Source organism: Equus przewalskii, chromosome 5, assembly GCF_037783145.1.
Source record: "Equus przewalskii isolate Varuska chromosome 5, EquPr2, whole genome shotgun sequence".
Taxonomy (NCBI): Eukaryota; Metazoa; Chordata; class Mammalia; order Perissodactyla; family Equidae; genus Equus; species Equus przewalskii.
Genome location: NC_091835.1, coordinates 72517232 through 72589320, shown reverse-complemented (window position 1 = coordinate 72589320; position 72089 = coordinate 72517232). Strand labels below are relative to the sequence as shown.

The 72089-nt window shown below is 42.4% G+C and overlaps 1 protein-coding gene across 1 annotated transcript; it reads left to right on the top strand.

Annotated features, from left to right (window-relative positions):
• Positions 1-31525: 31525 nt before the first annotated feature.
• Positions 31526-66410, top strand: TESPA1 (thymocyte expressed, positive selection associated 1). Its single transcript, XM_008528709.2, has 11 exons — positions 31526-31800; positions 41428-41635; positions 42591-42633; positions 49336-49385; positions 49974-50027; positions 50783-50819; positions 51093-51191; positions 52821-53029; positions 54597-55405; positions 56550-56643; positions 65615-66410. Exons 2-11 carry the CDS (start codon positions 41473-41475, stop codon positions 65857-65859), a joined length of 1803 nt encoding a protein of 600 aa, XP_008526931.2. The 5' UTR covers positions 31526-31800; positions 41428-41472; the 3' UTR covers positions 65860-66410.
• The last annotated feature ends 5679 nt before the right edge of the window (positions 66411-72089 follow it).

Below are 72089 nucleotides of genomic sequence, written 5' to 3'. Positions count from 1 at the left end.
TTAGGAGCTGCCTTTTGCAGAGGGATGGATGGATCTATTTCATCAGGGTCACCCTCATCACAACTCATCGACAGTTATACAGTTGGCTATTCAACTCAGAGAGCAGGAAGGGGCAGGAGGGGTGTGTGCAGTCAGCAGAGGAAAGGGGGCGGTGACTGAATGAAGAGCATTTGCATTCCTTCTCCCCCCCCACCCCAACCCCCCCCCTCCCCCGCCACATGGTTCCCCGGCCAGAGGGCCCAATCCCCAGCCCTTCCTTCTTTCTCTGCTGTTTTTTGTAAAGCTCTGAGCTAACCTGTTAGAACCATCTGCTGAGTGGGGAAAACGCAACCAGCGCTGAGTTACTGGCCCACAGGCCTGGAGTCATTGAAGCAGAGAGAAGGGAGGCAACAGGCAGATTTATGGGCAGCAATCTGTTCCCCCCCCCCCCAAAGCCCCTCTGCCAGGAGACAGCTTGATAATCCATCAACCCCACTAATGAATTAATTAGTATTCCCAGTAATCCCAACCCCCAAAGGAGACCTGCCTGTGGGCCCCTAAGGGAGCTAGAAACTGCCTTCTTCGACCAGACACTAAAGACCCAGGACCAAGGCCTGACATTAGGCCCCAGGGTGCTAAGCTGCAAGCCACAGACCCTGTTGTTAATGATCCCCAGATGTCACTCTTTCTCATATTCCCTTGGGAGACAGCTAGCATTTGCTGAATTAAAACCAATACCACCAACAAATAGAGTCCAGAGCCATAAATCAGAAACTATGGAGAGTAGGACGGCAAACTTCCAGAAAGCAAGGATTCAGCCTTCCCATATTCAGGATAAAACTTGAACAGATCCTAAAGTTGCTCTCCAGGGATTAGTGTGGGGTTGCGGTGGGGTAGGGATAGGGGCAGAAGGTATAGGAAGCACAGTCTCCGACTCAAGAGGCTCAGTGCTCCAGGGAAATGATACAGGGTCAAAAATAATTGTGAACCAGATTGACAGAAAGTGATTTGTGATGCGAATCTCTCCTGAATAAAGACTGTAGTAAAATAGAGATGTCAGCTGAGAGTCTGATCAGTCTGGAGACTGGCATCTGGGAGATTCAGCAACCCTCCCTTACAGCTGCAAACTCCTTCATTCTTTTACAAAACCCTGAGATGCCGTGGAGTAGAAAAAGCTTGGGAGTAAAGAAACTTGTCCTAAACATTAGTCTGCCTCTAATCGTGTGGCCGTGATGAGTGATCGAAGTCTTCTGAGCCTCACGTCATCAGTCAATGATTGGGTTGGATGACGATCCCTTAGGTTCCTTCTAGCTCTAATATTCAGTGATGATGACATAGATAAATGTTACAATTCCCATTTGAGAGTGAATAACCCTAGCCTGTTCAAGAGTATGCAGTCTGAGTCTCCAGGTTTGCATAAGTAAGAAAATAGGTTAGTGACAAAAGTGGGTCTAGAAACCAGGTAATACTTAGGTGTTCTCTCTCCACCCAGATTCCTGGTCTCTTCTGGGAAGGATGCTTGACTCAACCTTCTGCCACTCCATTTGTTCAAGTCCTGTGCATTTGGGATTCAGAGGGCGTACAGAGTAACTCATTCCAGCTACAAAAATTACCTGCATTTGTTAAAAATCTGTTGGGTAACTTCTGCCCATTTGAAAGCTCTGTGCCGTCTGCCTCTAGCATCCTTCTCTACACTTTCTATACCCAATTCCTAAGAGCAAAGTCCTCTACAATTCAATCGAACCCTAACGTTGCCATTTACTAACCATGCAACTTCAGACGAGTTATTTATCTCTCTGGGCCTCGGTTTCTTCATCTGTAAATTGAAGATAATAATGCTTATCCCATAAACTTGCTCTGAGGAGTATATATCTCATTCAAGATGAGATAATGTATACAAAGTACCTAGTATGCAGTCTGGCACTTAGCAAGTGCTCAATAAATGGTGGTTATTACTGGTATTTTGTCTTAAACATTTCAATTGTATTTTCATCCCTTAGAAATCGAGAAAAAACTAATATCAGGATCTCCATAGAGAGGTCCTCTCCCTATGCTCCTACCTCAAGTATTCCTTTTTTATAGTAATGACCACACTATATTCATTTATCCAACGTAAGTGTTTTATGCACATTTAAGCCCTAGGCACTGTGCAAATTGCTGGGAATACAGAGCCAATTTCTCTGCTTTCTCATTCCTGCCCAATTTTCAATATAATGGCAGAGGGAGAAAACCAAAATATATAAGTATATAGTTCAAAAACTCCACTTCTCTATGTCTTTATAACATACTACATGTATTTATGTATGGCTCAAGGAGCCACGTATGGAGCAGAGATGTTCATTGCAGTATTGTTTTTAATAGTGCAAAAGTATATTATCAATATGTTAAATAGCCAGTGGTTTAGCCAAACAGGAGAACACTGATTTGCATGAGATGCTATATATATATATATGAGATATATATATATATGGGATGCTATATATATATATATTATATATATATATATATACTAACAAGAAATATACTTTTATGTATTTACATGCTGTGAGGGGAAATGTAAAACAATTTGTAGAAATATGAGTTCAATATGATACACTTAATGTTTAAGACGTATACACATACATTAAGTAATAGCTATATTGTACACGCACACCCACAGAAACAAACTGTGAGTCTTTTTCTCCAGATATCTCATTACTGAGATTAAGTAGATTGAGATTGGATAGTTATCAAAGGAGATTGTTTTCTTTTTGTACAAGCATAATGTATTCATATATAACATAACTAATGAAAATAAAATTGACATTAAAATATAATTAAAATAGACTATTTTTAAAATTCCATTCTCCACGCTAGTGAAATTTGTTTTCAAGAAGGATCTGATTCCCCCCAGCCCCAAACACTGGGGTATATGGCGATATGACTCTTCCATGAAAAGGCCACTACAATAGTTCCCACCAACTCTGCCTTCATACACTCAGCCCCAGGAGCATTTGCCAAGTCTTAGGAGCATTCAAACTTTAGGTTGAATTTAAGAGGCTTCAACCTTTTAATTCTTAAGCCCTGAGAAATATCTGTTGGAGGGCAGTGGGGATTTCCTAAGAATCCAGCCTTAATTTATGCCACTGGAAAAAAATTAGAATAAAGAAATGAATAAAATCAAGTCTTCTGGGAGGACCAAGCAGAGTACTGCCCTTGGCACTCTCAGATCACAGTCAAAGCTCAATTACTCCAAGGGGACACTGCACCATTACAGAAGTAGCCCCCTTGCATCCACAGTAGTTTCAGTGGTCTGCTCCATTAGGCCGTGCTCCAACCATGTCATCTCTCCTAAGCATTCACCAATTGAATGAGGTAGAAGCCAATGGGAAGAAATTAATTACCAACTGTAATAATTATAGCTAATCCTTGTAGAGCGCTTACCACATGTTAGATGCTGTTTTAAGTGCTTTGCTTGTATTAATTTATTTTATCATCACAACACATTATGAGGTAGGTACTATTATTATTATTATTAATTATTATCTCTATTTTACATATAAATTGATTGAATAGAGAGAGATTAAATCACTTGCCCAAGGCCACACAGGAATTGATGGTGTACTAAGTGATGGTGCTAGAATTTGGACAGTAGTCTACCTCCACTACACGGTACTACCTTCCTAAAGCAGGCAACCGATAGTTAACTACGCATCCAGAATCTATTCCCTGGAGGTTCCACGAGGGACACTGAAAGTGGTCTTTCCGGTGTCTCAGCCTGAAGCAGCTGACAGGATGGCATCTTCATCTGGTTCTTCACTGTCCAGGATGTTCAGAAGAATCATGTTTTGCCCACCATACATTTGCCTGAGATTCAATTTCAGGAGAGACTTTTCACCACTACAACTGATAATGTAATATGAGGTGATGGTAGTATCTTGGTCCTTAGACGCTCCTCCAATAGGAGAGACACTCCCCACTTGTCTGGCCTTCCCTGAGCCCCACTCCTCTGCAAAGATATGGCCTGATACAGTATTTTATGAATCCAGCGCAGAGAAAATAACCTCTTTTATGAAAATAAAACATAAAACCTTTAAGATTTGAGCCAAACAGAGTGTTGAAAGATGACCATCATGGGAGCTAGCTGTAGAAGCAGGCCGTATACTGTTCACCAGCCTGACACTCATCTTCCAGGTGGGATTTTTCCTTTCTTCCTCTAATTTTAAGGGAACAAAAATACCAACAGAATACAAGAAATATCCCCATAGCCAGTTCCTGAGTTCTGGAGTCCTTCTTCCACAATGATTTTTCAACCTCAAAGGTCTGGTTGACCTTCTCAGACATTTTTCCCTTCTTCTTGCTCTCCCATTCTTCAAGCTAGAACTGCTGTCATTTCAGGACACTTTAATTCCTGGTATGAGTTAAAAAGGCAGGGAATCAGGTAATATACAGAATACAGAATTATGATGGCCCTTTGGGGTTCAAAGGTGAGTATTTCAAGATACCAGAATTACAGTGTGGAGAAAGGGTAGGGATAAAGGAGGAAACTGACATTTGCAGTGTGTGTATACCATATGGTTGTTGCATCAGTAGTCTGCACGTATCATCTCCTTTAGAAACACATGTAGCCAGCAGTTTCTGTATTTTTACATTGAATTGAGAGCTTTACCTATATTATTTCATTTAATTGCTACATCAACTCTTTGAGACGGGTGCTATTAATGTCACTTTTTTTAACAAATGAGGAGAATGTAGTGCATTAATTCACGCATTCAATAAATATTTAGCTGCTTCCTATGTGCAACAGGCACTGGGGATGTATCAGCAAAAAAAACAGAAAGGACAAATAGCTTGCCCAGGATCACAGAGGCAGGAAATGAATGTTGTGCTTTGAAATCCTGCTTATTGTTATGTCCCTTTCATTTATTTTGATTATTCTATTTTTAATCCTTAACCACTGGGAGGATAGATTTGAATGAAAACTTACCCTAAGTTCACACCCCACCTCCTCCAAGGAGTCACATTGGTTAGATAAAGGGAAGTTAAGGGTCCTAGGTGGTTGCCAGAAAGACAGATTCTCTGTGACAAGTTGAACAGTCTCCATATCCCACCCCTGCGATCCCCACAAACACAAGAGTGCACACACACACTCACACAGAGACAATACACAACTTTGGGGTTACATGCCAATTTATTCACGTCCCCACTGACCATAGGTTCTGGTTTGCTAGGACTGTCACAGTTTGCACTGTTTATAAATCAGTTCATGCCTGTTAGTTATTTTTAGAGCCCCTTTAACTTTAAAAATATCCCAGCTTTAATGTTCCTAGTGCTTGCACTCTACACTGAGGTTCCAAACTTGCCCATCCCTGGCCTTTAGGACCCCAGCTCTCTCTTGTTCGTGTTAGTTCACTCCACTATTAAAGAGAAAAAGGCTCCCGCATCTTCTCCCCCAGGCTCAAAAGGATCATGATGAAGGGAGTTGGAGGGGTGTGGAGACATCGTGGGGTGGGGGCTTGATAAAGAAAAGATGATTAAAATGAGAACTGGGAAAGGTAAAGTGACAGAGAGAGGTTGAATAACAAAGACAAAGACAAAACCTCCCTCCACCCCATCCAGTGACCCTGCGAAAAAATATCCCCAGGCTCAGCCTCCTGACATTCAGCCCCCACTCCTTCCACCTTCACCCAGCTGAATCCAGGAGTTAGAAGCCCAAATCCAGCTTTAAGGGTGGGAGCTGTTTATTCCCCCAGGCTAGAAGGGATTTAAGGTCTTTAAAGGCTAAATTAAGGCTCTGAATATTTTCTGTGGGTACCAGCTGAGGCCAGGCTAAGACCACTGCACTATCCTCTAGGCACCTCCTACAGTAATTTGTGGGGAGAGCTGCCATATATTATGAGGGGTGCTGGTGAACTCTTTCCCTAGACATTGCTTTTTTTCCCTCAGACAGTTATTTATCTGTGGTATTGAGAATTTAGTCTTGCCTACATTTGAGGATAATTGAAATGCCCCTCCAAATTCCCTGACGCCTTGGGATGTTATGACTCTCTGACCTTCCCTGTCCATATCCTTCCCCTCCCTCCCTCCCTGTTCCAGAAAGATGCCAGCCTCCCGAGATGTGGCTTCTTTTTCCTTTTTCGCTCCCTAACTCCCTCTGCTCTCTCTTCTTCAGGCTCTAAGAGGTCTCCATCCCACTCTCTCAGCCCCCTCCCTACTGTGTGCCCTCTTCCCCCTCCCATCTTTTCCTTCTTTAGTGCACATGCTCCTCAATTTGATTTACTTCTGTACATTGTGTAGCTTTGCAACGGTTGGCCCTGAGAGAGCCCTCAAAGGGAGCACTCCATCTGTCAGCCTTTCACCATCCCCTTGCTGGCCTCCAGCCATCGCCCCTCCCCTTCCCCTTCCTCTTCCCGTCCCGCGGGCAGTTCATAAGGGAGCTGGGAGAGATTTAGGCGAATGTCCCCTACCCCACTTCTTCCCACCTCAGCCCTCACTTGAGGGGTTCTTTCCCCTGCTTTACCCACTCTCCCTCAAAGAAAGCCTTGGAAGTCACAGATGTCAGTGAGAAAGTTCAGTCCAGGGAAGTCGCCTGCGCCCTCTCCGCTGCTGCGATGCCTCATGCTGTATAATTAAGACTCGCTGCTCGACAGTCTATTGGGTTGTCGGTTAAGTCAGGATTAAGCACATTGCCTGTAGGGAGCAATGGTGCAGAAAATCCCAAACTGCAGATAATCCAAAATTATATCCCATTCAACAAATATCTATTTGTTCAAATCCTGTGAGGTGCTGGAGACACAAACGTGACTTAAACAGGAAACACTTCGGGGATTCCAGGGATCCATAGTCTAACGGAGGATGTTCACATATAGGGATAACTTTATTTGAGGGAAATGATGACGAATGCGCTAGGAGAAGCCTTCTCATGCTCGGGGAATGGTTCCAGGAGGAGGTGGAATTTGAGCTGTGCCTTGAGACAGACGTGGCTTTCCAGCGTGTTCCCATTAACTCAGCACCAAATGGGAGCTGGGCATTTAGGTGCATTTTTCTCCAAAGCTCCACAGTAATCCATTTTATACACTGTGTATAAGTAAACTCACAAGGGTTTATTTATTTTAGGGGAAAACCCTAAGATGTTTTGTTTCTTTGTTTTGTTTTGTTTGTGAGTACTGAGAAAAAATCAGCAGATTTACTCATTTTATCATTTTTTGACTGGGGTTGATGATTCGATAACTTGATTTCTGGCAGATGTGTCGCATGATAGTACCAGCTTTTAAGATTCTGATTGTTTGGAGCCATAAAGAATAGCAAGCTCATATTTGCAGAGAGCTCTAAATATCTGCCTTTTTTTTTTTTTTTTTTTTTTTTTGGTAATATCTGCCTTATTTTTTCCTTCCTTGGATGGAAAGTCTGAATTATTTTGTGCATGGAAAAAAAAAGACAAAATATCCATAGGGAGAGTGACTCGTGTGAGGTTACCCACTGAGATGGCTTGACTTCCGTGACTGGGGGCTTATCTGCAAACAACCTCAACAAAACCAAACACCGCTTACAGCCACTTTTTTTGTTAAGATGTGACTACAATCCTCTGATCCCGTAATTTCATCTCAAATGATCTCTCTAAAGGAAACAATCCCAAATCAGAAATATCTTTGCATATAAGTAAATTCATCCCTGTATTATTTATATAAGTTAAAACAGGAAATAACTGAAATGGGCACAGCAGAATAATTAATTCAATTTAGGTGTGTTCGTGAGATAAAACTTTGCAGTTTTTACCCAGTGTTTAAAGCAGATTTCCAAGACATAGGAAAATGGCATAAGTATAAAAAAGAACATAATATATGAAATTTTACATGCAATCTGATGTCAGTTACCTACAGTGTACACTAAGAACTGGAGCCTTTCTGCACCCACACAGCTTACTGGCCACGTTAACCTGGCTACCCTATTCAGGAAGCTCTTCCCCAGGAGGGAAAATGCCTCAAATAACTTTACTGTTTATTTCAGGAATTTTGCTTAAAATAAAAGCATTTAAATGAACATGAATGATAGCATCAAATGACTGTTTACCATCCAAGACGCTGAAATTCTCACCTCATAATCCTTGCCTTACTTTCTTTCTCAACCCTAAATGATTGTACCACTGTCTTTAGCCAATCTTCTCATTCTTCACATTGAAAGATCCTTCTGAAACTATACCTCCACCTTATGAACATCCCGACCCTCCTGGTCCCTCCACAAACCACCTTAAGCCTTGCGAGATGGTGTCCTCCATGGCCGTGGCAAGCAAGTAGCTAAGCTTTGTCTTCTACACAGGTTATTTGGGTAGAATTTTTGAGGAATCCACATTTTTAGATATTCAAAGAAAAAAGGAAGGGAAGAAATACAACAGACGTTTAACAATGGTTATCACTTAGGCCGTAGACTACTTTGATTTTTATTTTCTTTATTTTTATAGTAAAAAGTATGTTTTACGAGTTTAAAATAAGTTACTAGTCAAATGCATAACTCTAATGAAGCTCCTGCAGCTTTCTCGAGACACATTCCACACCATTAGGGCACAGACAACATAAAATGCAACACGGTGGCTCACAGCACAGACTTTGAAATTCCAATACTTTCTATGTTCCTTCTATAATTTACTTTTCTGCCTCTATACTAACTCTACCAACGGTAACCTCCTGCATCTAAGTGTATATGATTATTCTTCAAAGTCATCTTTGCAAAACGTGACAAGGCCTAAATATATACCTTCAGTCCAGACCACCCCCTGGACTCCAGACCTGTACATCCAACTACCAACTTGTTATCACCATGTTTTGCCTAAGACATATCTCAAATTTATCATGTCTTAAGCTGAGCTCCTTATCTTCCCTCAAATCTTCTCTTTCTCTAGGCTTCCACATCTCTGTTACTACAGACAAAACCCCTCTTTCCACCTGCTCTGGCCAAAGAACTTGAGGTCATATCTGCGTACTCTCCGCAAAGTTTCATTGGCTCTGCCTTCAACATCTCTTCAGAATCCTACCATTTCTGCTACTCCTCTAGTCTGAGTCAGTGTCATCTTCATCTGGATTATTGTGATAACTCCCTGACTGGTCTCCCTGCTTGCATCTCTTGTCTTTATAGTCTGTTCTCAACATAGCAATGAAGTAGGAATTATGTCCCCTTTTTGCTCAAAAACTTCTAATGGCTTCACACTTTACTCACAAAGTCCTTACAATGACTTAAAAGACACTATACATTCTCCTCTCCTCCCTGTCCTATTATCTCTCTGACCTGAGCTTGGACCGCCTTTAGCTTGCACACTCTCCTCTGGGATCACTGGCTTCTCTGCCATTCTTCAAATGCCCTCATCTTCCCATGCTCCATCCCTCATCTCCACAACTCCCGTTCATATATATCCAGATTAGGTTATTCTGCCTCCTTATAAATAATTTTCACTATTTGTTAAAATCCCATTCATTTTTCTGGTACATACCACCCCCTCAATGATTTTCCTTCCAAGACCAGCCTGTCCTTCCAGTAAGTGAAAAGAACACTTTTTTTAATCTCTATCGTCACACTTACTGTCATATGCTGCATTATCACAATTTGTGCAGTTTGTTCATTTCTCCTATAGAATGCATGCTCTTTTCATGTTGAAAACTTTGTCTGACATTTCAATGTAATTGCTGCAGCACAAAACATAGTTGTTACATTTGGTGCAGAGAACTGTGAGAGGTTATCTCAAGAATCCTGCGTTATTGGTGGGAAAGCCTGACATCATTGCATAAATTTCTACTGAGCGCCTATGATTGTCAGATGCTCTTCCAGGAACTAAGGATCTAGTGGAGAATTGGACTGACAAGTTTATTTCCAATTACATGATATTATTTATGCTTAAATAAAAACGGCAATATTTAATTTTACAAGTGTTCTTAGGAATGATCTCCTGATGTTGAAGGTCAGGATGTCCACCTTGGTTTCAACCTGTCCTAGACTCCTCCTGCTATGAGAGACATCCTATTTCTCTTTTCCAGTGAGAAGTCCTTGTTAAAAATTCTTTAATCTAAACAAGTATCTTTGTTCCAGGCCTTAAGAAGCTTATGACTTTAAAATGCTTAAACCACTGTACAAGCAATTGAATTAAATGTGTTGTAAAGTGTACATGTACATGGAAAGAGGAAATAGTGAAGTGAAATGTTAAAGAATCCATCCAGGGAGTTAGTTTAGAATGCAAAAAGGAGAAAGCAGAGTGGCTTAAAATAGGGATGAAAGATGTAGAAGTGAGTCCTTCCCTCTCTGCCTTCATCCAGAACTACTCCATCCAGTCCCTCTTGCCTATCCTGGATGTTTTCCTCTCTGCTGAACCAAATTAGTCGAAGATCTGGGTATCTCTCTGGTGCTCATGGTATGCTCCACAACAAGAGTGTGTGTGTGTGTGTGTGTGTGTGTGTGGGAAAGAGAGAGAGAGACAGGGACAGATACACAGAGAGACAGGGACAGAGACAGAGAGAGAAACAGAGAAAGAGAAAATGTATGTGCACAAAAAGACTTTGACCTGAAAGAGCGCCCTGTTCCTATTCACTGGAGTTACAGTGACTGGAGATAGAAGCCCCTCAAAGGACAGGAACACTTAAACGTAGATAAATGCATAAAAGAAAAACAGGACTTCAGTAAAATAAACTCACTCACCAATACATATCTGGCTCAAGTCCTGGATTAATTATCAGCAATACCACCTTTCCATTCTCAAAAGTATCTCAATTTGGACAGTACACACAGAATTCCCTACTTTTTATGGGGCGACGGTTGAGGAATAGCAGAAGAACAGAGAGAGGCAAGATTTGCTTTCAGAGGGTTTCCAATTTAATAGGAGAAACAGCCTCCAATTTAATAGGAAAACAAGTCAACAAAGTTCAAATGGGAAAAAAAGCCCTGGCTGGGAGCCAAAGGATGTGGGTTTCAGATCTGAGTTCGTCAATAACTCACCCTGTGACCTCTAGCAAACCGCAGCACCTCTCTGGGCCTCAGCTGTCAATTAAAGGCCATGAATTAGATGATCGCTATTCTCTCATTTCTGATTTAACTTTCTAAGATCACATTAAGTAGACACTGAATAAAGGCATTTTTTTAACTTTTTATTGAGAGTATGATAGTTTACAACCTTGTAAACTTTCAGTTGTACATTATTGTTTGTTAGTCGTGTTGTAGGTGCACCACTTCACCCTTTGTGCCCATCCCTACTCCCCCTTTCCCCTGGTAGCCACTAATCTGTTCTCTTTGTCTACATGTTTAACTTCCACGTGTGAGTGGAGTCATACAGAGACTATCTTTCTCTATCTGGTTTATTTCACTTAACATAATACCCTCAAGTTCCATCCATGTTGTTGTGAATGGGACAATTTTATCCTTTTTTATGGCTGAGTAGTATTCCATTGTATATATATATATATATATATATATACCACATCTTCTTTATCCATTCATCAGTTGATGGGCACTTAGGTTGCTTCCAGGTCTTGGCTATTGTAAATAATGCAATGAACATAGGGATGCATGGGACTTTTGGAATTGCTGATTTCAAGTTCTTTGGACAGATATCTAGTAGTGGGATGTCTGGGTCATATGGTATTTCTATTTTTAATTTTTTGAGAAATCTCCATACTATTTTCCATGGTGGCTGCACCAGTTTGCATTCCCACCAGCAGTGTGAGGGTTCCTTTTTCTCCACAATCTCTCCAACATTTGTTACTTTTTGTTTTGGTTATTTTTGCCATTCTAATGGGTGTAATGTGATATCTTAGTGTAGTTTTAATTTGCATTTCCTGATGATCAGTGATTATAAACATCTTTTCATGTGCCTATTGGCCATCCATATGTCTTCCTTGGAGAAATGTCTGTTCATGTCCCTTGCCCATTTTTTGATTGGATTGTTTGAATTTTAGTTGTTGAGTTGTGTGAGTTCTTTATATATTATGGAGATTAATCCTTTGTCAGATACATGACTTGCAAATATTTTTTCCCAATTAGTGCAGTTTTTTTTTTTCAATCTGTTTTCCCTTGCCTTAAAGAAGCTCTTTAGTCTGATGAAGTCCCATTTGTTAATTCTTTCTATTATTTCCCTTGTCTGAGAAGACATGGTGTCTGAAAAGATCCTTTTAATACTGATGTCAAAGAGTGTACTGCCTATATTTTCTTCTCAAGCCTTAAGGTTTCAGGTCTTACCTTGTGGTCTTTGATCCATTTTCAGTTTATTTTGGTGAATGGTGTAAAAGAATTGTCAGTCTTCATTCTTTTACATATGGCTGTCCAGTTTTCCCAGCACCATTTGTTGAAGATACCTTCTTTTCTCCATTGTGTGCCCTCAGTTCCTTTGTCGAAAATTAGCTGTCCATAGATGTGTAGTTTTATTTCTGGGCTTTCAATTCTGTTCCATTGATCTGTGCACCTGTTTTTGTACCAGTACCATGCTGTTTTGATTACTGTAGCTTTGTAGTATGTTTTGAATTCAGGGGTTGTTATGCCTCCAGCTTTGTTCTTTTTTCTCAGGATTGCTTTAGCATTTCAGGGTCTTTTGTTGCCCCATATGAATTTTAGGATTCTTTGTTCTATTTCTATAAAGAATGTCATTGGGATTCTGATTGGGATAGCGTTGAATCTGTAGATTGCTTTAGGTAGTATGGACATTTTAACTATGTTTATTCTACCAATCCATGTGCATGGAATGTCTTTCCATCTCTTTACGTTGTCATCAATTTCTTTCAGGACGGTCTTGTAGTTTTCATTGTATAGGTCTTTCACTTCCTTAGTTAAATTCACCCCAAGATATTTTATTCCTTTTGTTGTGATTGTGAATAGTATTGTGTTCTTGAGTTCTTTTTCTGTTAGTTCGTTGTTAGAGTATAGAAATACTACTAATTTATACAAGTTGATTTTATACTCTGCAACTTTGCTGTAGCTGTTGATTATTTCTAATAGTTTTGCAGTGGATTCCTTTGGGTTTTCTATATATAAGATCATGTCGTCTGCAAAGGGTGAGAGTTTCACTTCTTCCCTCCCTGTTTAGATTCCTTTTATTCCTTTCTCTTGCCTGATTGCTCTGGCCAAAACCTCCAGTACTATGTTGAATAAGAGTGGTGATAGAGGCCATCCTTGTCTCGTTCCTGTTCTCAGGGGGATGGTGCTCAGTTTTTGCCCGTTGAGTATGATGTTGGCTGTGGGTTTATCATATACGGCCTTTTGAATAAAGGCGTTTTTAAAGTATGAGCTCATTACGAAGGCAGGCTTTCTGGAAGAGGTAACGTAGCACGTCCAACAAGAAGGTGACCTGCACATAGGCCAGGATCGAGATTAACCTCCTTCTCTAATCTCCACATCTTGTTCTTGGGTAACTCATCCTTTGGCCAGGGTGGATATGTGTTTGGGGGTAAAAGTGGCGGAGAAGAGCAGTGGAGGGTTTCCGAAGGTCACAGACAAAAGAGCGGGTCTGGTCAATTCCCGAGGTCTGCAGCATTTTCAAAGTTAGGAAAAAACAAATTATGTGTTCCTCTCCCATATTCTGGAGGCAGTGCCAGTTAACTGAACACATAATAATTTATATCACTTTGCAATTGTTTGTCAATGCTGTGGTGAGTAGCTGTAATATTCCTTAGCATATTGTAAGTTATTTTCTTGCGGAAATATACTTGAAATGTTTTTAGTCCACCAATAAATTAACTGTTGTGTGCCTGCTCTACCTCTGGTCCTGGGAAAATAGTTACAAAGAACTCTTACGAATCATCTTTGCTCTAAAGAAATGAGAAAGAAAATCCACATGTCCACAGCCAATTTCACACCATTTTCTAATTTAGTATTTGTGATGCTTAATTTTATGTCTCAACTTGACTGGACTAAGGGACGTACAGATAGCCTGTAAATCATTATTTCTGCATGTGTCTGTGAGGGTTTTCTGGAAGAGATTAGCATTGGAATCTGTAGACTGAGTAAAGGCGATCACCCTCACCAATGCACGTGGGCATCGTCCAATCGGTTGAGGGCCTGAGTAGAACAAAAGGTACGGGAAGGGGAAATTTGCTCTCTCTCAGAGCTGGGGCAGCCATCTTCTCCTGCCCTCAGATGTCGCTGCTCCCAGTTCTCGGGCCTTTGGACTCAGACTCACACTTATACCATCAGCCCTTCTGGTTCTCAGGCCTTCAGACTTGGGCTGAATTACACCATTGACTTTCCTGGTTCTCCACTTTACAGACGGCAGATGGTGGGACTTCTTGGCCTCCATAATATTATGTGAGCCAATTGGTATAATAAATAAATAAACAAACAAAAGTATATATCCTATTGGTTTTGTTTCTCTGGAGACTCTGATGAAATATTCAAAAAAAATTGTGAAGAAACATTATTTCGTCTTTTGCAGATAAGGACTGAGGAGTTAAGAGGAAAGTAAATACCAAATGATGGGCATGTCTGTGAAGTTCAATGCAGGGCTCTAACCCACATTTACCTGAATGCAAAGTTCATAATCTCTTGATTATCCAGAGTGGTTGGGGAGATAGATAAGACCCATGTGAGAGGGAAAGTTTGAAAGGCAGCCTGTACAAAATGTGAATAAGCCTTACAAGGCACGTGCTGAGGAAGTGGCAGAATCCTCAAGAGCTGTGGAATTTCAGACCCAGATCACCTCCTTCTGATACAGTTAATTGCTTACTGAAAAAGGATCTTAAAAACAAGTGTCTGGGGCAGACCTGGTGGCACAGTGATTAAGTTCTCATGCTCCACTTTGGTGGCCCGGGGTTCGCCAGTTCGGATCCCGTGCACAGACATACACACCACTTATCAAGCTATGCTGTGGCAGGTGTCCCACATATAAAGTAGAGGAAGATAGGCATGGATGGTAGTTCAGGGCCGATATTCCTCAGCAAAAAAAAGGAGGAGTGGCTGCATCTGCTTGGCCCACTGTCCTTTTCTGACAATAGTGGTTCATTCTCCCTAAAGTTATGACAAATAAAAATGGCAAGCAATAGGATATATTGGAATATATGAGGAAGCCATTTGGTATAAACCTAATTCGGCCTGACCTTGTCTTTCCAAAAGGGCCTGAGCGAGGCCATTGAGCATGCATTGTATATCTGGTTTAGAGATTCCCTGTGGCAAGAGCAAAAGGCCCTTGAGATAAAGGTGCAATTTCCCTCCCCCTCCCAACGTTGGCGTCTCCTTAAGGATTAAGTATCTTTCCTTAGGCTAGAAACTGATTGCTGCACTCACCTGTGACCCACCCAGCCTGAGACAATAGACTTGCCTCCTGCTACGCCCACCAAGATAGCAGACCCACTACCTGCTGTGTCCATCAAGTGCTGTGCCAACAGGGCAATCTTGTGACTATTGTGGGAGGGATATTTCAATCATATGTGAAACACCCTCTTTAAGTGTATATAACCATCCTGTGTACCCCCACTTCTTTGGAGTGCTCTGTTCCTTTGTGGAAAGACTCTCCCAGATTATAATCCTAAAATTTAAGCTCAGAATAAACTCAGCCAAATTTTCATTTATAGATTGGTTATGGATTATTTTCATCGACAGTTATAATTCAGGCTTTATATACAAATTGAAACTCAACAATGGAGCTGATTGGACCAAAGGTCAGAGGCAGACCTTGTGCAGGCTATACGTAAAGGAGACCAGTCAGCTCTGAAGGGGTCTGGGGCAGAACCCCAGCAGGAACACTTCCTGTCAGATGTTGGCTAGGAGACCTAATCGGATCCTCTCTTGGAAAGTGCAACTGTAGGTACACACAGAAGGTGCGTTAAGAGAGTTTAATTTGTTTCCTTGATTATCAGTTCTCCCTCTCTGTGCACCATTGTCTTGGCACTCCTGGTGATGGGGATTTTTAGGCTGCTTAATTTTAAAATGGCTTATGATGAGGATTTTTAGGCTGGTTAGTTTTAAAACTACAGATGAGATTCAGGCTCCAAGGAGTGGAATTTGTTTGCCCCTTTGTTGGGAAACATTTACATTTCTAAGCGAAACCTCTATCTGTGAAGATGCCTCCCTCTCTGTGCCAGGAAGAGGGGGGGATGGTCTTATCTCTAGAGGCTCTTGGTCAATGCCAGAGGCAAGAACTTAAGTTGGTTGCTGTCTGGCAATCTCATGTAACTGGTTTAGGGTGGTGGCGTCTAACCTTTCTAACCTTTACTTAATCCGATTTGATTCTTGTCTAAAAGTCATGGGATCACCCAATGACCAGACCCCACCCGCACTGATACCATTTTAACTTTTTTTCATGTTCTTTCCTTTGTCTTGTAAAGAGATGAATCATATACCTATGCCTTATAAAATTAGCCCTAACCCTCAACTCGGGGCAGCAGCAGGAGCTCTGACTGCCCGTGGGTCCTGTCCCCACGCACCAGCTCTGCCTGCCCATGGGTCCTGTCCCCATGCCAGCGGGGGCAGCAGCAGCGGCTCTGCCTGCCCATGGGCTCTGTCCCCATGCCAGCAGGGGCAGCAGAAGCGGCAGCAGCAGGAGCTCTGACTGTCCATGGGTCCTGTCCCCATGCTATTCCACACTATTTTCTAAATAAAAGAGCACTACTGCCAGATCTTGAGAGTCTAAGAAATCTTTCTTTCGACTCCTCGGCTCACCGATCCCGCATCACTGGGACTCAGATTAATGGGGCTGCTGCTGCCATGTGCTCTCCTGTTACTTTACTTCCCGACACAGCCTTATAGCAAACAGGGACTGCTAAAGGAGATTTCCGTGAGTCTCTCCTCAAAACCTGTAAGACCCTCCCCGAAGCAACTGTAAAGATAGCTAAGCTGAGGGGAGTAAAGTGGGCACCATGTTGGGTAAAAGGCATGAGTCCAGGTGCATTCCTCGGCCAACAGGGCCTGCTCAAAGTTTTGATGCACCAAACGTGCTTTCTTTCTATCCGTTCATTCAGCCCATCTAAATTCAGCGTGTACACTGTACCGGCTGTTGTGCAGAGAGCTGGGAATAAGGAGAGGAATAAGACAGAGTTTCTTTCCTTTTGGATTAATATTTCATAGAGAAGCCCAGAGATGATGTCCATGCCCCTCTAGATGGACAGGAGGGCGGCAAGAAGACCTATTTCAACCACTGAGGAAGAGCCATCCACCTCTTCCCTTTTCCCCTAGCACACTCACTAACAGCTCAGGCCCCCATTTTTCTGTGGTCAGAGCAGTAAGTCACAAGTCCATAAGTAAGACACAGCATCTCATTTGTACCATGTTAAGTATACACATCTGAGTGCCTCATCTGATCCAAGCACACTTCTCACATCCATCATTCACTGCTTTATTTCTGAATATTCTCTTCTATAGAAATTCTTCGCACTTCCATGGTCTATTCATGCCCTTTCTGTGCCTTCATTCTTCTTCCAATGTTATTTCTTCCACAGGAACATCCTCCCCTAAATCATCCTTTTGGCTAATTCTTATTTAATTTTCTGGAATCAAAGCTTAGTTCAATACCCCTCCCACCTGTAGGAAATTTCTTGATACACCTAGGAAGAGTTAGGTACTGATGCAAGTTGAATTGTGTTCCCTCCAAACAAAATGCATTGACGTCTTAACACCTTGTAACTTAACGTGTGATCTTATTAGGAAACGGGGCCATTGCAGATGTGAAGGGTCGTTGCAGTTAAGGTAAAATGAGGTCGTACTGGAGGGGGGTGAGGCTCTATCCAATATGACTGATGTCCTTATATAAAGATGACCGTGTGAAGACAGAGATACACAAGGGGGATTCCATGGAAACACAGAATTGGAGTGATGCACGTATGAGCCAAAGAATACCAAAGATTGCTAGTGTAGGGGAGGAAGACATTTCCTCTTCCCAAATGTGGGTTTGTCTGGCCGGAGAACAAATTAAATTCACATGAGACAGAATAGTAAGAGAAAATTAAACAAAGCTTTATGAGGAACCATGGCCCAAGGCCTTTCTTCCCAAAGGAAGAAAGGGCACTGAAGAAGTGGGGTGCACAGAGTGGTTATATACCCCCAAACAGGGTGTTTCACATGTGATTGAAATGTCCCTCCCACAATAGTCACAAGATTGACCTGTCAGCACAGTGCTTGATGGACACAGCAGGTAGTGGGTCTGCTATCTTGGTGGGCGTAGCAGGAGGCAAGTCTATTGTCTCAGGCTGGGCGGCCACAGGTGAGCACAGCATCAGTTTCTAGCCTAAGGAAAGATGCTTAATCCTTAAAGAAATGCCAACTTTGGGAGGGGGAGGGAAGTCAGTTACAGGAGGTTACCAGAGAAGCACAATAAAATGCAGATTTAAGTCCTTGCCTTTGGCATTGATTAAGAGTTTCTAGAGAGAAGGTCATCTCCTTTCTTCTTCCTGGTACAGAGAGGGAGACACCTTTTACAGGTAGAGATTTACCTTACAAATGTAAATGTGTCCTAACAAAGGGCAAGTTCCATTCCTCCTTCTCTCTCCCAGTTTATCAAAAGCAATCAGCCTCAAATAATCCTGATGCCAAAGAGACATACCTTGGGGTGGCCAATTTCAGGTCCCTACACTAGCAAACCACCAGAAGGCAGGGATAGAAAAAGGAAGGATTCTCCTAGTGGCTTCAGGGGAGCATGGCCCAGCTGACATCTTGATTTTGGACTTCTAGCCTCCAGAACCAAGACCATAAATTTCTGTTGTGTGAAGTCACCCAGTTTTCGGTACTACTTTGTTATGGCTGTCCCAGGAAACCAATATGGTGCCCCTCCTCTACGCTCTCATTGTACCCTCTTTTTAATTATCTATGTCTTAGTCTCTCTTCCTCTAGACTGAATTCCTCAAGGGGAAGGACTGTCTTACTCATCTATGCTGCATCATACCTAGAATAGTGCTTGTTATAGAAAACAGCTGGAAAAATATGTGCTGAACGAACAAATGAATGAATGAATGAAGAGGTAGAGGAGATAGATTGGTGACTATACGGGAAAACATCCAATGTCCAGTCAGAAGTTTTTGTTTTGGTTTGGTTTGGTTTCATTTTATTTTTAGCAATTTTACTGCCAGAATTTTTCCCTTCAATTCTTTGGAAATCTTAGCTTCTTCCCTAAATACACCTCCAAAGGAAATAGTCGTGCAAGAATGGGACAACTATTTGTGGGAGAGATTATTGCAAGCAAATTTGAGGAAAGTTGACAGCAAAGGAAAGGGCCCTAACTGGTGTCGCTCAGGTCTTTGAGAAGTGGAGTTGTTCTCCCTGAGCTAAGGAGACACGAACTGAGGGCCCAGAAAGATCCAGAAATAAAACATTCCTCTACTTCTCAAGACTCATCTTCTGGCTGCTCCTTTGGTCTTATTCCTTATGCTTGAGGGTCATGAAATTGCTATGCCTTTCTGGCCTCTATATCTCTACTCTCTCTTTCTAGGATTCCTGTCCTAACTTTAATGGTTTTCTGAACAAGTTTTCAAAACTTTACTCAAGGATCATCTCTTCAATAATGGCTTTTCTGATTCCTATGCCCAGCCTCTCGTGCCAGCACTGCATCACGCACAGACTTCTAGAAGAAGTCATCTGCACATCTATCCATATTTAGACCACTCATGAGGCCCTGCTCTTCTCAAAAGCAAGATATACCTTCACAGTCTTTACCATCCATCTCACTATGAGGCGAAGGGATGTGCACAATAATTGTTAGTGGAATAAAGAAATGAAGGGCTGGCAAGCCCTGTCTGTAAGCAAACTGAAACATGCATTATGTCCTAGCCATGAACAAGGAAAGACAAAGTGGAGGATAAGCTACGAAACGGTGTTCTTTAAGGGGAATGCATTCCCTTCCACAGGGGATAGAAGGAAAAGAACACAGCAATAATCATTGCAGGACAAGTCGCAATAAATATCTGGAGGAAAGCCTTTGGAGTTGGGAAGAGCAGAAGGACCCACAAGGCCTATAGTAGAATCTCATCTTGAGAAAGAGTTTCACACCATCCTTTCTTCCTGGACCTGAAGATGGTGGTCAGTGCAGCTGAGCGAGCTGCAGGAGGACGGCAGGACGACGGATGGGGTTTAGGAAGGTCCTTTGAGTAAAGCTCTCTTCTCTCATTCTGGTCTAATCTAATTCAAGGGGCCCAGATTGGTTGGGGAGGACAAAACCACCCAGGCAAGAAGAGTCAAATATCCTCGGCAAATATTGGCAGTGCTCATTTACTCTCCATTGGCCCGGGACCCGAAAGGTGGGGGAAGAGAATTCCAGGCCAGAAAATATAATTAGTCAGCCTGCTGGTTTGGGCTCTAATTTAATCTGGGCAGCTGTGCCAGGAGCCTATATTAGCATGACACTGGGAGGCGGAGAATATAATTACCGAGCAATAGAGAAGGGGAGGAGAAGTGAGATGGTGACGGTTTGTGCCTGTGTTGGAGGATAGGGGGTGGGAGGGTGATGTCAGTGGAGAGTGAGGATTCCCCTGGGAGAAGGGACTAGGAAAGAGGCTTCTGTTGGTGGATGGACGGTGACTTTAATTTGGCTTTTGAGAAATTATGTGCGTGGTGTGCAGGATGTGTGTGTGTGTGTGTTGGTGTGTTTTAGGGGAGGGGGGCTTTGTAGCTAGGGGCTAGTCCACTCTGCATGACAAAGGTGAGGTTGAGAGTTGATGGATAGGCCTTGTGGTTCTGGTGGAGGGGTGGGGCAGGGAGTGCTGGAGGAGGTTATAGCTGAATTCCAGACAAATATTCTAAGATACTTTTTCAGTGGGTCTGTCTAAACAGAAAAAGCAGAATAAGGATTTTAAAATTGCACTCTCATTATCTTCTTTTTGTCTTAGGCAAAAGAAATGTGATTAAAAGAATACTTCTTAAATGAATTCATTCAGACCAAAAGCTACTAATTTTACTTCCTGGGTGCTTGCTTTGTGCTGAGCTCTGGGAGAAGCACTTTATGCTTCATTATCTTAATTGTGAGAAAGATATGATGCCCGCAGTCATACAGCTGGTAAGTGCTGAAGGTACAATTCAAATCCAGGCCTCTCTAACTCTAAACACTATGCTATTAACCAGCAACCCAAAACAGGTGTTATCCTCTCCATTTATATATGGGGAACTGAGGCTCCGTTTCAGGGTAGTGACATAATTTGCATTAGCTCAAAACATGAGTTAGTACCACAACTGGAAATAGAACTTGGGTCTCACACGATACTGCCTTTTTGCACAGAGGACATATGGGGAGAGAAGAAGATATTATTTATCAGGAATAGAACTGGATATCTTGAAAGAGACAGAAATAAAAACCGGTTTCTCTCACCCTCAACCCAAGGTGCTTTTCACTATGAGTAAGAAATGTGATAATAGCAGCTAAATTCTTTGCTCATTTACTACACACTAGGTCATCTACTAAGCTTTCTATACCCTCTCAGTTTCGCTCCCACAACACTTTGAGATGGACGCTATTCTTGCCCCATGTTCTATGAGAAGACTAAGGCTTCTGGGCTGAGTAGCTTGCCCAAACTCAAATAGCTGGTTCATGACAGAGCAGGGATTCAAATCCCACAGCCCACTCGCTCTCTCAATCCCCGTCTCCCTGAGAAACACCCTGCTCCTTCAGACATCATCGCATCCTTCCCTCTGTCCAAGATGGACCTGCCGGGTCTGTCTACCCACAAAGTGACATAAAACTTTGAAGCTCCATAGAAATCTTTCTTTATTTCAAGCCTAAGCCAGACCCGATCACATTTCAGCCTGTCATTTTGGGGAGTGGGAAGACATATAGATATTTACTGGGGATCTTATTCTTTACTCTCAGGGTTAACTTTTTCTGTGCCTTTTAACCTTTCCCCTCTCCTGCAAGGACCTGCAAAGCTGTTCCCTGTCCCATCCTAGGGGCCTCCTGGCTTATAATCAAAAAACAGGTGAGAAGCCTTTTCTTTTGTACTTTGAGGTTCCGTTACTCCTTCGGCTCCCTTTTTTCCTGCACAGACCTCCCTCTGGGGCCTGGAGAGCCACTGGGAGTAAGAAGGGAGAGAAGCCAGCTTTCTCCTCCCAAAGGAGGGAGGGAGGGAGGCAGTGCTGGCAGGGCCTCTGGAAAACTGAGTTAGCTGGAGGAGATAGCCCTCCCTGCCTCGCTCGTCCTGCTTGCTCAGCTGCTCAGCATCTGCCCTGCACCCAGGAGTGAGTCTTCTCTAGGGTCCCTGCCAATCTCCCGGGCTCTGCAAAAGGAGCCAAAAAGGGCACAGATGTGTCCTGCATCCTGAAGCCTGCGGGCGCCATGTCCAGGAAGCCAGAGAGGCATCTTGATTTCACAGGTCTCCCTACCCATGACGTCCTCCACTCGGATAGGTTTTATTCCCTGTCTTCTTCACTCTCCCAAATCCTCTCCTCCTTCCTCAGGAGAGGGCACATGCTGTCATTAGGAAGACTGGGGCCCACCAGCTGGCGCAACGGTTAAGTTTGCACATTCCGCTTTGGGGCCCGGGGTTTGCTTGTAGGGATCCCTGGTGCGGACATAGCACCGCTTGTCAGGCCATGCTGTGGTAGGCGTCCCACATATAAAGTAGAGGAAGATGGGCACGGATGTTAGCTCAGGGTTAGCTCAGGGACAGTTTTCCTCAGCAAAAAGAGGACAATTGGCAGCAGATGTTAGCTCAGGGCTAATCTTCCTCAAAAAAAAAAGGAGCGAGCTTTGGACTACCAGTCAAAAAGCTTGGTTTTGCCATGAGCTGTGAGGACAATATCCTCATCTATAAAACGAGGCAAATGGCTTCTGCTTTGTGTTTCCCCCAAAGCTCTTGCAAGAATGAGAAGAGAATGTGTATTAAGAAACTAGTTATGGCAGTTACCGAGGGCTGTGTTAGTGTCGTCATCACAAGGAAGGGAGTCATAAAGCAGCAGAAATGAGAGGTTTCAGAATCAGACAGACCAGGGATGAAATCCTGGCCTTCCACTGAGACTGCTGGAACTCACTTTCTTCATCCGTGCAATGGGAATCATAATGCCTGCCCTGAAGATTGCTGTGAGATTTAAGTGAGGGGATGTACGGCACAACACCCAGAAGAGAGGTAGGTGGGTGGTGAGAGCCTAATACAGCTTTATCCTCTCGTGGATTCTAGTGCTCCCAAAATGCAGCCCAGAGATGTTGGCCTCTGCGCTCACGGTTGTGTTGGCTGTGCCTTGCACAAGGGTGCCAGCCCAAGGGAGCAAATAGTGAAGGGGCGTGCTCTGAGACTAGGCTGCACCGGCCTGGAAGAAGGGTGCCTTTTTTGTTCTCCAGTCTACCAGCACTGTTATGTGCTTGGCTCAAGGGGAAAAGATTTCCTGAAGCAGGTTAGGACTTGAGTACCAGAGTCCCAAGCTGAAGGAGTACAATGCATAGGAGTTAGAGAGACTAAAATCACATACACACACACACAAACACACACACACACACACGGCCTCCAGAAAGCTATTTCTAAACATAGCTCTGATTATAGCCTGCCCTACTCAATACAGTTTTGGTGTATTTTTTGACTCTCCAGTTAAAGAAAATAAAATACTAAAACTAGTAAGTGAAAGTTGAAAGTTAAAGAATAGGAAATTTATGTGATTTCAAAATATTTAAACATACTTATTAATTAAAAAGGAAAATTATAACTTTACAATAAAAAACAAAACAGAAGTAGAACATACCACCTTAAGTTACCAGTAAGGGGAAAACGGACACAATGTGCTTCCTGACGAGATGCACTGAAAAGGATAATCTTGACAAAATTGTGGACCCCAAATTTGATCACACAGAGCTGCAAACAAACCCAATTGAGGGACTCTGTGGAACCAGGACTATACTCTCCAAAAATGTCCATGTCATGAAAGATAAGGGAAAGCTGAGGAACTGGTCCAGATTGAAGGAGGCAAGAGCCACGGACACTGTGTGCATGTGATTCTGCATATTATTGGGAAAATGAGGAAATCGGAATTAAGTCTGTAGATTAGATGACAATATTGGTTCAATGTTAAATTTCCTGATTTTGATAACTGTGCTGTAGTTGTGAAAATCATGGTCTTTGTTTGTAGGTAAATATCTGCTCATTATTCTCAAAAGGTTCAGAAATAAAAGAGGTGATAAAGCCAAATATTAACCATTGTAAATCAGAGCGACAGGTGTGCCAGAGTCCTCTCTACTCTTCTTACAATTCAGACATGAATTTGAAATTATTACGAAAGAAAAGTTTACAAAATGAAAATTCAAATCCTGAAATATGACGTTCAAGGATTTCTTGGACCTAACCTAACACTATCTTAACAATCTATGTCCCACTCGTTCTTCACCATTGTACAACTCCCATGGTGGCCACAGTGAGCTACTCAGTTCTTCCCAAACGTGTCCTGCATTTTCCGCCTTGGTATTTATGCTCACTTGCATCTCTGCCAAGACAGCCTTCTTTTTACTCCTTAACTTGTGAAATCCTATTCAACCCTGGACGTCCTTAACAAAAATTGCCCAGTCTTTGGAAGAAATCCTCATTTACCCACTTTGGCCCTGAGCCTGTCCAGTCTCCTAGATTGATTTGTTGGTTTGGGTTTGGTCCACCTTCTGAGCAGTGGGCTAGTCTGGAATTCCGCTCAGGTAACCACAAGCAGAACTCGGAGAATGGGGATAGGCTGCCACCTGGTGGTCATTAGGAATATATTCGTTTGAAGAGTATGGAGAGCGCAGAGGTTTACAGGATGGAAAAAGTCAGGACACAGATTCTGCTTGAAGTCTCATTCGATTCATCTGTGGGTTATAAAATCCACTTTTCAGATTGTTTTAGGACTAGAGTTAAGATCCATTAATTGTTTTTCGCAGAGCACTAGCTCAATAAATGGTAGTGAGTATTATAAGAAACATAAAATATTACACCGGAAAGAACATTAAAGACTATTTATTTTCATTTCATCATTTTACAGTTAAGGAACTTGAAATGCAGGACAGACAGAGAGCAAGGCCTAAAGGATGGGCTTTTTGACTCGTCACTCCTTTGCCGAACATAGGTCAGAAGAAAGTCGTTCATTGTGCCTGTAGCAGAAACGACAGGACGTAGCTGCAGAACGCTCCATCAGTGGGTTAAATGTCCTTCTCTCTCTATTTACTCTGCCTTCTAAGGTCGGCCTGCAAGCCGCTAGTCCCAGGTAGGTAAGGGCAGGGGGGCTCCAGAGGAGGGAGGCTGCGTCAGTGAAGGAGGAGGAGGACGGTCGCGCAGGGGCAGGTGACTGCGAAGGATGAGATGTCCCCTCCGATGAGGCAAACCAGAGTAATTTGCCTTTCGCAGTTTGGGTGGTTACGCTTCAGTTTCACTTTCGCTTGCGTATGAATTACTTTCTTTCAGATTCTGTCTCTGTACTTCTCTCTGGTTCAGTCTCTTCTGTCTTCTCTTCCACCCCTTCCTCCTTCTTCTCTAAACCTAACAAAGAGGACTCTCCTTGGAGCTGAGGCTCCTGCACAGACCAAGCGCTGGGGTTGACACATACGCAATTTCCCCTCCTGCCCTCCGATCAGAAGGTGACGGTTACCCCACTTCCTCTGATGAGCTGACACGACGCTGATGAAACATTTTAACGTCTTTCCAGAAATCCTGGTTTGTTGTTCTCGGGTTCGTCACTGGGTTCCTCCCCAGACCATTTCCTGCCCCTATGTCCTCTCTGCCCACCAGGGTCTAGTCCACTGCGGCTGCAGAATGCAGTCCAACACTGGTGGGAGGGCCTCAGGGTTTCAGGGCTGCCCTTTTGCAGAGGTGAGAGACAGGCGTGGGCTTAGAAAAGAGCCACCCCCTCCTCTAGTCTGTTACCGTAACCCAAATTCTCACGCTCTGCCTCTAAACCCTAATCCCACGCTCACCCTATAATGTTTTCCTTTATACCAAGTCTACAGCAGCCTCCAAATTCTACTTGCTGTTGTGGCTTTTAAAGCCTGTCCTTTTTAAGATTTTAAAGTGCTGAACCCAAAGACCTCGGTTTTAAGTGTTTCCCAAATCTATAAATTCACTAACCCCCTGGGCCGTGCTCCAGTCTCTCCAACATTCATTCACCATAAATGCTCTTTCACCCAAAAGTTTGTTATTGCTTTTCTCTCATCCCCCTCTTTCTTTCCTACCACCAGTTATACTATTGCTCTGAGCGTCTGCTTTGTACCAGGTACGTGAGATGGAGAGAAACCCTCCTGGAAGCCTTCTTTTCTTCCAGATAAGGAGATCAACCTGAAAATTATTCCACATTTATTTTTCAAGGCCCCGAGGTTGCCCCAGATCAAGTCCATGGGGTTATCCTGGCCCCATCCTACCAAATCCCCAGATCTGTCCTCCTCTCCTGCTCTTAGACCCCATCCTATGGGCCCCAGGCTCTGTCCTCCTCAATGCCCTTATAAGAAAATGGGCCCATAAAATCAGACCCCAGTGAGGCCCTGTGCTTCTAAATAGACAGGCTCGATCAGAAGAGAGAGAGAACACAGGCTCACCAGGTAGTCAAACTAACCCTGTGTTCCAGCCCTCTGAGTAAGACGTGAATGTCGTGATTTAATCTAGAGAACACGGGACAAAACTGTCACAGAAGACAACTTTCCCAAAAGTAATTTTCTTGGGATGCTCCTCAAAAAAACTATCACCTTACACCCGTTAGATTGGCAAAAACATCCAAAACCAAGCGCGACAAATGTTGGAGAGGTTGTGGAGAAAAAGGAACCCTCATACATTGTTGGTGGGAATGCAAACTGGTACAGCCACTATGGAAAACGGTATGGAGATTTCTCAAAAAGTTAAAAATAGAAATACCCTATGACCCAGCCATCCCACTACTGGGTATCTATCCTAAGAACCTGAAATCAGAAATCTCAAGAGTCCCATGCACCCCTATGTTCATCGCAGCATTATTTACAATAGCCAAGACGTGGAACCAACCTACATGCCCAGAAACTGATGATTGGATAAAGAAGATATGGTATATATACACAATGGAATACTACTCAGCCATAAAAAAAGACAAAATCGGCCCATTCGCAGCAACGTGGATGGACCTCGAGGGTATTATGTTAAGCGAAATAAGCCAGTCAGAGAAAGACGAGCTCTATATGACTCCACTCATAGGTGGAAGTTAGTATATTGACAAGGAGATCTGATCGGTGGTTACCAGGGAAAAGGGGGGGGGGGAGGGCACAAAGGGGGAAGTGGTGTACCCACAACATGACTAACAAAAATGTACAACTGAAATCTCACAAGGTTGTAATCTATCATAACATTAATAAAAAAAAAAACTAGACTAATACGTTTGGGAAATACAAACTCTCTCCTTCTGGAAGAGTCACAATTCATATCAGCTTATTAAAAGTTTCAAGAAATTGTGCCTTAAAGAATCAGTTTTGTCAGGACCGGCCCTGTGGCCAAGTGGTTAAGTTTGCACACTCCACTTGGTGGCCCAGGGTTTGCTGGCTCCGATCCTGGGCGCAGACCTAGCACCACTCATCAAACCAGGCTGTGGCGGCGACCCATAGAGAAGAACTAGAATGACTTACAACTACGTACCAGAGCTTTGGGGGGGGGTGGGGGGGAAAGAGGAAGATTGGTACCAGATGTTAGCTCAGGGCCAATCTTCCTCACCAAAAATCACAAAAAAGAATCTCGTTTGTCTTCTGTTAACTGTGTATTCTCCAAATTATTTGATCACATTAGAGAGTAAGCCCCCAAGGGATAGCATTTTATATTGTTTCTCTTTATAGCCCCCCTGGATCCAGCTTATTTCTGGCACTTAGAAGGTACTCAGTAAAGTACAGTTTGAACAGAATTATCATTCCAGACCTCTAAAGGGATAGCATCTACAGAGGCCTGTGACAGACTGCTCTTCTGTTCTGCTGCACTCAAAAATAGGGAAGATATAGTAAGACAGAAAGAAGAACTTTCTTGCAATTCAGGGTGATTTAGGAGAATGAGTGTGTTAGAAAAGTTAGCAAATCCCATTTCTTAGAATCCTTTACTCTCAGAACTTAGAAGCAGAGAGAAGGACAAGATGACCTTGGTGGATCCTTTTCTTAGAAAGTTCAGAAAACCCTTGCCTAGGATTCCATCCTCTCTCTCTCCCCACTTTTGAGTCTTTGGTAGAAGAAGAAAACAAACTCACTCAGACTCCCACATTAACAATTTGAAGGAACAGACTCCGTGAAAAATGGGCGTTTGCAAACCCAGGGATCTGAGAAAGGAGAAAGCAGAGAACGGAAATGGAAGCAGATCCCTTGCATCTGGGCAGAGGGGCCCAGCTGCTCAGCCCAGAGCAGAGGCCGTGAGCAGCAGCCTCTCCACCATGGGACAGCCTCTCCGGGCAGCTGTCCTGGCTCTGGCCCAGGTCTGGCTGAGCAACCTGCCAGCTGAGCTCTCAGTTCTGCAGCTTCAGAACTCATGCCCCTCCCCAGCTCATCTGTCTGTCTTACTTGTCAGTGTTATCAGGTTACATGTCTGGAGGATAATATTATTCAAAAGCAATTTTTACTCGGTTTTGCAATGGACAAGAGTTTTTTTCTAACGCATCCTCTTACCTTTTGAAGGATTTACCAAAGATCTGCTACTTAATATTTTCATTTTCCGTAATAAGCCACACATAGCTACTTGAGAGTAGAGAAAAATAGTGTGTGTGCATATTGCATATTACAGATTTCTAGAGGCAGGAGAATCTTAGAAAATATTTCTCTACTTGTCAGAAGAAGAAACTGATTCCAGTGGAATTAAGTACCTATCGTACAGTGAGTATTAAAGTCGGATGGCTATTTTACTCCAAGCTCAGCGTTTTTACTAAATTCCGTAAAACCTGAGAGAGGGCACCACAGAATGACAAACCGGCCATGTGCTGAGGCGCCAAACTGCTGAATCACCCAGGCGGTAAAGCTCTAATTCATCTTCTCATTTAGTGTAAGAGTTATTATTTTTTTTTAAGGATTATATTTTTTTCCTTTTTCTCCCCAAAGCCCCCCAGTACATAGTTGTATATTCTTCGTTGTGGGTCCTTCTAGTTGTGGCATGTGGGACGCTACCTCAGCGTGGTTTGATGAGCAGTGCCAGGTCCACGCCCAGGATTCGAACCAGCGAAACACTGGGCCGCCTGCAGCGGAGCACACAAACTTAACCACTTGGCCATGGGGCCAGCCCCAAGAGTTTTTATTTTTAACCAAAGGAGAAACTGAGCAATTTCTCCTAAAAACTGTCTGAAATCCTGAACTGCATCTAGCACAAAAAGGGAAATTGGTTAAGTTTTCAGGATGCATGTGGCACATGGGATCAGAGAACTTTACAGTGTAAAACATATAGAGGCACTTAATGTTGTCAAAGGATGGAGGAGGGTAGATGCGAGAGAGGGAGAGAGAGGAGAGAGGGAAACGCTCTACAACTGAGGAGCAAGACAAGCACAGAAGAATACCCTGGACTTCCTTCTCCTGGGAATGCTATGGCCTTCATCCTTGTCTTTCAACAACTGCTCATAAAGAAAACATTTCTTTTTTAAAAAAATAAATCAAAATAGCAATATTCTTTTTTTATTAAAAAAACTCTGGAAATTTCCTTATAAAATAGCTTCTCTAATGAGTGGAGTCCTTTGGATGGATACAGACATAGAGCCTGCTGGAAAAAATTGAAAGTGTTATGTTAAAGAGCCTTAAAGATACCTGCAATTTGTTGAGTATTTGCCATGAGTTGGGCCCTGGACTAACAACTCTACATTCCTCCATCCTGTAGCTTTGTGACCCCTCCTTTAGATGGATTATCCCCATTTTGCAGACAAGGAAGTTGAGGCCTGGAGATGTTAATTAATGTGTCCAGGACTGCAGAACCTCCTGGCACAGAGTCTGACTCCGGAGCCTACTCTCCTGACCGTGAAACTACCAGTGTCGATTAAAGTGTTGGCGTTTCAGCCAGGACCATCGTTCCTTATGCTCAACAGTCCTGTGCTTCCGAAGACATTCTGCATCTCTGATCCTCAGGCACCACATACAGGAGCAGCTTCCTGTCACTCTGAAAATTAAAATGCCCTCACAGATTTGCACACTCCCTATAGGGGTGTTGCTTCTCCTATCCCCAACACACAGAAAATAACTGTTAAGGAAAATATTGAGTTTCAGAAACTTAGGGTTAAAAAGAATTTCAAGAGTTCCACTATTTTAGTTTTCGTAGTTAATTTGTGCGAAAGAGAATAGTGATAAAGAGACCAATAGAGTGCTAGGTTTAGTTTTTTATTTGTTGACTTTGAGATAATTCTCAAAAAAACAAATATTTAGGGGCTGGCCCCGTGGCCGAGTGGTTAAGTTCGCGCGCTCCGCTGCAGGTGGCCCAGTGTTTCGTTAGTTCGAATCCTGGGCGCGGACATGGCACTGCTCATCAGACCACGCTGAGGCAGCGTCCCACATGCCACAACTAGAAGAACCCACAACGAAGAATACACAACTATGTACCGGGGGGCATTGGGGAGAAAAAGGAAAAAATAAAAAATCTTTAAAAAAAAAAACAAATATTTAGCACTAACTATGTACTGGAAAATATGTTAGACATTTTCATACCTGTGTATGTGTGTGTGTAGTAGAGAGAGAAAGAGACAGAGAGAATTATTATTTTACTCATATGATCCTTGGAGAAAATAATGTTTAGTGAACTTGATTTGCTGAGCAGGTATTTTCCTTAGGCTTCTTTCCACCATAGGATAGCTATACTGTCGACGTCTAATGAAGTTATCCTATTGGCAATTAGAAATGGAATTCGGGAACATGGTAAAAAGAAATCCAACTGTATTTATAGCCAAAAATTAGGGGGAGAAAATGAACATGTGAAAATCAGTCATGGTTAGCACATTAGAGGTGTGCCTTGTACAATAAATATTGAGATAAATATTTGTAAATAAGTGATGCAGGGAAGGAAACCATAGGATCAGGGGAGAGGGATGGGAGACAGCTGGAAAGGTGCCACATCAAACAAAGAAGAAGTATTAGGAGATAATGGAGAAGCAAGGAGAGGGATGGTCAGCAGTGCTGGATGCTACTCAGGGCTGAGTGAGGACTGGGGAAAACCTGTAGAGTTTAGGCTTCTTGGAACTGAAAGCCAGTAAATTGAAGACATCTCCAGTGTGTGACAGATTTTTAAAAGTCCAACTTTAAAAATTCCTTGGGAGAGCCATCATTTATTTTTTTAAAAAAAGAGGAAAACCTCGTAGTGGTTTGAACTTAAAAACAAAGGTCTAAGAAATCAACACAGAAAGAAAGTTGCTTACGATACTATGCAGGATTTGAAAACAAGCTTCTGGGGAATTTACCAGAGTGTGAAAGAGTTACGGAAACAGACTCGTTTTGGCTTAGAGCCCTCTCAAGTGTGTGCCAAAGCTGTAAGAACGCTCTCTGAGATCAGTGTGAGATAATTTTTGGGAGAGAGCTTTCCCATCCTTAGACACCTTCCCTCCTAGGGACTGAAAGCTTCATTTGCAGCAGTGGGATTCTGTTCTATGGGAGGAAGACTTTCCTATCCACACATCATGAGATGGGCTGCACCTTTCCCTAAGAGGAAAAGGCCTCCCATTGTTTTGGAAAGGCCAAGGCAGCACTCAGACAGGAAGTGCTCCCTAGTGCTGAGCTCGGTGACTTCAGATACTTTGTTCTTCAGTCAGTCTCCTGAGCTAAAGCAAAGGATGTGGCTGGGGTAGGAGGCGGGGACTGCGCATATGTGTGTGTGCGTGTGTGTGTGTGTGTGTGTGTGTGTTTTCTCATTTCCGCTTCCCCTTTCAAGCTGGCAACAGCAGTTTAATGAGGACAGAGAGAAAGGTGCAGTATGCAATATGATACTTTCTCCCTGTCCCCACCTCAATCCCGCTCCCTGGGAAGGGCTTGGTCCAGCTTTGGTAACCGCTTTGCCTCAAACTCAGCTCTCTACCAGCAGACAGGTGAGTACCATTTCCACCTCCATTTACAGACTATAGTGATTTAGGTTGGTGCTGGCAGATAGGAGGAAACAGGTCAGAGACGGATCAGGCTGCGAGGAAAAGGGAAGAGTCGGGAGGAAATCTCCCACGTCTCTGAATTCCACCTTAAAAAATTCATCGTTGTGCCTTTCGGAACAAGGAAGTCCTTCTACTTTCTTTTCCTTCCCATTACCAGAGGGGTACTCTTTGTAGGATCATAAAACATGGGTTTCTTTGATGGCTTGAATTAATTCTTAGGAATTTTTCACCTTTCTCATCTGAGAAGTTCCTCTCCGTGTCTTGCTGTACTCATTTTTGCTGAAATTTCTATCTGATTCTAACTTTGAAACGTTCTCCAGGAGAAAAGTTTCTTAGCTTCTTTGCAGGGCCCGTTCTAGCCTCCATAACTTTGACTGTTGGGAATACCCAGCTTAAATCAATTTTGCTTTTTGCGCATATGACTGTTTCCTTCAGAAGGTGTAGAAGAAATTTGTTGAGGAGTTAAGCGACAGCAAGATATATTTGGATTAGATATCAGGGAGAATTTACACAGCTGGACAATGCCAGGCCAAACTAACTGGAAGGCTCAGGATAGATAACCACTGTCAGGGTTGGTTTTCAGTCTGTACATCTCAGAGATGGATAGATGGATATGTTGACTACTTGATGACATAATCCTGAGGAGTGGTGGTCTTTGCTTCTCCAACATCCCTTGTCTTAGTGGTAGTGAGGCTGAGCATGTCACCATCTACATGAGTTTCTGGAAGGGTAGAGGAGTGGAAAGATCCTCTGCACTGGGGTTTTCCCGTGACCCTGCTTGCTATTGAACTCACCAGTGTGTGGAGAAGAAGTGGGTCCCCGGTACAGAACAAGGAAAAGATAAAAGAGCCCCCACAGAAGTGATAGGATAAGACACAAGGGTTTGGAAGAGATGCCCAGGGAAGTACTGGTGACTGTCTACCATAAATGGCGCTGAGTAGAGAGACAAGGGGACATTGTAGACAGTATATGGCAGTGCTGAGGATAGGAGGTTGGAGGTTAGAGGTTTTCAACTTGTATGTCCAAGCTTCAGACTTAACAGTTATTGGTCTTGAGTGATTAGAACTAAAGATCTGGTGTGGTTCTTCTATAACATGAAGCATTATTAGGAAGAGGATAAGCCAGGTTTACTATTATCTCTACTGGGAATATTATCAGGGATAACAAGCTGGAGAAATAGCAGGGGGGACAGAAAGAGATCTAAGAAATGATTTCTTATTCATGGACACCCCAGGGGTTTAGAAATTCTTTACAACCATACTAAGAACACTTTCTCATGATTCCTTTGGTCTTCTGAAAGTTAGGTGGAATCGTGTGATTAAGCATTACGTGGTGGCCATAGAGACCCAAGACAGTCATTTTCAATTCAAGGTTTATGATTTGTGTTCTAATAGAGAACGGAAAGGAAGTGTGGTCCCAGCTCAGATCATGACTCTCAAAGTTCACTCTGGGCTACAGTAAGGGAGAAGGACCAGACATTTATTTCCACTTGATAACTGCCAACTGCTCTGTTCCCACCTAAAGGACAAGACAGAAGTGGGCATTCCAGTACCCACTCTGCTCTGCGCTCTTCCCACACCCAGGCCAGATGCAGGAAAGCTTAAAAACAGATTTTGAGGAGAAGAAGAGAGAGTGTAGCTATTGTGAAAGAAAAGGAGGACGAATGCAAATGAGTACATGAGGGAAAGAGCTTCATTACCAAGGAAATAGGATGAAGAACTGAAGATATGAATTCACGGAACTAACTGGATGATGGAGAAATCTGCTTATCTTCTGCCCTGTCTCTAGACTGAACTATCTGTAAACCAGTCCGAACCAGCTGATGTTCCTTATTTTTGGTGTTTTTTTTGGCCAACCACATGAAAAAAACTAGTGTCTCCCAACACTGAGAGCACAGGATTACCGTTTTCCCAATGTCCGGCTTGAATGTTTCCTGTAGCAGTTTACAAACCTTCCATAAAACTCATCCACATGGTGGAGGTGGAAGTAAGGAATAGAGGGAAGGAGAAAAAAGGGGTCTTAGGTGGTCTTCTTTCAGTATTTGTTCAGCTAAACTTGTTTGTGGGAGAGAGGGGGTGAAAAGGGAGGGAAAAAGTGTTATATTGATGAATTGACATTTTTCTTAGTATTATTTATCAGATAACAGCCTCCTTTTTCCCTCCAATAGATGGAACTGCTCCCTTACACCACAGACGTCTCGTAATGCTCAAACGCTATACTCAGGGTGATTTTTGTTCTGATGCGCTTCCAAACTGCAATAACATGGAAGAGGGTTAGCAATTAGGAAGATATTTCCTACCTATGAAGGAATGTGAGCGCATGTTGCAGGTTGGGGTATGTAGAATGGGGGCCAGTCAACCTGGTCTGAAGTGGAGTTTGTCCTCTATAAACAGAGACTGTTGGCTGTCCTGGGATTCCCCATAGCCCTTGGCAACAGTGGTGATGTGTGTCTCGGCTGTGACTGCGGATAAGATGCAGAAGGTCTTATGGGCCCCATCATGGAAACTCCATTTCCTTTTTCTCTCCTCCCACGCTTGTTCTCACTCTCAGTCCCAATTCACAGGCACCGCTTGGGGTGTAGTGCAATACGGACAGAAACGAGGGGAGGTCTGTCTGATATATGTCCCTGGGAAGAGGCCTAGAGAGCTAAGGAAAAATGTGGGGCTGAATCTTGGAAACCAAGGGTTGGGAAGGAAGGCTGTGATATGAGGAAGAAAGCACACACCTGGGCTCGGGACCTGTGAGTCTGAGTCTCGTTTATAACCATAACGTTCTATGTGACTTCACATAAGCTTCTATCTGTCTCTCTCCCTTTCAGGTTCCTCAACTGCAAAATGAGTGACCAGGATTAGGTATCTCTCTGATCCCTTTGGGCATTAGGCCAGAGCGAAGGACCTATTTATTGCTTATTTTTCATCTCTGCTTAACAGCAACATCCTTCCTTCATCATCTGGATTTTACACACACACCTGCTCGCTCCTTTTCTTCCTTCTTCCCTTATTCCTAAAAATGTTCCAACTTTAGTGAATGGTTTAGACTGAGGGAAGATTAATAATAATAATAGCTGTCATTTATTAAGCACCTCCTTTATATATCAAGGACTTAATATACATTATCTGATTTTAACCCCCAATAACCCAACAAGTTTGATATGTTATCTGCCCTACACATGAAGAAACCTAGGGCTAAAGGGGATAAGTACCTTTACCAAGGACACACTTACAGTAAGTAGAAAGAACTGGGATTCCAAACAAGGCTTTCTCAATTCCAAGGCCCAGGCTCTTTCTACAGTTTTTCTTCTCAAGTGTTGACCATCCTTACTGGGCCCCTTAAAAATATCTCCATAGTGAGATATCTGTAAGCGGAGCTGATATTTGACAGGTACAAATTGGTAGGCCCACACTGGTTGTTAAAATATTAAAATATGTCCACACCTAATTATGGTAAAATTACCAAATTATGATAAATATCCATTGCTCCAAGCTCTCTGAGTGCTCACGACAACCCAGCTATCCAAGCCTTTCCCACAAGATTCCCCAGACTGACAACAAAAACAGTGCCACACCAACCATGCACTTGTAGGACCCAGCCACATGGCTGTGACTGGTGTCAACTCTGGTTGGTCTGTGCTGCTCTGTCAACAATGGTGAATGTTCAGAATGCCACAGCAATCTGAAAGTAACATGAAATTCCAGCAGACTGTCTCCTCTCAACTGGAACCTGGTTGGGCCCTTACCACTAACTTACTCTTTTATTTTTATTTTTTTTTTTTAAGATTTTATTTTTTCCTTTTTCTCCCCAAAGTCCCCCCAGTACATAGTTGTGTATTCTTCGTTGTGGGTCCTTCTAGTTGTGGTATGTGGGACGCCGCCTCAGCGTGGTTTGAAGAGCAGTGTCATGTCCGCGCCCAGGATTCGAACCAACGAAACAATGGGCCGCCTGCAGCGGAGCGCGCGAACTTAACCACTCGGCCACGGGGCCAGCCCCTAACTTACTCTTTTAGCCTGAGGAAGGCAAAACTGCTTTGTAACCATCTGAGTGGAGTCAAGAAGGAAAGCGATGATAATAACCAAACAAAGCAACACTTCCTTCACTGAGATTGTCACAAAGCCAAGTCTAAATTACTTTTGGTTTAGTATAGAGGCCTCTTCTATGACTATAAAATGGAGAGTTTACATGTGGAATGGAGAATTTACTGAGATAGTTTCTCCTTTCCTTTATTCCAAATTACATTTACTGCTGACAGTTGGATGGTGATCTTAGGTTATTTTCTTATTCTATTGTTAGTGGAAAGACTACACAACTAGAGTCAGACTAACCCAAGTTTAAATCTCAGCAGTAAGATCCTAAAGACATGACCTTGAACAGGTCACATCTCTCTCCGAGCTCAGATAACAATAATCAGGTCACAGGTGATTTTAGGATTAAGTGAAGTGGTTTGTGAGAAGGTTTTATGGGTAAACATAGGTAGTCTGCACATGTCAGCTGTTATGAGCACCTATTGCTTTGACTTGCACATGTTAACGTATAGCGAATCTCTGACCACACGGAAGACAGAAACGGGAAGCACGTGATGTTCTCAGCATAGTAATAATAACATACCCACAGAGGTTTTCTCCGCTACTGAAGTTACTGCTACTAATGACTTTTGCTTTAAGATGTTCATTTCAAACCTCTTAAATAATTCCCTAATCTTAAACCATTAGAGGTGATTTCTCTTGTCAATTTCAATCTTGTCTGCTACAATTTCTGCTTTTAATTATAACGTCCCCAGAACAAAGCAAATTCTCTCCTACTTAGTTGTAGTAGATTCCAGACACTTGACAGATTGTGGAGAAATATTTGGGGAATGAACTTGTAGAGAAATGTAGGAAAGAGGAAAGGGCAAAGTGATGGAAATGATAGCAGGGGGGAAAAATCAGGCTTGAGGTGATTCAGCAAGGAGCAGTAGAACCAGTGTGGGTTTTTTGTTGCTTTTTAGGGGAGGGGAGTGGTTAGTAGGAACATCAGAGAAAATATTTCAGCAGGCTTTAGGCTTCCATCCTCTTAGAAGATAGATTAAATACAATATTACAGTACAAGCTAGCATCAAGAAAGATAGTAGTCATATTCCAGAAGGAACAAGAACTTAGAATGGAAAACTCTGTAAAATATTTTTTCAGAGACAGAAGAATTTGACAGTTTAAGGCTTGTAAATTCAGTCAGACTTGTGTGACCCCTTGGTTATATCAACAAAGGATTCGCATGACTGTGTCCCAAGGCTTTTCTTCTTCACTGCAAGGTGTACAAAATATATATGTTAGGATTTGAGACCACGTGGAAAGTCAGGAACACCTGTCCTATGGCATATACTAGGTGAAGATAACTTCTCAGCATCAATGTGGTTCTTGCTCATCTGCAGGTGCAGCATTTGCTGAGCCCCTTCTATTGGAAGGTACTGTGCTTGTCCTGAGATGGGATTTAGGGAACACGTTACAAGAAGTAGTGGATAACATTGAGAAAGGTAGCCACTTATCTCTTATTGAATATGATACAGGGATGTGTGCTAGTGGCTAGAGGTGGGTAAGAGAAAGGTGATGACTTGAGTAGGCCTTAAAAGTGTAGATAGAATTTGTTCGGGTAGAGAGAAAGGTGGATGAAATTGTGTAAGCTAAAGCAAAGAGGGAGAAAAGTTCAAGAAGCACTAGGGGTCAGCAAGCAACGCCTGACGGAATCACTCTCCTTTGGGTCCTTCTCAGCCTCCCTCATTCAGGCTCACAACTTCCCTGGGTGAGTGAAAGCAGGAAGTCTGGAAACCACATATGTCAGTGTTAATTTGAAAGGGAATTTGCTAAATAGGAAGTCATTCCTGAAGCCACTGGACCATTTCCTATTTCTTATGGGGAAACCTACATAAACGCATTTTTTACAGGTATAATTCCTACAAATATTTCAAACTCAACTAGAATAAATTTATAAACATTGGTATTGGAGGCAAACTTTTACAACGTTGAGTCCTACCAATTCATTTTCTAGAGGATGACACTGATGCCCAAATAGAAACCCTAATTGACTTGCCAGAAGTCAATTCATTGGACAAAGTTGGAAGAAATCTCAAGTCGCCTGATTCTTCGTCATTGCTGTTTGTACTGCACCAAACTCCATTGTACACATAAGCTTTTGAACGATTTGTTTGGAGGAAATATCTCCATGCCCTTCTCTGTATTACAAGGGGCCCCAAGGCCTTCAAAGATGCCATCTTGACAGTAGCGTGCACCCCTCCTTCAACTCTTTCTAACACTCTCATTGCTGATGTTCTTCTGTGATAGTCATTTGCCACTTCCTCCAGATTTCCACAAAGAATACCCAGTTTCTTATCTCCCAGCAGCACAGCTTCCCCCTCCTGCCAATAACCAGACAATTCTATTTCTCCCTGCCTCATAATATTGCTGTGCTTATAGTGTTCCCACATAATACCCCGTGAACAGGTCGCTATAGCCCAGTGTGACAGAGATTTGGGAAAATTAACTGATTCAATTCCCTAGTCCCAAGTCCAGTTTGCCACAGTTGAGATTAGCTTAGATATATCCTGCACGTTTTATTTCAGACCATCATGGAGACCATTGTTGCTTTTTCAAGTGAAGAAATTGTTCCATTCTCACCCAAATCGCTCAGAAAATGGCTGTCATTCTCAGTGGGAAGTAGAACCCTTAACTTGTCTAGCCTATTTGTTGTGACAACTATAATAACCATTTATTGGTAAGCCTTTCTTTTGAACTTTCAAGCATTGAGGATTCTGTTTCCATAGGCATTTTCCTTTATGCATTTGCATTAAGGAAAACTTTTGTGTATCGGACAGAACAGCAAATAGGAATAGTTAAGAAAATACAACTTCTGTTCACAATTATAGGAACTCAGAGTAGAAACAAGTCATAGGATAACCCTCAAATTCATCTCTTTTCTCCAACTTCCAACCCAAAACATTTTTACATGCTTAGTAAACACATAGTTATAAGCTTATTGCTATGGTTTTGAAGCTGATCTCCCTATATGTGTCTGTGATGACTCTGTAAGGCCCTGGGTTCCTATGGGGAATAGTCAACTACTAAGCATTCATTTAGAGAATAAGAATTTATTAAGCAACTACAATGTGTTTGGTTCTGTTTTAGGTGTTAAGGACACAGCAATGAACAACTCAGACAAAAATCTCCGTCCTCATGGAGTTTATATTCCAATCAGGAGAGTAAACAATAAATTAGATTGACAAATAAAAGATAAAATATGTTAATGATAAGAACAACAAAGAAGAAAATCAAGCAGAGAAGGAACTCAGTGGCAGTGACTATTGTAGGCTGTAGAAGCCAGGCCTGGCTTCATGGAGAAAGTGGGTTGAGAGCTGGGCTTTGCAGGTAGAGTATGCCAAAGGCTGAGGGATAGGAAGAGGGAGGGGGAAGGAATATGAGAAAAGCCTAGGGTTAAAAAGGAGAGAAGCATTTTCAGGGTACAGAGGGGAAATTAACCTATAGCTGCGGGATATATTTTCAAAGATGTTGGAGGAATGTAGACTAGATTCATATCACAGAGGATGTTGAAACCCAAGTAGAGACCTCCATCTACCATCTCTATTAGTGAGATTCAGGCACTGTGCTAGGTGCGCTGGGGGTTCAGCTGTACAACGGCACATCCGGAAGCTCGTAGGACTTAAAGCATCAATTTTTAGGACTATAATGTTCTCATTAAGAAACTGAGACCAGAGAAAATGATTGAATTTTCCAAGGTTATGTCATTAGCAGGTGGCAGAGTAAAGTGTGGGAGTCAGATAACCTTTCCTTACTTCCTTCCTCCCTTCCTTCCTTCCTTCCTGCCCTCCTGCCTTTCTGCCTTCCTTTTAAATTCCCCTAATCATCAAAAACTTCTTGTGAGTTGAAGAGTCCTTGTGATGTAAGTGAGTTCCATTTGCTCGGGGAATTAAAGACAACAGGCAAATCAGCCTTTGACATTTTCTTCTCTGTGCTGACACCTACCTATTCAATAGGTTGTCCAAATAGAGCTTAAAAAGACTTGAGGCTAGTGTGCATTCATTAACTTAGGCTCTGCCCTCCCGTCTCGTCCCCACCGGCCACACTCACACCCTCTACAGTGAACGAGTAGAAGTGGGACCATTGCTCTTCACTGTCTTATCCCTCTGTCCCCTGGAGCTGCCATAAACAGCTTCATCTTCATAGCTACGCTTTTGACTGTTGGAGGAAGAGAAAATAAAAGGAAAAAAAGTAAGAAGAGTGCCAGTTTCCCGTGACTTCTGTTCTTCAAACGCTTAAAAACAAAATCATTAGTCAGGTATTCAACAATTTAGGTACTAAAATAGCTATTTTTGAAAAGAACATCCTGAACATAAAGTGTATTCCTAGGGCAATAAACTCGTTTTGGATGCCTCTACTTGCTACAGACAGAACATATCCAAAGAAAAACAATACATAATTACTGCTGTCTGATCTAAATTCTTTCACTTCAGGTCCAGCCTAAGACATCTTTTTCTCCAAGGAGAGACAGCAGTTGGCACTAGGAGAGTTTGTTAACCCCGGGCACTTGGCTCTCTGTCTACTTCCTGTGCCTCTTAGGGGAAATTAAATGATTGAATTAAGCTTGTGACATAGGGAAATCACAAAGACGGGTAGCAGGGATAACTTGTCCTTCAGCCAGAGCTGTTGTGAAGTGATAAAAAGAGGATGACTGCCTCTAGGAAAAATTTAAGAGTCTAAAAAGCCTTGATCAGAGTTTATTTACCTAGTCCTACACCTCCGGTTATTCTTCCCCTCTTTTTTCTCTCATCTGAATGTATCTTTTGGAAGAATACGTAGGTGTGGATTAGGCAGTGGTAAATGCAATATAAATGCATTGATGAACAGGGGAATTAACTCATGGCTATGGAGAAACCCAAGTTGACAAATCAGAGAATGATGATTCTGAAGGTGGTGGCTGCTAATGGCTTAAGGCGATGTCTCCTTGTTTTTAATGTGGGATTTTTTTTTTTCCAAGAGAAGTCTGATGTGGACTCTTAATTTCTAAAAGAGGAAACAAAACAAAACAAACCCAGAATGACTGTAGCTGGAGTGATGTCCTGGTTGTGGGACCTTAAAAAATCTGTTTAACCTTTGAGATCTGAGACTTCTTCAGATGTCTTTATAAGGATCAAATAAAGTAAATTTTATAAATTGTGAATTTAAAGGTATTTTAATTTCAATGGAAGATTCTGAAAGACAAAATCTTTCAGGAATAAAGAGAAATGTTTTCTAATACAGCGTTTTGGCTATCATGAGAAGTGAAAATTCTTTAAGTCAGAAGAGCTGTCTCAATGTCCCTTAAATCATATGATGTTTGAAGTTTCCAGACTTACTGATTTGAAAGACATGCCCTGGTGTTTAGATTTTTCAGAGCATTCCTTTTTCTGGAAGATGGAAGAAAGGCTAGACATCTCCTCCCTTCTCCTGAATGGGCAGAAGAGTCATGCTCCTTTTTGCAGAGGGGGGCTACCCTGGGCGTGGTGGTTTCTGAACACAGGATGAGAGAGTATCACTGTATTTCAACACTCAGGACAGCATCAGTGTGGCAGGAGGCCCTGAAGTCTGAACCAGGGCCATGGAGGGCTCTGTGCTGAGCCCCACATCCTGGGAGAAACGGCGGGCCTGGCTCCGTCAGAGCCGTCACTGGCAGACCCAGATCCTGGAAGAGGAGGCTGCAGCTGCCCTGCAGGATGTCCCAGATCCTGAGCCTTCCAGCCTGGATGATGTTTTCCAGGAAGGTAAGAGGTAGTTAGGCATTAAACAGACTTCCACGTTGTCTGTGGTGAGGAACGGGTGGCAGCAGGCACAGGTCTGCAGGGTGGGCAGTGGGTCCCTTGGTTAGACTAGGCCTTCAAGGAGGCTCATTTTGACTGGTTTAAATGAGTTTAAATGAAGAAGAGTAAAGTAATGCAAGATATGAATTATGTGAGAAACAGACAGGCGTAAGATTAGGAAAAAGAAAGAGGAAATTTTTGCATCATCCTGAGAAGCTGTCTGTAAGGACCAAGGCCAGGGTTCTCTGTGAGTGCTTTGGGGTGTTTCTATTTTGTCTGTGTAACAAGGTTACACTCAATCTGGAAGCCTGGACCCTGGCCACAACTTGGTCACTAACAAGCTGTGTGACCTTTGGCAAGTCACTCACCTCTCTAAGGCATATTTGTGTAATTGAAGAAGAAATACCTGAAATAATAGTAGTCACTTTTCTACAAGCCTCTCAGAGCTTCTCTGAGACTCAGATGAGACTATAGACACAAGGGTTAAAAAAACTAATTTTATATTAATAAACCAATTCTTACTTATTTCATAGAAAACAAAAAGCACACACAATATTGTGCCTTTTTTCTTTTTGTTTTTTCCTTCTTCTTCTTCTTTTTTTTTTTTTTTTTTTTTTTTATTTTTTGAGTAGAAAGATTTACCCTTGTTCCCAAACCTTGGGGAAAAGAAAGCAACGGGCCTGACATCCTGGGCATTTTCCAGGTCCTGGGAGGAAGGGGGCAGGGAGTCAAGAGAGAGAAGAAATATCCACTATTTTTATACATTGTTATTTTCCTCTATATCTTAAAGAAAAGTTTTATGGAGGAAAAAAGGATTCATGACGTGGCTTCCATAAGGATAAACTGACGGCATGGGGTGAGTTGCAGGCGGAGTCTGATTTCCTTCAGTTCTCAGTGTTCTGATGTCTGCCTTTTCTAGGGAATCCAGTCAGCAAGATTGAGGACTGGCTGCAGGACTGTGGGTGAGTGCTTGAGAGGCAATGGGATTGGATGTGGTTGGTGGTTGGGTGTACAACAGGCACTGACTCCTGGGAACTCAGAGACAAGGAAATGGGTTCGAATTGGATCTCAGTATCAGAAGGGAGGTTGCAGTGGGGATGGGCTCGTAAGGGTTTGGGTGACTTTGGGGATGGGAACTGTGAATCAGCTGCAACTCCGGCCTGAGACCAAGTTAGGGGGAAGGTCTGGAAGTATAGGGTGGCTCTTATCTAAAGCCAAGAATGATGGAAGCCTGCAGCTCAGGGGAATGGCTGGGCTGGGTCCCACATCCCTCCTCCGTCACCTTTCCCTTCAGACTGCAGTCTTACATTATGTAACAAAGGAAGAGTTAGAAACCTAATGTTCTTATGATCAGAGTAATTCATCACTATGTTGCCCATTTCTACTGCAGAACCCAGGAAGAAGGGCTAAGGGCTTACCCCAGCCATTCAAAGCATGAAGAATTGGAGCAGGTACTTCAAGGCAAAATGTAGTATCTCTTCCCTCAGAAACACTTTAAACTATAAGACCTCACACCCCATCAGCCTGTACCATTTTAGGCTCAGTCTACCCAGACGCAGAGAGAAAGATTCTGTGACCTATTTAAGTCTGATCATTTGTGTAATAATGAATTCTCAGAATTTATAACTCTTACCTCCTTCTTGTTTCCCCTCCAGGAATGTTTCAAGCTATATATAGCCTTTAATCTAATTAATATATAAATAAACCCGTCCTTGCTTATTTGGTAGGAAATAAATAGCACTGAATAATACAAGGTTGTTTATTTCAACTCTGCCCTGGAAAGTAATGCCAGGAAGGATTTAGTTTGTATTTTTGTTGTTTACAAAACATATCATCCTTATGTCCTAATCTGGTTCACAATTCATTGACTTTAAAGTCAATTAAGGTAACCAAAGTGTAAGGAAGTAAACGGATGGCGGTAAGAGGAATGTTTGCAGGTTTGTGTGAGAAGAGTCATAGGATGTAAAATGCTTCACCTGGTACGTACAGGAGAACCGTGGGCTCAGTTAATGTCTTTACTTCATTAGCTACTCGTGGGTCACATCAATTCACATCAACAAGTCTGGACTGTGCATTTGCTAACTGTCCGATTGTCTGAACGGCCTAGAGGAGTGCCAAACAGTTTAAAATATGCCCCTTGACTTCAGATATACTGACTGAAAAGAATAAACTCACAGAAACACAATACTGTAAACTCCAGAAATCATCTTTCCCCGCTATATTCTACAAAGATAAACCCTGAACCAAAATGGGGAGGTAGTCTGGTGAGTGAAAAGGCTCCAAGATCTGAGCCTGATTGTTGTGCTCTCTGTGTAACCCAGTGTAAGCAAACAACTGAAATTCTTTCTATGGCAGACTCCTCACCTACAAAGTGAAGAACTAGAATACTCAAGTTTCAAAACTTTCTTGTGAGATTTAAATGATATGATATATGTATGAGTGTTTTATTCTCTATAGTAGTTATGTGAGTGGTGAAGTTTATAAAGGAGGGGCTTTATGCTACTTTAAAATTTCACAAAATAAGTCTATTTATCTAGCATCTAGAGAGATAAGGTGAAATTTACTTAAGTCAAGCAGAACACTAGCCAGGGAAGGCAGTCTCCACAAACAAAGAAAGTGTTCCAGAGAAGCACGGTTTCCTGCAGTTTTATACCTTCTTAGAACAAAGAACATACATCAAACACGCAGGATACATATTCATCAAAGTTTCAAAGAGATATTTAGTTACAGATTAGCAGGTCAACATGACTCTGATGTCCAAGAATGAAACTTATCTTCAGGAACACTGATATTGGCGTCCTAGGAAAGGAAGTATGCATTCTTATCTTCGAAAAGTGCATTCTTATACTTTGGGATGATGTTTAATGCATTCTTTTTTGAAAATTATTTGATTGAGGTCATATTGGCTCATAACATTCTGTAAATTTCAGTGTACACTGTTATATTTCAGTTTCTGTATAGAATGCGTCATTTTTACTTCAATGGTTAAGCAGATATACAATGTATGTTTGACAGGCATAAGTCAGGCTTCCTTAGTTCAGGCAAAATCAGGTTTAAACCAGAATAGCCACCCCATATACCTCAACATGTGAAAATTTCTTATTATTGTTTATCAGAAAAGTAGTTCTAAAAGTAATACATATGAACTCTAGGGTAAGTGGTTATTTCTAGGAAGGAATGGAAGTAAAATGAGACTTTAGTTATATCTTTAATATTTTATTTATTTTTTATTAACAGCTCTGAAGCAAATATGACAAAATGTTTACATTTTTTAAAATAAGGGGATAACTGCAAGGGTATCTGTCATATTTTCTTTAATTTTCTGTATGTTGAAAAAATTTCAATATTTAAAATTCCAAAAAAGTCACAAGTAAGTCTATTAACATGCTTAGATTTGTCCCTGGAAGGGGAATTATTAGGTTTATAAAATATTTCCAATTTTCTCTATTTTCTAATCCTCCCTAATACGTATGTAATATTTTGAATTGTAAGGGAAAATCAGAAAAATTAAAGAATGACGATGATAGTGAGAGAACGCTTGATTTTGATAATAGACAATGAAGAAGATAGGAGGGAAATACTTTCTAAATATGACATTCTGAGCTACCGCAGTCTTTGATCCTTAGGCTGCCAAGACCACAGAGGAAAGAAGATGGACAAGGAGCCCACATTCACTGGTTATCTGTCCACCTTGTTGACAGGTGCCCAGGGAGGCACTCTTCAAATTTTCTTTCAAGACCCTATAGTTTCCATTTTCTTTCCAATGCCAAACACCCTCTGGTCACAAGAGGGTTTTGTTTCCTGACAAGCTCTCCAAGAAAGCTCACCAACTTCCTGGACAACTTGTGTCAGTGTGTCTCACTGTAATTGAATCTATAGGCAGACCATTCTGCTGCAGGTTTAGATCACGTATATCTGTACAAAGTACACCTCTCCTTTTTCTTTCTCCTCTTAAGCTCTCAGGGGATTTTTTTTATTATTATTATTGAGATTATGATAGTTTACAACCTTGTGAAGTTTCAGTTGTACATTATCATCAGTCTTTTTTTCTCTGAGGAAGATTAGCCCTGAGTTAACTACTGCCGATCTTCCTCTTTTTGCTGAGGAAGAGTGGCCCTGAGCTAACATCCATGCCCATCTTCCTCTATTTTATATGTGGGATGCTTTTGTCAAGCAGTGCCATGTCTGCACCCAGGATCTGAACTGGTGAACCCTGGTCCGCCAAGAAGCAGAACGTGCGAACTTGACCACTGCACCACCAGGCCAGCCCCTGTCAGTCATATTATAGGTGCACCACTTCACCCTTTGTGCCCAGCCCCAACCCCCCTTTCCTCTCAGGGGCTTTTTTAGGACATGAATGTGTTTCTTTTGAATCATCAGAGAGAGAGTTGGGAACCCAAAAATTGTCTGTGTGGACTTCAGCTTAAATCTCTGCAAGCGAGACCTATAGAAATTGCCAGAAGAAGCTAAGAACGTCTACATGCTTCTCACAATCCAGTCTTACTCCCTCCTCTTTGTTTGTGGATTGGGTATACAGGAGGAGCAGACCTTGGCTTTTCTAGTTCAGATTTGAAATGATGCTAAGGGCCCTGTGAACACAAAGATGGAGAGAGAGGAGCAGCTGTAGATCCAGTGTCTAGTCATTGGTTTTATGTCCTAAGCAATAATGCATGACTTGCCTGGGACATGGTGATGGCCATGAAGTTTCAGATCAGCATACTTAGTGAAAAAGGCATCAGTAGGTCCAGCCCTACATCCATTCTCCTGCAGTAGAGTCCACATACACATAGAAAAGCCCACTATCAAAGGCTTACCCTGGGCTGGTCCTCATACAGAGAACATGGACATGCCTGCCAAGGCATAACTAGAGAAAAAACATAAAGGATGAACACCCAGCAAGAACTTGTATCTAATGTAGAATACCAAGCTTTGCTTTGGACAAATGAGGAATTTTATCAGCGATATTTCTTAACAAAAATTTTATAGAAGTATAGCATACGTATCACTAGCATTTTTCTTTTTAATATAAATTGTAGTACAAGTCAATGGGTCGAAGTTTCGGTTATGCTGGATGAATAAGTTTTAGAGATCTGCTGTACAACATAGTGTCCATAGCTAACAGTGCAGTATTGTGCACTTCAAAATTTGTTAAGAGGATAGATCTCATGTTAAGTGTTCTTATTTCAAAACAAACAAAAAAGACAAAGTGAAACAAGGCGCCTCTGGGAGATGTTAGATATGCCTGTTACCTTAATTGGTGATGGAATCACGGGTGTTTGGATATGTCCAAACCCATTAAATTGTACACATGAAATATGTGCAGTTCTTTGCATATCAATTATACCTCAATACAGCTGTTAAAGTAATAGTCATATAAATTATATTGAAGTATAAAATTTTTACTGAAATATAAACGCGTATTAAATCTATAGCACAATGAATTTTCTCAAAAGAAATAGATCCATGAAACCTGAAGCAGAACATTACCAGCATCCAGAAGCCCCTTCTGTTCCCTTCCATTCATTAGCCTGCTCCCAAGAACCAGTACCCTGACTTGTAACATCATAGAGAAGTTTGCACTTTTCAAACTTTACATAAATAGAATCATACAATACGTACTGTTTTATCTCTGTTTCTTTGGCTCAGCATTATGTTTATGATGTTCATCCATGTTTTTCATGCAGCAATAGGTCATTATTTTTTATTGTTGTGTAGTATTAAGTTGTACATTTATCCATTTTATAATAATTAGAGATTTGGAGTCTCCCAATTCTGGGTTATTATGAATATTATTTTTTCTTTTGGTGGACATATACAGGCATTTCCACTGAGTCTCTACCTAGAGGTGGAATAGTAGATGTTTCAGTAGTAGTTATAATAATAGAGGGCTTTAGTAGTTGCGTTACTGTGTAGCTACAGCACAAGCATTAAATGCAATAGTAAATCTCAGTGTTCTAGTGGTTGACTATATTAGTCATCATAGTGTTTTTAGTAGTAATAGTAAATATTAATTTATGCTAATATTTGTAATAGTATAAATGTTATGTGTTTGTAGTATTATATTAAAGTATATATTTTTATGTAATTGTCTATTAGGAAGAAAAGTATATATTTGTAGTTCTAATTGTATTATGAGTTACTCATTCTTAATTAGCTTGAGTATCATTTCATGTTTTATAATGTACCTTGATGTAGATTTTTCATGAAGACAAAAAAATTCAGGTTTGGGAAAACATGGTTGATTTTTTCAGTATTGAAAGGAAGCTACCAAGAAAAGATGTCTACAAATGTAGTGGTTTATTTTGTAAAATTTAAACACAACTTCATCTATAGATGTTGAATTAGTAAACCCATTCCCATTATTAAAAATTTCTTTAAGTGATACTCCATTAGCCTGAGTTGTCTGGATCACTAGAGACTGATAAAGGAGAAAACTCCTTTAAGACCATCTCTAATGGACGCATCCAGTTGGTTTCCCTGGTAAACACACTTTAACAACTCTTCTCTGCTCCAGCCTCCATTTGAGATTACATTCAAAGCATTATGTGCAACTTCCATTTTAAAAACTTTCAGGAAAGCAAACTCTATAAAACTCATGACAAATTAGTCCTTGAAGTGGACTTAGAAATTGATAACATCTAGGCATCCCAATGCCCTTACGTAATATTTGAGAATATAACAGCAGTGAGGAACCAGGACTGGAATCCAGGTGCTCTGGTTCCTGTTCAAAGCTTTTTCACAGACTACTTCACTCACCTGTTTAGACAGAGAATTTCTTCCTTGTTTGTAAAACTGAGTGTTTCTCACTACCATTTATGCTGATTTCTGTCTGTTCTTCTTATGGAGATGGTAAATGTTTGATAAGACCATATCTCAAAAAGTTAAAATAAAATCTCTAACCAAGATGCAGATTCTGCTACTTCCTGGAAGATGTGATGTTCAGCAAGAACATGGCTCAGAGAGAAGGAAGGAGGTGTGGGTGGATAACACAACCTCCTAAAAGTTTTTTAAAATTTCAGTATTTGTATTTGTTTTCTTTTGTTTTTGGTGAGGAAGATTGCCTGTGAGCTAACATCTGTTGTCAATCTTCCTCTTTTTGCTTGAGGAAGATTGTCCCTGAGCTAACATCTGCGCCAATATTCCTCTGTTTTGTATGTGGGACACAGCCACAGCATGGCTTGATAAGCAGTATGTAGGTCTGCACTTGGGATCTGAACTCATGAACACTGGGCCACCAAAGCGGAGAGTACAAACTTAACCACTATGCCACCAGGCCAGCCACTCAGTATTTGTATTCGTGTTGTGAAAATTATGGCACACAAATCCCTGCTTCTATAAATGTAATTCTCCGGTTTTATTCCTATATTCTTTCTTTCCTATTTTACCTAGGATTTTACCTGGAGAACTGTTGCTAAGCTGACTTTAGACAATGGGATCAGTGCAATGGCAGCACAACCTGAAATGCAGTGAACTCCAGTCCCAGCTCCCCTCACTACCTCTATGAATTTGTCAGTCAAATAACCACTCTGTCTTTGTTTTCTTCAACATAAAAGTAATTTAAATACTACTGACTGTCACTGGAAAATTACGTGAACTTATATTTGAGGAAAAGACCCTTGGAAAATGTAATGGTTTCAACCTATAAGATTATTTTTGGTTTTTAGATACTCTGAAGAAGGATTCTTTGAGGAAGCAGGACAGTCAATCTACAATGGTGAGTATGGGCTCTGTTCTTTCTTCTCTTGCTCTTCTACCTGGAGAGGGGTATGGCTGTGCATGTGCACATGTGAGTGCATGTGTACACACACGCATATGCATGCGTAAGAATGCTGACTGTCTTTAACTGTCTGCCAAATGCCTATTAGTGGTCACAAGGCAGTCCAGGAGGTCCAAAAGATAGAGAAAGCATCGGCTGAGAGCCCACAGGCTGACTAGCACTCAAAGATTATCTTCTGTTAGTGGTTGTTCAGCTAATAATCGCTGCTGTGGGAAGAGCTCTATACAATGTGTGTTTATGTGTGTGAGTGCACCCTCTCATGTGCTCACTATTTGGCAGAGGACTGTGGACATGGCTATGTGATATAGAGGACAGGTTAATTATAGGTGAGTCTTTCTGTGATTCTTTCCAAATCAAAATATGACTGTGATTTCTGAGGTAGTGTTTGTATAGCTAGGGATAGTTTTGCAAAAATGTAGATGTCTGATGTGACTGCGTGGTTGTAGATGTTCATGTATACAGATGTTATGTGTGTGTGTGTGTCCAAGCCTGATTTTCGGTGACCTTTGCCTTATTGTTTGACAGGGTGCCCCAGCCATGGAACCAGCTTTGAAGATGACTTGACCCTTGGAGCAGAGGGTAAGTGGCACAGCTCTCTGAGATTGGCACCAAGGATGAGGCTATGCATTGGATGAATTAAGGGTAGAATGGAAGGAGAGAACAGCTGAAAGAAGCAGCCCATCCCTGGGGTCTCATCTGTAGGGAACAAGAAGTCTCATTATGATCTAATGTAAAACTCAGAAAAATGTCATGTGCACAGAAATACTTCCTCACCAGCCTGTCATGATGTCTACTGGTCCATCATTGGAGCTTTCCTTTGGCCCCTGGGAAGATATATAAAATCACCATAACATTGGCTGTCCAAACATCTTTGAAACTGTTTTCTGTATAAGAAGCCCAAAGCAGCCCGAGTACTGGGTACAGGAAAGAGACTGCATTGCAGGAAGCCTAGGGCTTGAATAGAGGGTAGACGTATAGCAACCTACTAGTGTCTCCTGGGGCCTGTAGAGAGTCACGTTTGAGGGACAGGACCACTGGTCTGGAGGACTGAATGACTCTATCCTCCTCAGGACAGAGAAACTGTTGCCTACACACCAGTCATGGTTCAGAAGTTCAGAGCCTCGGGGCCAGTTGTATTTGTCCCCCTTCCAGATCTGTGTTTGATAATCTTTAGACACTCCCATAAAGAGCAGAGTCCACAGGGTGCAGGTAGCCTGTAGCAGTGGTGGAGGGGAACAGAGGTGGCTGAGTTTTAAGTTCAGAAAGACAGCTTAGGTGATTTTAATTTTCCCTTCTAACTTTCTCTTTGCCTTTCTGTTCCATTCCCTGTCCAGCCACACTGTTGGCCACCAATGGCAAACTCTTCTCCAGGTAAGTGTGAGGTTCAGCCAGGCTGAATGATATCTCTTTCAGGAGCTACCGAACAGGGGTAGGTGTCAGAGTCAAGAGATTTAAGACAAGGAGCTGGAGATTCACAATAGAGAGTGAGATTTTCCAACTGGCAATGAGGCCATAGACTGAGTTTTTACAGTAGTTGGTTCAAAGGTACCCAGCAGGGAGTGAATACGCCCAGCAGGGCATGTCTTAGAACCAGGGTGCAGATTGCTTACAAGATTAGTATGACATGGGCTCTGATCCCTGCAGGTGTTTCCTGGAGACAGCCCGGCCCTGCCAGCTACTCGATCTTGGTTGCAGTCTGGCTTCTAGCAGCATGACTGGTGGGACCAACAAGACTAGTTCAAGGTAGGTACCAAGTTTGGCAGGGGTGTAAGGGTGGGGAAGATGAGAGGCAGAGGAGAATGGAACTGAGATCCATTGCCCATTTTTTCTGGGATTTCTTTCTGGAGCTTTTATGTAGTCACATACTTTAGAAGTATGACCTTACTTATGCTTCAAGGATGCAGAGGAATCTACTGCTCAGAGCTGTATTCTATGTGTAAAATATGTGTGAAATATAGGTGTTTCTGCCACTAAACCTTGTACCCCACGAAGTGTAGTATTGGTACCATCACTGTTCCTGGAGTTACAATAAGGACTCAATAAATAATCAATAAACATATTGGTTAGTTGATTTGTTCATTGAAGCAATAAAACATTGAGTCATCCAGGCAATTTTGTATCCCCTAATGCAGGCCAAGCAATGACCACATGGAATTTGAAAAAGACAACCAGACAAGGAGCTCAACAATCCAATAGGATGAACAAAATATACACACAAATAACTTTAAAACAAGACGAAAAGTGATGAAAACTAGTGTGGTATAATCAAAAGTGTCTGGAAATTGGAGTCAAAGTTTGAATTTGAGACCTTGTTCTCAGATTTATTACCCATGTAACTATCTTTAGTGATTTGTAATCACTGAGCTTTAGCCCTGGCCACACCCCAGTTCAATTAAACCAGAATCTCTAGAGATGAGACTCAGATATCCATATTTTTTAAAGCCCCTCAAGATGATTCTAATGTGAAGCCATAGTGGAGTACCAATGATCCAGTCTTATGCCCATAATTCAGGTAAGCAGACTTAGGACCATAGAGATAAAAGCAGCATGTAGGAGGCAAGCACAAGAGTAGATCCAGGAATTCCAATTATCCACCTATTAATTAAACAAGATGGTACCTATTTGGATCAAAAAGCCCAGCATCCTTTCTGAGAGTGACAGTGATTATTCAAAGTCTCAAATACTAATCCACAGCCCCCCGATCCCCACTGTTGTTTGGAAGCGTAGCCACTGAGCTCTAGTGTCACCCAGCTGGGTAGTACACAGATTTGGATGCAGATACATGTTGGTACCATTCTGAGAGACAGCTTGATCTTCTGTAATGCAGAGCTTCTGTCCCGAAAATAGTGCTATCAAGGGGCTTACTTCTCAAAATCAGTTTTTGAAAATACCTATATTGATTAATTTTCACCCTCAGGGTAAGAATAAAATGAGTTTTATGTTCCTTACACACTCATTGCTTAGTTGTCCCACACAACCACTGGGGCAAGCTGGGTAGTAAGCTGCAAAGCCAGCTACATCATAGTTTGTGTGAGTGGAAACTGACTGGCTAATAACACAACCACAAGATTTCTTTGCATCTATAACTGCTTTTGATTTTTCAAATCCCTCCATAGTAAATTTTCATTCATTTGGAATCCATTGTTCATTGGATTCATTCTATCTATCCATTGATAGAATTGTATTCAGTTTTTAAGCCAGGGCTGGATTGTAATTCTCATGTTTCAGACAGAGAATTTAGGTTCAGCGAAGTGAAAGCTTTTCTCAAAGCCACATGGAAGGTAGAGAAATGGCCAGAAAGATATCTAAGTTTCCTGACACTTTGATTAGATACTCTGGATTACCCCATTTACCCAAACTCCCTCTTTGCAGCATCTCTGAGATTCTGGACAAGGTGCAAGAAGATGCAGAAGATGTCCTCTTCAGTTTGGGCTTTGGCCAAGAGGACCACAAGGACACATCAAGGATTCCTTCCCGATTTTTCACCACCCCCTCTCAAGCAAAAGGCATTGATTTCCAGCTCTTCCTGAAGGCCCAGGTGCGGAGGATTGAGATGGAGGACCCTTGCCTCATGCTGGCCAGTGAGTGTTACCACAGATCTGGGTTCTACTTCTCCCCCAGCCTCCAGACATTAACAGGGATCAATGCTCCAAATCCTACTTCCTCTTGGTCAGCTTCGCTCGACCCTTTGTCACTTATGTCTGTGTCTTCTTAGGTTGCCTTCAGTGAAGATGGAGAACTTTAACATCTGCTCCTCTCGCTTAAAGAAACAGTCTTCAAGAGACCTCATATTACTATGGCTTTCTTAGGCCTTCTCTCTTTTAGCTGAATCAAATCAGAACAACGTATTTAAATGTTATCTCCAACTTCTATTTCTCAGTTAGAATTATAGAATGTTCCCCATTTGTAGCCACTACATTAAAATCATTTCCATTTAGGGCAGTGGTTCTCAAAGTTAAATATGTTAAATTGCCCAGGGAGTTTATAAAACATTCGCATTTGTAGGCTTTTCCTCCAGAGTGGAGGAGGTTCAGGAATGTCTATTTTAAACTAGCACACAGATGATTCTTATGTGTAATCCTTAGACCACATCCAGGGAAACAAGGATTTAAGTCATGCCAATTCCATTCTAAGGGAAGACGTGAGAGGGCTTCTCCACCTGGATGATTCTATATGTTAGAACATATTTCAAATTATATTCTGCTACACCCCCAAGATGATAGTGTTTCTGACAGTTTTGTTTCAGATTCTTTGCATCAGATTCAACTTAAAAGCTTGATATAACCACACTCCTGAGCTCCACATGCTGAGACAAAGCTTTTCAGCAGGAGTATTTTCACAAGCACCTTAGATGATTCCCATGCATACCAAAGTTAGAGGATGATTTATTGAATTCCTTTTATGTGCCAGGTACATAATTAGGTGTTAAATTCTGGAAGAATCACAGCCTCACCACAGGAACATGATTCTTGCCTTTAGGAAGCTTACAGTTTAATAGATACATGGTGCTTTTCAACGACAGATGTGCATATGAATTACCAAAGGATACTGTTAAAATTCTTGAGGTACAGTCTGAGATATTGCATTTATAACAAGTCCCCAAGCAATACCCATATTACTGGGCTAGTGACCACACTCTGGGAAGCAAGGTCTAGTAGAAATGATATAGTCCATTTAAATTTCTCTACCCTAGTCCATTGCATAGTAGTTAATAACCCTCAAATTTGTTGCTATAGAGAAGCCTTCTATAACCCTTTTGTTACTGTCTAAGAAAATAATGTTGGTTTTGCCCTTTTTTGTCATGTTTTTCATCTAAAGTAAACACAGTGATAGAGGCTATCATTTAGAATATACTGACAGCAGAAAGGATACACCAAATCAAGATATAGAAAAGTTTCTCATCCCATATAGAATTCATTTTTGGGCTAAAGGAAAATATCTATTTGGGATGGGGAGTCAAGAAGTCAAGAAGGGGATCCTACATGTCAGAAATCTAAATGGGAGAAACACTCGTGGGGAAAGTGGCAACTTTTTTCTAAGTTCTAATTTTCTAAATTTTGAGCTTTAGGAAGGCTATTGAGGGGAGAGATACAAGAGATAATTTGCTGATGACTCCCCAGACTCACCATTTTCAACCCTTGTGCCCAGGCAGGTTCAAGCAGGTGCAAACACTGGCTGTCACTGCCGATGCCTTCTTCTGTCTCTATTCCTATGTGTCTAAGACACCTGTCCAAAAGTTCACACCATCCCACATGTTCTGGAATTGCAACCCAACTGATGTGCCATCCATCAGGATTCTGGCTCCAGAAGCTGAACCTCATTCACCCAGAGAGCGCCTCCGGAAAGCCATTTCCAAAATGTGCCTGTATACGTGCCCCCGAGATCGGCTCTCACCACCCCCTAATACTCCCAAAAGGAATAGTTTGGACCAAGTGGTGTGGGAAGTGATGGACAGAGTGAGAGGAGAGAAGCTGGTCCTCCAGCAAGACCCTGGGTTTGGGCCAGGCTCACAGGAAGATCCTGTGCCCCCCATCAGGGGTACAAAGCTGCCCACTTCCTCCTGTCCATGTGTCCTCTGCCCTAAAGAGGATGGACAGCAGGGGATGTCCATAGTGCAAGCATCATCACGAACTCTGGATTTTAACCCCAAGGCACCTTGTTGCACACATTCTCTAGCCAGAGCAGATCTACAGTGGAGCACAGACTCTGCACAGGTAAAGAGAGAGCTGTGGGGTCTACAGGCCACCAATAAGGAAGCCCATTCAGCCAACGATGAGACTTTCTGGAAAAGGAAGAGCAGAGCAAGAAAGAGCCTGTTTCAGAAGAATTCCATGGGCAGGAAGGCTAAGTCTTTAGACCTGTCCGCCATCCAGCAGAAATGGAAGCAGAGTCAAGAGAGACCAGAACTGCACCAATCTCTAACCCAGCAACTGCGGGACACTTTTGACTCAGAGGAGGTGAGTGGGTTGGAGGTGAGGGAGGGGCTGGTAGAGAAAGGTGGTAGATTCTTGCCTTGGGTAAAGGGAATCCAGGCTCCCTGTCCTCACCAGATATACCACTTCTTCAGTTACATTCAGAAACCTTTGGTAGTAGGTTAACACAGAAGGAGAAAGAGAAGCCCAGTTTCTTAAGAGAGCCCAGAACTGCTTTTCTAATTCCTCATCTGATCTGATTTCACTGAAGTTTCTCATCAAGCACACCTGCCCCTATCATTTGTGGGGTCCACACAAGAGTACAAATAGAGGCCAGTTATACAGTAACCTAAACACTATTAAATGAAATATGTTCTCTTCTACCTTGACAAATGTGTAACCATAAGAACCTGGAAGTCCAGGTTCAAATCTAGAATTCTCAGACTCTTAAGACTTCTGCGCTAGAACGTAGCAGTGTGAGCAGAGCCACTCTCCAGCCCCTGGCCCGTCCCCTTCTCCCCCCATGCCTAGACCTGTCCTGCCTGCACCATAAGAGACTTGCACACACGTGTGTGAACACCCTAACCGGCATATCCAAATGCCACACACCCCCTACCCACACAAATAGCCATCTATTGGTCATCACTCAGGCTTGGGGGTGCAGACAGTAGTGGAGAGGTCAGCCCTTGAGAGAACTGACGCCAGGCAAAGTCAGTGCAGTTCCCTGAAGCAGGCTTGGGGCCATTCGAGCAGCACATTTGGGGATTCTTGGTAACCAAAGCATGGTCTAAAAGGGGTAGTGCAGGAGCCAGGTGGGTACATCCTCTAGGTCCACCAAGTCCTCATCTCATGGACCGTAAAATCCTCTTGCCTGGGCCTATAGACAGTACTGCCATCAAGTGCTGGGGTCTCTTGGAAAAGCTCTCCAATCCTTGCCACAAAGAGAAGCTGTGGTGATTTGCATTATCGTTCATGTGTGTGTGTGTGTGTGTGTGTGTGTGTGTGTGTCACTTCTCTTTGAATGTAGAGCTGCATCTCAGTTCCTGCCTTCCTCTCTACTGGCTTCCCACCACAAGAGAAGAGGCTAGGTCTCCCAAGGACAATCGGCCTCTTCCCCCTACAGCAGCCGGCCATCCCACACCTTCCCCTCACTGGCCCTGACTGAGTTCTGCTGGGATCTTGGTTACAGGTGCAAAACAACAGTGAAGAGGAGGAGAGCTGTTGGCCCAGTGGACCCAGACACCCCCACATCTACCAGACTTTTTCTGGCAAAGACTCAGGAAGTAAGTGGGTTCTCTCCATCTCTCTCTCTCTCTCTCTCTCTCTCTCTCTCTCTCACACACACACACACACACACACACCCCTACACACACACACACAGGCAGTGGTTCTCAAACTTAGCTGCACACTGTAATCACCTGGGAAGATTTTTTAAAATACCTACGATGAAGGATCCCACATCCTGTGATTCTGATTAATTGGTATGGCATGGAAACCGGTAGCTGATTTTTTGTTTTTAAGCTCCTCAGATGATTCTATTATGGCTGAATAAATACTTCTCTAGATCAGTGGTTCTCAGACTACAGCATCAGAGTCACCTGGAGGGCTTGTTAAAATATGGATGCCTGGGCCCCACCTCCCAGAGTTTCTGGCTGACTAGCTCTGCACGGGGCCTGAGACTCTGTAGAAGTTTTGTAACAGGTGAGGACCAGCTATGGAGATCTGTATCCCAGCACCTACCTTCAGCTTCTTTCTAATCAGCTCACATCCTGGGACTTACGGAAGACTCTTCAGTGTATCTCACAGCTATGCTCCTGTAGGCTCTGAGTTCCTCTCGGCAGCCAGGGTCTGAGGCACATGGCTCTCTTCCCCCTCTTCAAAGAAAACATGAGTCTCACATGGCAATTATTGCTATAAAGGTGAAATTTCTTTCCTCTAGAGGTGTGTTTTGAGTATTAACTCTTTTAGAGGTATCCTTTATACCTTTGAACATTTTGGCTAAAGATTTATCATTTAAACTAAGTAGAAATTAGTCTCCTGTATTTTTACCACCTATCCCCTAGGACCACAGAGAGCATGGCATCAGGGGTAATGATTTTTCCAAGACAGTAGGAACTGAAATCTTTCTTGAATTAAGTAACTGAATCCCGCTTAGAGTTCCCTCCATTTTGGATGCCTTAGTACTATTATGGCACTTCCTAGCCCGACAGCTTTTTTGGTTAATACGCCAAAATTTCAGTGTTACTTGTCCCGAATCATAAAGATCTTTAGGATTCTAACTCTTTTAATTCTAATTCTCTGTAGTTTTAGGGCCCTAATTACACTTCTTTCTCTCTTACCCATTACCTTCATCTCCAGGTACCTAGACTGTGTGTGTCCCATTAGTCATTCACAAAAGACAGAAATATCACGTGGCAGCAATATGTTATATGTAGCTGAAAAAGTTTAGGAAATATCCAAATGACCTACCCCATACTAGTTCAATGATCTTGCAGGAATCACATAACTTTAGTTTTGTCCTATAAAATAGGAGAATAATAATAATAATTTGTATATATATATCACATGTATATGTGGACTAGGCATTTATATAACATTTCAGCATTTTATAGGGAGTGTGTGAAGGTAATGTAACATTGAAATAACAACAATGATATTGCTGCTGCTGCTGCTGCTGATTTTAGAAAAGGTATTCATGGGCATAAAATAATTAGACCAGTGACTTTCAGTCCCGTAAGCTTTTTAAAAAGTTGCTATTTACAAGGCTCCACCCAATAGAATTAAATACAAATCTCTTGGGTTTGGACTTGGCATTATTATTTATTCTTCTTTTGAAGCTGTCCTAGTGCAACAGTTTCCTACTGCTGCATAGTAAACCAAAGCCACCCAAAATGTAGTGGCTTAAAGGAAAAATTATTATTTCTTGCCATTTTGTGGATTTATTGGGATGCTCTTCTGCTTGTCTCACCTGAGTTCACTTATGCAGTTGCTTTGGCTAGGTGGCTGGGCTGGACTAGAAGGTCAAAAACGGGCTCACCCACATGTCTGGAACCTTGGTGCTAACTGTCAGCCAGGCACTCTCTCCAGGTGGGGTGCCATTCTTCAGTGATCTAGCTCGTCTTGCTTCTATGGAAGTTCAGCAAGAACTGAAGTTGCAGTGCCTCCTTTTAAGGATACATTGCAAGTTGCACAATGTCCCCTCTGTCACATGGTATTGGTCAAATCAACTCACAAGGCCAACTTAGATTCAAAGGGAAGGAAAACAGACTCTACTTTTTAATAGGAGTGGCAAAGTCACATTGTAAAAAAGCATGTGGGATGGGAGGGTTGTTGTGGCCATCTTTATGAACAGTGTGCCACAGACAATGATTCTGGTGCACCAAGAAGGTTAAGAACAACTGGTTTAATTGAGGGGCTTTATCCTCACGTATTAAAGATGCACTGAATGTGAGCTTGCATTCTAAAGCTCATGCAGTCTCAGCCACAGCATGCAACACTTGAAAAAGAAAGTAACCGCTGAACTTACCAAATTTAAATAGAAAATGTGGAGTATATGCTGCATAGCTAGGTTTGCCTGCCAAGAATTTAATTTACTCTAAAATACAAAGCTTTGCTCGAGTGTTATGTGTCCAGCAGATGTCAGCTTCTCACAAGAAAATGCCAAGATGCCCAGCAAAGCGAGTTGTGCGCAGGATCTATATGGTTATACCTTTCTGGGCAATCTGTGAAACACCCAGGACCCAGGTTCCTCTCACAAACCTGTCCCATCTTTGACTAACTGTCAGTAAACAGAAAGATTATAATTGGATTGCCAAGGAGAAAGTATTACTAGGAGTTATGTATTTCAAATAAGTAGCTGGATTCCATTTTCTGCCAGGGCGATGGGATTTCCTTACAGCAGGAGAGATTGTGGTCAGAAATGTTCTATTTCACTTATTCTAAGGCATTCATTTTTCCACATTTTAATAACTCTAAAATAGAATGGGTCTTACAATTGGCACTGTCAGCCAATTTAATTGTCCTCTTTTTTTTTTTTTTTTTGCCTTCTTAGCAGAATATAAAATAATTATGAGTCTTACAAAAGACGCCTTATGGGATTCAATGAAACATAGTAACTTTAGAAATTACATGTACTTAGTCTCTCAGGTAAAGGAGGAAATGCATTTGTAGATTTTCCTTCTCTGATTCCCTAGCAGACTGAGAGATCTCTGCTTCACAGACGCGTCTTTGGCTGAGGCGGAGGGCCACAGCGCTTCCCGAATCTTTCCAATGTTCTCTGCGTTTGTAAGTAGCAGCAGAACACTGCCTATATAGTGCCGGAAGTTGAGAGGATGGCGCAAAAAGACTGGGCAGGGTTCTGCTTTGCTGTACACAGGGTGGCTGGGAGTCAGAATCCACTTGACAGCACTAGCAACAACAAAAATGTATCTGTTTAATCATCTTCCACAAGGCTATGAACTCTCTCTCTCCATCCACCTCTGTCCTCCTTTACGAGATCACCGGAAGGAGGAAATACCTATGAAAGCAGCTCAGTACTGCCAAGATTAAAGATTGTGTGATAAATACGGAAGGAAGAAATTCACTTGCCACCATCAAAGGCAGAGCTGAGTGGGGCAGTTCCTCAGATGTACTGAGAACCAACCCCATTCCGTCTCTTCCGGGGTCTGTAATTATCTCCTAGAGACTAATTCTCTCCCAGGCTCTCTTTATCAAGTCCCAGATGTTAATCTACTTCTTGTTATCAGGCAGAGGAGGGGTGCGAGCATGGGTGGGAAGTGGTAGCAGCACCCAGCCGGCCACTGCCCCCAGCTGTATAGCCCTCACGCTGCACAGAGACATTCACCTGAAAAGACAAAGAGGGGTGCAATCCAGCTCTATTGAGGTCCCCAACTAAAATCTCAAGGGTCTTCATCTTCTAAGAGGGATTTCTCTTTTTTTCATCTACAGAAGATGAGTTCCTTTCTGTAATTAGCACAAGGGCATCTTTTCTGTTAAAAGAGGATCTGATCCCCAGCTATCAGCTTTCTTCCTGTCTACTCTCTCATTTAATCTCTGCCAGAGAAGAAATCTTCATCTTCCTCCAAGTTGCTGAGAAAGAATGACCCTCATCATTCCTCACAATTTGCACCACGCTCAAGAATTTCATATTCACAGCCCTTTCTATTGGTGCCCTATTACTGAAATTTAAACCATTTGGCCTTCACCACATTTATAAGAGGCAGGGCCAAGGAGAAGGTTTTTATTTTCCATGGTTGTTTGTTTATTTTACCAGGTCTGAAGTAGCACAGGCCAATATATATTCTCTTTGTGAAGTGATCATATCTGGAGGTGGGAGGTTTCATTTTATGGTCAACTCTGCTGGTGACAGTGGGAGAAGAGACAAGAGACAGGAGGGATGAGGTAGGGAGGCTGGTGCAGAAGACAGAATAAGGAAGGAAACTAGTCTGAGATAATCCCAAATGTTGGGCATGTAACTCAAAACTATCTGTTTGTACTTGGTGGCACCCATGTGAGCCAGGTAGCTACAGACTTGCTCTTTGATGTAAGATTTTCCCATCTGATAATATTAACAATAACAAATACTTATATATAGTCATCCCTCAGTATCCATGGGGGGTTGTTTTCAGGAGCCCTTGAAGATAGCAAAATCCGGGGATGCTCAAGTTCCATATATAAAATGGTATAGTATTTGCATATAACCTACATGCATCTTTGCATATACTTTAAATCATTTCTTGATTACTTAATACCTAATACAATGTAAATGCTATGTAAGTAGCATATTGTTTAGGGAATAATAACAAGAAAAAAAGTCTGTGTCTATTCAGTACAGATAGGGCCATGGTAGTCCTTTCCATCCACAGCACAGAACCTCTGGAGAGCCGACCGTATAGCGCTTACTATACGTCAGATGCTATCCTTGGCACCTTATGGGAATTATATTATTTAATCCTGTGATATATGTTTTTTTGTTGTTCCACATTTTGTAGATGATGACACTGGGCACAGTTATTTTTATACCAAAATAAATTCTGAAGAGGGACTATCAGATAGGAAGCGTAGGGAGAGATAGGAAAGGGGAGAGGGGACAACATGAGAATGTGACAATTATTTTTCTGCCTCATTTACAATTCTTACCAAGGTTGTTTTGCATCTGTTAGGGAAATATAATTAAAAAGAAAATCTTCTACCACCCCAGAAAATCTCTCCAGAAAGGTATAAAAGGTAGAAAACAGTTTTATTTTTTAGAATAAGGATTAAACCAGAATATGACGTGCATCACAGACAACCCACTAAAGAGATTGCAAAGACAGAAGGAACTCTCACCCTCATATATAGCCGAGCAGATACGACCCATTACATACATGTTGTCAAAATAAACAATAACTAGCCCTCAAGGAAGAGGACTTGACAGCACCATTTGTCACACATAGTTCATCCTAGATTTGCCTTGTAACTGGGGTGACCAACTGTGTTAGCTAATTTCCTGTATCCAAATGAATAATAAAACTTCTCATATCTTTATGACAGAAAGTAGTTCTTCAAGTTGGAGCCAGGCACGTAAGTTTGACTCCTACCCTCCCATGGACACTGGGAAATAGGGGTGCTATGGTCCTTGATGATTACATTTCAAAACAATGATTTCCATATCCTTGAGAAAGACATTTCTGTGTCATAAAGGTGGCAAGAGGTTTATTTAGGCTTTAAAAAAGATTTTCATACCTTTCAAAGAGACAAAGAACTTGCAAGTTTTCTAAAGAACATGATATAAGAAAGGAGAAGTGTAGGGAGAAGTTTCTTTCATGATAGGGAAAATTAAGCATCAATTTATATTTGTTGTTACACCTCTCGGTATATTCTTTTCTCTTCCTTGGCCTTCCCGTTATCTCACTGCCTCATTCTTCTCTAGAGCTGTGGAAGGCAGAAGGATAATCTCCACTGGCATTGCATATTGCCCATTTTCTAAGTTATACATTTCAAATGTTCTGATGGATTACCAAGGCTATATCCAAGGCTGTCAAGCCACACAGCTTCAGGTGTCAACATTCATGCAGACTGCAATGTAAGCATTGCTCCTAGAGATGTGCTGAGCAGAGGCCCAGGTGCGTCCACAGTACCTTACCCAGCCCTTCAGGTAGAAAGAGCCTCTAGTGATTGTAGAGCACTTTCAGAGATATCATCTCGCATAAGTCTTATTATCATATAAACTGCATGAGAAGAAAAGTGACTTAACAAGATCATGTGATTACGTAGTTAATATCAGAGTCAGAACTAGAACTCAGGTCTCCTGACTCCCAGACCAGTGTCCTTTTCATCAGAACACTCTGCCGTGAATGTGCAGGAGTTCAGGCTGAAGGTGTGGACCAGAGCAAGCCTCACTACCTGTACTTGGATCTGACCTTCACGGACTGTGTGCCCAACCCTTTGAGCTAAGCACCAATACCCTCCCTACCTTTGTCACCACTGGATTTTGCTTCCTTCTCATAAAGTCACTGGCAAGAGGAATATTATACAGAGTAAGCTGGAACACTCACAGGATAGTTGGAGTTCATAGTTTAGTGAAAGACCTGACAGGAAAATCAACAGTTATTTTGATTTAATTCAAGAAATGCCACAGGGATATAGAAAGATGAACTTCCCAGAGGACGACATATCCAGGTGAATCTGGACAGACGAGTAAAAGTTGAACAAGGGAAGGATAGTGAGGGGAAGTAGAAGAAGAAGCCGGACATTGATATCCTAGGGAGAGGCAAAAACACGTTCAAAGACAGAGAGAAATGAAATGTCACACTGTCTTCAGAAACTATACCTCGTGCTAATGGGAGAAAGGGGATACATGGGAGAAGATCAAAATTAAGAAAAGGAGGAGACAACCCTGTGGCATAGTGGTTTAGTTCACCTGCTCCACTTCAGCAGCCTGGGGTTCTCCAGTTCGGATACTGGGCGTGGACCTGCACACCACTTATCAAGCCATGCTCCGGCAGGCGTCCCACACATAAAGTAGAGAAAGATGGGCACAGACATTAGCTCAGAGCTAATCTTCCTCAGCAAAAAGAGGAGGATTGGCAGCGGATGTTAGCTCAGGGCTAATCTTTCTTAAAAAAAAAAAATTAAGGAAAGATAAATAGATAGCAGATTTTGAAACAAAGTCTTCTATGCTATTTTAAGTGTTTTGATTTAGTCTAGGAAGATAAGGAGCCACTTAAAAATTTACAAAGGAAGTGATATAATTAGATTTATCTTTTAGAAAGATCATTCTGGCAGACGTATGGGAGATGGTTGGAACAGAGAGCCAGTGGAGTAAGGAAAATCATTTAAGACTGAGGAGAAACATGATGACCAGAAACAAGATGAGGTTACTGGGGATGGAAGGAAAGAAGGGTGGAATTTTAAGATATTTAATATGTACAATGGCTCAGCCTAAGACCAGTCAGACTTGTGTTGGGGAGGTAGGAATAAGGAAAAAAATGAAACAGAGAAATTTTGAGGTTTCTTCTTGGATGACAAAGTGAATATTAATGTCCTTTTGTTAAGAACAAAATACAGTAGAACTAACAAGTTGGAAGGCAAATGTTTTAAAGTATAATTTTCAAAAAGGCAAAATAATGACTTACACAAATGTAAGATAAACATGTTCAAAGATTTTATTCAACTCATTAATCATGAGATACCAGTAGTGTGTTTGAACACGTCCAAAGAGTATTTAAGAAGCTAGTTATATATTGACAACCTAACAGATTGCTGAGTTAGCTGCAAAACTGGTTAATATCCAACACCATAAACTCTAATCTCTGGGATTATTGGTTACACTGGAAAGAAATTATTTGCACCTCTACCCAACATAAATTTATAAGGTAATATCTGCCCCTACAGAGTAATAAAATAGCCCCGTAAATAGGAACTCAAGATTAACACTGTACTGAAAGGGTATCTGGTAATCTTGTTTGTCTATTTCAAGTTTAGAGCAATTTGATGAGTTCAGATTTGGATATAAAGTACTTCTGAAACACTAAAATGGAGAAGTCCATAAGGCAGCTGCATGTATGAATTTGAGGATAGAGTTCTTTAGAATTCAATGCTCACTTATACTGGGTGAAGGCATAAGAAATAATAATTCAGCTAGGGAAAGTATGCAGAGTCAGAATTTGGAGTGAAAAAGGAACCCTGAGAAACATTAATACTTAAGGATTGATCAAACAAAAGATGTCCATAAAGGAGTAGCCATATTGATTAGAAAAAGAAAGTTTCAAATAGAAGCCAAGTGAAGTTTGTTTTAAGAAGGAGAGTGTAGTCTTCAGGAACACGTCACAAAATATCCAGCAGGAAGGACTATGCAAAGATACCATTGGATTTGCAACTAGATAATGATTAGAAACCTTAGTAAGAGTATTTTTACTTGTGTGACAGGGCTTTAAAATATTAATATGAAAAGTGAATAGGAAATTATGCAAATAAAGTGGGTAAAGAGGTCAAGAGACTCTAAGGAGTGTTTTGTTTAGTTTTTTTCTAGCATGGGGAACATTTCAGCATGTGTATTTGCTGAAGGATGAATCATTGGGTGAGAGAGGCCATGGGTCAGGAGAGTAGGGAGAGCGATGATCTGAGGTCTCTGAAGAATTGGAATGAGTTGAGATCCCAAGCACTCTTGGAGGGTTTAGCCATGAGCTAAAGGTACAGATCTTTGACATTAGAGGAAAGGAAAAAGGACAGGTGTGAACACAGTTCCATTGCTCACCTGAAGAGGGAAGTCAAGAAATCTCTGCCTATTGGTCTCTCTCTTTTTCCTATTGGGTCATCACTAAGAAGTGTGAGGCAGGGAATTTGAGGAAGGTAGTAAATACCTGTGATTTCCACTATAGAGAAAGCACAAGAGAAATATTTATTAAGAGAAACATGTTAACATTTGAATAGGTGAGCAATGTTAAGGCTCAGTTCAAGATACAGAACATGGATGGCAATGGCTTTGTAACTTTCTCCAGCAGTGCTCAGCAATCTATATAAAAGAATAAGGATTAAAGTTTTTTATTTTTAATTTTTTTATAAGCATAAAAAAATAAGAGGTAAACTCAGAAATCTCACTTTATGGTGAGAAGAAAAGAAAGTCTAAGTGACATGACTCTTTGATGTTGCTGCTGTTGCTAATAACTTTATTATAAACATTTCCATAGGTGGAGTGTGAAAGTTTCTACCAATACCAGTACCCAAAGTTGCCTCAAAAATGCATGATATGTTTCTTTTTAATTCCCATCACAGGCTTCCTCCGCCACCACCACAGCACATGCTCTGACAGCAGTGGCTTCACAGAAGAGCCTAATTCCCGCCTCTTCTTAAAGGAGGTTGTACAGCCTCCAACATCCAGCTCCTGCTCCCTGGCCCTACAAACTGCTGAACTCAGCGGGAGAAAGGCAGCATGGTACACTGGAAGGAAGACCAGCCTGAGAGACTTGGAATTGACGTCTGACGCTGTTGTAAACTGCACACACAGAGAAAGACCCTAGGCATGTCCCTTCATTTCTCTGCACATTGGTTTCTCTACTATGTGGGTATTGAAACACATGATATGGACAGTGGTGAACTGGAAAAAGAGTTAATTTTCTCCCAAACTTTGTCACTGCCTAGGGCAGTTAGAGAATTTAAGTATGATCAAGTTTGAGGAACAAGGGTTGCTACTGGAATACTCTCAAAGGGCTCAAGCTAGGTGAGGAAGGAGAAATCCCACTTTCAGGCTCTGAAACCTTGGTGCAACCTGCAGGGGGACTCCCTCTGAGCCTCTACAGAGCCCTATGTGCCCCCAGTTAAATTCCAGGAAGTCCTTCCCAATACCACACTCCTGTTTGTCTTCTTGAGGCCTCATCTGAGGAGATCCACTTCGAGCCTCCCCCTTAAAAATCAGCTTCTCCCTCTATCCCAAATTTTGTATCTTCCTAGGAAAAGAGATGAGTGGAATTCAGGATCCCTCCTCTTGGCCACTGCAAAAAAGTTCACAGTATTTTCTGCTGGCAGAAAACAATACAAATAAAAATATTTTTAAACCTTGGCATTTTTAAAAGAGAATTAACAGTCATTATTTGTGTTGGATGGAAAATGTTTTGTCAACAAACAGGTCTTGGGCACCCACAGTGCTCTACTGGGCTGTATGTGGTACAGAGCATCTTAGACAAGTTCTTCCACCAAGAAAATTTTAGTAGAGTGGGAGAGAGAACACGCATACCCGCACACACATTTGCAGTAATGTATTATTTGGTTGACTAACAAATCACAAGACAGCAAAGACCAGAAGAGAGGGATTTGAGGGAAAGCATAACCATGAGTGTTAAAGAAAAAAATCATACCAGATATGATGAGGAAACACAGGTTGATTTTATTCCAATTCTATGGCCAGCGATAGGAGAGAGAGCACTGAGTGTAAACCAAGTCTAATTGCATAGCCAGGTGGAAACAAAAAGACAGGGGAGTTTTCGGGGCTGGCCCCATGGCTGAGTGGTTAAGTTCGCGTGCTCTGCTGCAGGCGGCCCAGTGTTTCGTTGGTTCAAATCCTGGGCGCAGACATGGCACTGCTCATCAAGCCACGCTGAGGCAGCGTCCCACATGCCACAACTAGAAGGACCCACGATGAAGAATATACAACTATGTACTGGGGGGCTTTGGGGAGAAAAAAGGTGAAAAAAATAAAATCTTTACAAAAGAAAAAAAAGACAAGGAGTTTTTAAGAGCTGGAGTAGTGGGAAGCTTAGACCATCTGTGTTTGCTAATTGGCCTTCCCCAAAGGAAAAGTAAGCTCTCTGGTACCTTCATGACAGGAGGTAGTTTTACAACTGGAGCCAGGGGCCCTGCTGAAGTTAGGCTCCTAGCCTTCCTTCCACAAAAGCAAGAAGATAGGGCTGCTGTTTTCCTTGATGTTTACGTTTCAGAGAGATGGTTCTCAGGTGTAGAGAAAGACTTTCCTGGGTTGTAAAACTGGAATGAGTCTGGGAGAAGATTTATATCTCAAAGGGACAGAGAAAAGATTGACAATAACAAGCTTTCTAAAATAAATCCTCTAAGAAAACGGAGGTCAGAGCCTAGTGTCAGAAAGAAACCTGTCCAAACTTTAGTCAAGCTGAGGGGAACTTCAGGCCACCTTGGTCATGAGAGAGCACAAAAGGATCTGGGATTACTTCATCTAATGAGCCTAAGAGACTAACAGCACATTGAGGAAACGGGTTGGGGCTGCAGAACTAGGCAATCCCCACATTCAGCTTCGCCAGAAGCTACTATGAGATACAGGAATGAACAACTGAGGGCTGCCGAGGAGCGCGTCTGGCGGGGGACGGGGATAGCATGCTGGAGGTAAGATGTGGACCGGATAACCTCCTCTGTTCCCTAGCTGCTTCCTCAGGCTCTGTTCTCTCACACAGACCGCGGGAAGTACCCGGTGGACCGCACAGGCCATACCAGGGAGGGAGGAAAAGAATGCATTCTGCCTCCCCTTCCCCTCCGGGGCAGTTCCGGAAGAACTCAGACGGTGAATCAGCATCCCTTGCGGAAGGTTCTATTTTTAACCCCGGGAACAAAAGCTTCCCCAGCCCCTCTCTCGCCTAAGCTATCTCCAGCATCTACCTCGGCTCCACCTCCTCCTGAGGAAAACCAGGCTTCTCTGCCAGACGCCCTGGCCACCGACGGTCCCCAGCATGAAGGGGAGGTGGGGGTGGTGCGGGGGAGACAGAGCTCCCGGGCTGGGCGCAGCAGGACAGCCGCTTATAGCCCCCAGGCCCCCAGGCCGATCCACAGTCCCCGCCTGTCCCCGATGTGGGTGAGAGCGGCGGAGTGGAGGGCAGGTCGGGCGCTGCGTTTAGGAGAAAAGGATTCAACGCTTGGCAATCCAGGGGCTGTTCAGTAGAGCGCAGCCCTGTAGTCCCCGCAGTGCTCCCGGATCCCGGCTATGCTCTGCTTTGGAAGCGTCCCGCCCACCAGGACAGCCGAGTTGCTAAACCCCTGTGAGCCCAAAAGAAAACAGGTTAATATTTTCATTCCCACTAGGAAAACCGAGGCCGGAGAATCATAGAATCTCACAGCTTGAAATGACTAGCCCAGTTCTCTGACTGTAAGAAAAAAGGCCTAGAGGAAGGAAATGAACTTGATTAAGATCACACGCTGGCAGCCATGACGACAGCTGGGGAACCCTGGCCGTGAGTGGGGGACGTTTTTCCATTAGATTCTTTCTCTGTGCTTTCCAGGCATTCCCGCACAATCCTCTCGAGCGCCTTTCAGTGCTGACTGCTGTCTGCCACAACTACTCCCACCCACTCCCATCGCCCCCAGTGCCATCCTGGATCACCTAGAAAGCCCTGTGTAGAGAAGAGACGCCAAAGTGAGATAGGGCACCCGCAGGAAACAGGCTGGAGCTCATACTTGTGGTCCCACAGGCAAAGTGACAAGTGTCCATATACAAATTGGCTTTCCTAACTGAACTCTAAGAGGAGACTAAGGAAAGACAGGGTCCGTACAGGGAGCTGGTTCCAAGGAAAGTAATGTGGGTGGGGAAGGCTTAGGAAATGGCTTTTCCGCACTGCAGAAAGGCCCCTGGAGGCTGTTGGGTGGCAGAGGGGAGAAGGGACTGTTGGAACGGAGAGGGACCAGAGGTGCGGAGCTGATATGAGAAGGTGTAAGCTTCCAGAGTTGCTAAAATCCAAGGATTGGGTGGTTATTCCGAGTCAGCCCAGCCCCGGTATCTGGAAGTAGGTAGCTTCACAGCTCCAGAGTGCAGTGAGGACTGAACCCTGAACCTTGGGGCCCCAGACTCATGGGAACAAACATGTTTACTGGGATCTTACGCTAGCCAGCTGTGTGCTTTAGGCCCGGTGTTTACCCTCCCTAAGGTCTCAACTATAAAGATAAAATACCTGTCCTGTTTAGTCTGCTGAGTTGGAGCAAATGAACTAATGGTATAAAAGTGCTTTTAACACAGCAATGTTTATTCTAGGCAGGATTCAAATGAGATAGAAAGCCCTGACTTACAGCATCAGCATGTTAGTAAAGTGAGGAGATAAGACTAGAATCTAGTCACTCACTAACTGTGTGACCTTAGGCAAGTTACTCAGTTTTCCTGTGCCCAGATTCTTAATCAGTAAACTGTGTATAATGTCAAAGCAAAAATTACACCAGACAAAGTTAAAGAGGCAAAAAAAGACTTTATTTACGGCTGTTGCAATGGGGGAAAGTCTGAACTCAACGCTGCTGAAGCAGGGATGACAGAATTTTTAAGGGCTGGAATGAGCTAATGGAAAAGAACTGGAGGACCTGAGGACGTGGTCAGGGCCGTCTGTATTTGCTGATTGGCTTTATCCAAAGGGAAAATTGCTCTCATATCTTTATAACTGGAGAGAGTTTTGCAACTTGGAGCTAGGCATCCTCTGATGTTAGGGTCCTAGCCTCCCTTAGAAATTGGGAGATAACAGTGGTAGTCTTCTCTGTTGATTACATTTCAAAGAGATGGCCCCCTGTCCTTGAGAAAGACGTCCCTGAGTGGTAAAACTGGCAAGAGACTGGAAGGAGATTTGCATCTCAAAAGGGCAGAGGAAGAATTTACAGTGGCAAGTTTTCTAAAGTAAATGCTATAAGAAAATGGAGGAAGGGGCCTAGAGTCAGGAAGAAAGTTTAGTTAACTTCGGTTTGCCTAAGGTTTAGTTAATTTGAAGGGAATGTTAAAGCCATCCTGTTCAATAATAATAATAATAATGTTCACTGCATAAGCATTAAATGAGATATTCTATCTAAAGAGCAGAGCAGAGTGCCCTTCAGTTATTAAGCACTAAGGGAGGATTTGAAATTATTAATGCTAAAAATGATGTCTCAGATTTCTTCCATTTCTGAGATTCATTGATTCTTGAGGTCATGCTGCCTTTAATACAAGAAACCAGTATTTTCTCATGAAACAACTGGAAGTCTCAATTACCTGGGCATCAGTTGGTATTCTTAGGCAGGTTTCCAAGGTGAGCTTTCAATCTGCAGCCAGTTTCCTGCTCTTGCTCCGCGCACACTCTGCTGCCTGTTCTAACACGTGCACAGCTCCGCAGGTCTCAGGAAACATAAACTAACTTCACAGTCTTTGTAAACCAAACGAACTTAATGACATGAATCTTCTGGGGGTGGAGAAGGCTGGCATTCGGTTCTTGTTAAGACCTAATCCAAAATGACTATTGTGTTATCTGCTGATTGGCATGACCATTTCTGCTATACCCACCTCTTTGTTGGTGTGAGAATCGGAATTAATAGTATGGGGGTGGCCAGAGAAGACATCTCTGCTTGATCCATCTTTCCTCAGTCCTGTCCCCATCAGGACACATTTCCATACGGGACTATGACAGGAGACCTGAGCTTGGATGGCAAATGACTCCAATTCCAGTGAAACTGTTTTGTAGCAATCTTCTATCCTAAGAACATTTCTTTCTCAGATGTTTAGTGCATGATAAAGTTACCATTACTTAATACAGGCTTCTCCTTCCATACACGTCGCTGTGACTCAGCTTGGTCACCAATAAACAGTCATATGCAAGCAGATGATTTCTGTGCAGGAAAGCAAATAAAGAGCATGACTGCGTGTGTTAACACCCTTACGCACATTACCTCCTCACACGTCAGACTGGTTAGGGGAGAGTGACTTAGCCACAGCCATGGGGGGTCACCTCCTATTGTGTGAACTTTATCAAGCGAACTTTATCACTTACTCTCTATGGGATTCAGTTTCTTCATCTGATAAAAATGGGAATAATAATGTGAAGGCTGCTTTCATCTCAGGGTATTGTTGTTAGGATTGGATAAAAGAATAAAAGAGTGCTTTGCAAACTGTAAATCATATATATAATAAGGCATTATATTATTTCTTTTTATAAGTTACCATTTAAGGCACAACTATTCTCTTTCAATATCCTACTCCTCTCCAAATTTACCTGTAAGTTCAAATTTTATACTCTAATCAAAATCAGGGTTACTGTATCTACGTTTTTAAGAAAAATGCATTGTGCAGCATTTCTTTCTGTTGACTTTCATAAGCATGAGTCGGGACACAGTAACCTTCATAAGGATGCCTCCTGATCTTGGCATACACAGGAAGAATGGAGGAATGAGCACAGAACTGAGAGTAAGGAACCTGGGTTCTGCCTCGTCATGACTCTCACCTGCTGCCTGACCCTGGACTAGTCTCTTTCCATCTCTCGGCCTCAGAGTCCGCATCCACTACCTGTTACACCTGTAGCAGCCCCCATAATCCGTATACCCCTTTCCTGTTATAATTTTTCTCTACAGAACTTATACTAGTTAACATTCTATATTTTTTGTTTTTGTTTTTGTTTTTGTTTTTGTTTTTCGAGGAAGATTAGCCCTCAGCTAACTACTGCCAGTCCTCCTCTTTTTGCTGAGGAAGCCTGGCTCTGAGCTAACATCCGTGCCCATCTTCCTCTAGTTTATACGTGGGACGCCTACCACAGCATGGCTGCCAAGCAGTGCCATGTCCGCACCCGGGATCCGAACCAGCGAACCCCGGGCAGCCGAGAAGCGGAACGTGCGAACTTAACCGCTGCGCCACCGGGCCGGCCCCGTTAACATTCTATATTTACTCATTTGTTGATTGTCTCTTTCTCCTTCCTAGAATATAGGCTCCATGAGGGAAAGCATTTTGTCTGGGTTGGTCACTGTTGTATCTTTAAGGCTAGAAAAGCACCTGATGAATTAGAGTCTATTTGTTAAATAA

What these genes read in the sequence shown, in the direction of transcription:
- TESPA1 (XM_008528709.2), top strand. Translation starts at nt 41,473, where the DNA reads ATGGAGGGCTCTGTGCTGAGCCCCACATCCTGGGAGAAACGGCGGGCC. An exon ending in GACTGGCTGCAGGACTGTGG is followed by an intron (nt 42,634 to 49,335) that starts GTGAGTGCTTGA and finishes TTTGGTTTTTAG; the next exon opens with ATACTCTGAAGAAGGATTCT. An exon ending in ACCAACAAGACTAGTTCAAG is followed by an intron (nt 51,192 to 52,820) that starts GTAGGTACCAAG and finishes CCCTCTTTGCAG; the next exon opens with CATCTCTGAGATTCTGGACA.